This window comes from Malania oleifera, chromosome 10 (assembly GCF_029873635.1).
Source record: "Malania oleifera isolate guangnan ecotype guangnan chromosome 10, ASM2987363v1, whole genome shotgun sequence".
NCBI lineage: Eukaryota > Viridiplantae > Streptophyta > Magnoliopsida > Santalales > Ximeniaceae > Malania > Malania oleifera.
The window spans coordinates 18,178,326-18,250,414 of NC_080426.1; the positions used below are offsets into that span (position 1 = coordinate 18,178,326).

The window sequence follows — 72,089 nt, forward strand, 5'->3', positions numbered from 1 at the left end:
TAATATTTAATTAATAATAATAATAAATTATTTAATTAAAAAAATTAAAATTAAAATTTAATTATTTTTTTAAAATTTAGTTTATTTTAATTTTATTAATTAATTAATTTATTTATGTTTACTATTATTTATTAATTATTTATTAATTTATTTTATTTTTGAAATCACTACATCCTCTTGTAATAATTATTTTTGGGGCGTTACATTCTCCTCTCTTTATAAAAATTTCGTCCTCAAAATTTGCTATTCATCACCTTTTCATCCTTAAAGAAAATACTTTCAATTTATTAATTACCCTCACTTATGGCAAATGAACACAGTGGTTACAAAAAGGGTTCTGAGAGATTACAACTACTCAAAATTCTCCCAAAGCCATTCACGTTTCAAAACCAAAAACTCTATCTATCCTACGTTATACTATACAAATTAAAATATACAATATTATTCACTTTATTCTAATTGGCTCAACTCTAAACTCCACTGAATAAGTATGAATATCTCTGGTACATCTGATCCTCTAATTCCCAAGAAGCCTCCTCAACGGCACGATTGCGCCACAAAACTTTTACCGGTGGAATTTTCTTCATGCGTAACTTTTGTTCCTTCTAGTTAAGAATCTGCACTGACACTTCCTCATAAGTCAAGGTATCACGCAACTCCAGTGCTTCATAACTGATCACATGAGAGAAGTTTGGGACGTATTTTCTCAGCATAGAAATGTGAAATACATCATGGATCTTAGATAGGATCGGTGGTAATGTCAACTAATAGGCAATTGGACCCACTCTTTCAAGAATCTCGAATGATCAAATATACCTAGGGCTCAGCTTACCCTTCCTCCCGAACCTCATAACTCCTTTCATTGGTGCCACCTTCAGGAACACATGATCTTCTGCGTCAAACTCCAATTCTCGCCGGCGAGTATCTACATAACTCTTTTGCCGGCTCTGTGCTGTTCTGATCCTGTCTCTAATGAGTCTGACTTTATTCTGAGTCTGCTGTATCAGCTCTGGCCCCAAAATCTGTCTTTCCCCAATCTCATCCCAATACAATGGGGATCGGTACCTCCTGCCATATAATGCCTCATACGGTGCCATTCTAATGCTGGCCTGGTAGCTGTTGTTATACGCAAACTCGACCAGTGGCAAATACTATATCCAACGACTTCCAAAGTCCAGCACACATGCTCACAGCATATCCTCTAGAATCTATATTGTCCTCTTCATCTGCCTATATGTCTGAGGATGAAAAGTTGTACTGAACGACAACTGAGCACCCATGGCCCCTTGCAGATTCTTTCAAAAATGAGATGTGAACCGTGGGTCTCTGTGTAAAACTATGGACACTAGGACGCCATGGAGCCTAACTATCTCCCGGATATATAACTCAACCAATCTATCCATGGAATAGTTAAGTCTGATTGGAAAAAAGTAGTCAGTCGATCCATTACCACCCAAATAGCGCCCTGTCCACGCAACGCCGACGGTAATCCTGTGATGAAATCCATCGTTATATGCTCCCACTTCCACTCAGGAATGTGAAGTAGCTGCAATGATCCCACTAGTCTCTGATGCTCAGATTTCACTTGCTGGCACATCAAACACTGATCCACATACTGGGCTATCTCCCTCTTTATGTTGCTCCACTAGAAGGACTCTCGAAGATCCCTATACATTTTAGTGTTACCCGGATGTACAGTATACAGGGACTGATGTGCTTCCTCCAGAATAACCTTCTTGATCTCAGGGTAGACAGGAACGTATAACCTGGTACGCAATCTCAAGGCTCCATCATCTGAGATGCTGAAATCTGTTTGTTGACCATCCTGTACCTTCCTCATAAGCTCTACTAGTTCTGCATCATTCCTCTGAGCTACTTTAATTCTCTCTTATAAAGTTGGCTGCAAAACCAAGTTAGCAATAAACGCCTGGTGATCGCCCTCTACCAGCTGCACACCGAGTCTCTCTAGATCCATCTGGATAAGATGCTGAATTTTCACTGCAGACACAGATGAATCCACTGATTTTCGGCTCAAAGCATCAGCGACCACATTAGCCTTTCCTGGGTAGTAGCTGATAGTGCAGTTGTAATCCTTTTTTAGCTCCATCCATCTCCTCTACCTCATATTTAATTCTTTCTATGTGAAGAAATATTTTAAACTCTTATGGTCAGTAAATATCTCACACCTACCCCCATACAGATAGTGCCTCCAAATCTTTAGCGCGTAAACCACCGTTGCCAATTCTAGATCGTGGGTAGGGTAGTTCTTCTCATATTCTTTCAACTATCATGAGACATGGGCTATCACTCTCCCTCGCTACATCAACAAGCATCCAGACCCTTTATGAGATGCATCACTGTAAATTACGAACCCTTCCTCTCTTGAAGGAATCGTCAACACAGGCACAGTGATGAGTCGCTGCTTCAATTCCTAGAAGCTCTATTCATAATCATCAGACCACTCAAACTTCACTCCCTTCTTCGTCAAAGTGGTCAATGGGTCTAATAGTTTAGAGAAGCCCTCAACAAACCTACGGTAATACCTAGTCAGTCCCAGGAAACTCCTAATCTCGTGCACATTTTTTGGTCGTACCTAGTCTACTACCTTCTAAATCTTACTCAGATCAACAAAAATACCACCCTTGGATATAACGTGTCCAAGGAAGGTAACCTGTTCCAGCCAAAACTCACACCTCTTGAGCTTCGCATAGAGCTTCTTCTCTTGCAACACCTGAAGCACTATACTCAGATGCTCCTCATGCTCCTATGGGCTCTTCGAATACACCAGTATATCATCAATAAATACTACCACAAACTGATCCAAATACTATTGAAAGACCCTATTCATCAAATCTATAAACACTATAGGAGCATTTGTCAAACCAATCGGCATAATAAAAAATTCATAGTGGTCATACCGTGTTCTAAATGTCATCTTTGGAATATCTTCTATCCTGGCTTTCACCTGATGGTACCCGAAATGTAAGTCTATCTTCAAAAAGATCTGTGTCCCCTGTAATTGGTCAAACAAATCATCTGTAACGACCTGAATTAAAAATGGAATTTAAATGATAAAAGAAAGGGGAATGGAAACAAAAATAAAGAAGGAAGCTGCCAAGCTTCGTCGACGAACACAGGGTTTCGTCGACGAAGGCTTTAAGGATTTCGTCGACGAACACAGGGCCTCGTCGATGAGAAAATACTGAGAGGGGGGTTTTGAGCTGACTGAATTTCGTCGACGAATACTGGATTTCGTCGACGAAATTTGTGAAGAACTCGTCAACCAAGGTCGGGCTCATCGACGAATTCTGCTGTCCATAAATACTAAAAATCTGATTTTTATTTCATTTGAAGCTTCCTCTCCACTCTCTCTTTCTCCTCTTCGGCCCTCTCACTCTCTCTCTTCAATTTTGGGCTAGTTTTACGCCGGATCGAAGATTTGAGGCTACCACGACGCTCCTGGCGGAGTTCTCTACGAGTTTGCCGGAGCGGATCATTGGGAAAACGAAGTCGGAAATCATCCCTAGATTGAGGTAAGACTTTTTAAGCCAAATTAGACTTTATGGTAGTTATAGAAATTGATGTACGCATGAATATACTGATAATTAATACTAGGAGTTTTGAGTTTCAGAGTATTGATCAGGAAATCATACGGGGGTTAGCCTAGGATTTTTGGGGGCTTTCTCAGTAGCTAGGTAAGGGAATAAATTAAAGCAGTTATTTTCCACGCAAGTTCTTATTAATTATGAGCACATTTATTTTCAGGAAAACATATGCTATATTTGATTATCTTATATGAAATGTAAGTTTGGAAAATACTGCTATTATGATTAAAATATATATGTATGTATGAGATGCTAGAAATGATGATTTTAGAATAAGAAGCATGACTTTAAACGACATATGTGTGGCATGAACATTATTTTTATGTGAAGTGAATCATAATATGAATGATTTTACGAGCAAAGCATATTTTCAAGTATTTTGAAAAGACGAGTTATGCTATACCGAGTTTGACAAATATATGATAAATGAGTTATTTTTAGAATATAAATACCTGAAATGTATCTGGCACGAGGCCATGTATTTATGTTATCGTCACGAGCCCGTATTTATATTATCGGCACGTGGCCGTATTTACGATTATGGCGCGAGGCCATGTATTTATGATTTTGGCATGAGGCCGTATCTATGTTCTCAGCACGAGGCCTTGACGATGTTATGTATGTTCATGTATTTTATATTATTACAACCAGGATGTTAGTTTAGTTCAGTTTAGGGCTCGGTACCGTAACTATATGTGTAGATCAGATATCTATGTCAGATTAGTGCTAACCATCCCACGAGGGGATGGGAGATGGATAGTCGATGTAGCTTTTAGTAGAGTGTGGACGTCCACCTGGCAGTCCGGACCAGGGTGTGGCGGGCCCATCGTACTTACAGACATATTTGATTCGGCAGTGGTCGGCCAGCCATTATCGGGTCCCGCCTTCGAACTGCACAACCCGTCATAGAGGATAATACATGCCATTGCTAGCTATTCATCCTGGGTATATTTTCAGTATTACAATTATAACAGATGCTTATGTATGTTATGATTTATTAACAAATATGAAAGTACATGATTATCCAGTATGATATTATGATTATTTCCAGAGTTATGAAATGTATTGTATATGTATAAGCACTTTAAATGTTCATGTTACCACACAACTGTATTTAGTTTATTTTCCCTTACTGAGAAGTGTCTCACCCCCAACATTAAATGATTTTCAGGAAACCCTGAGAGACCGGCGGGTCAGGGACACCGTTGAGTGATTGGTGCTTCCCTAATAGAAGGGTAAGCTATGTACTAGGATCAGTAAATTTTTGTTATATGGTCCTAGTGTCATTTTGATATTTTTAGGGTTGTATATATGTACAGTATTGGGAGATGTAGTAAACTCTGGTATTATGTTTCTAGTATTATGCTTTATGGATGGATGTTTGGATTTTATGTTTACTGTTGCATAGATTTTTGCTGTGTTTGACAGGTTTCCCCGTTACCCACGAGTTCGGGTCGACCACTTTTATTATTATGTTATATTTTATGGAGGGTCGCTACATCATCGATATGCGGGAGCGGGTATTTATTTTTGATAGTTACTTTATTTATTTCCCTATAGTCAATGCACAACCTTATCGACCCATCTTTCTTCCTTACAAAAAAAATCGGTGCTCCCTAGGGTGACACATTGGGTCGAATAAACCCTTTATCTAACAGTTCCTGCAACTGTTCTTTCAATTCTTTCAGCTCTTCCGGTGCCATTCTATACAGCGTCTTCGAAATCGGCGCTGTCCTTAAAACCAGATCAATAACAAACTCTACCTCATGATCAGGAGGTAGTCTTGACAAATCCTCGAGGAATACATCAGGAAAATCCCTTACCACTGAGATATCCTCTACCCTCAACTCCCCTTCTGATATTGCCTTCACATAGGCTAAATATCCCTGAGCGCCTTCTGATAGCAATCTATAACCCTGAATGGCGGATAGTAACTGAGGTGGGGTGCGCACACATGATCCCACGAATCTGTACTCCTGTCCCTTTGGAGGTCTAAATACTACCTCTCTCTGATGGAAATCAATGCTGGCATAGTGGGCAGTTAGCTAGTCCATTCTCAAGATTACCTCAAACCCATGCATATTTAAAACCACCAGATTAGCTAACAAGGACCTCCCCTGAATACCCACTAGATAGTCCCTAAGTACCTTTCTACATATCCCTACAACCCGAGTCGGTGTAGCAAAAGACAGACTAATATCTAACTGTTGAGGTTTAAACCCACACAACGTCACATATTCCCAGGTGATAAAGAATGAGTCGCCCCTGAATCAAACAAAACAGTAGTTTTAAATGACAATATTGAAAAAGTACCTGTAACCACATCTCTTGCCGTCTCGGCATCTCTTGGCATTAGTGCATAAACTCGGGCTGGAGCAGCATTCCTCTGCTGTCCACCTTGAGGTGCCTGATAGCCTCCTCTATATGGTTGAGGAGCAGCCGCTACCGCTGGCAGTGCCTGATAGTTCCTCGCAATATGCCCAGACTGGTGGCACTGATAACAGACAACCTCCCTCACTCGACACTCTCCTGGGTGCCTCCTGAAACATCTGGACAAGGAGGGGGCATCTGTCTGCTATATACTTCTCGATCTCCTCCTACCTGCCATTGTCCCCCTCTACTATCATATCTCCTCCACGACCCTCTATTGGACCCCGCTTGGAAATCAGAATGCACGAGCCTCTTCCTCTGACTCTATGCTACTACACCTCTCTGTAGGTCGCTCTCAATCACTGCAGCCCTGTCTACTATCTCTGAGAAGGTTTGAGCTCGGAAACCTACCACTTGCTCATACAGGTTCTGCCTTAGGCCCTCCTCAAACTTTCTTGCCTTCCTCTCCTCATCTAACACCAGATACGGGACGAACCGGGACAACTCAATGAATCTCACTGCATACTACTGCATCGTCAAAGACCCTTGCATCAGATAAAAAAATTCTGATGCCTTTGCACTCCTGATCGTAACGGGAAATTACCGCTCAAAGAAAATCTCCCTGAAGCGACTCCACGTCATCGCTATAGGGTCAGGCCTCTACTCCTCTAATAATCTCATTGACCTCCACTAGCGCTTTACTTCCTTGGTCAATTTAAATGTGACAAATAACACCCTCTGCTTGTCTGTACATGAGAGAACTGCCAGTATGTCCTCTATGTCTTGAACGCAGTTCTTTGCTACTAGTGGGTTTGCTCCTCCAGTAAAAATGGGGGTCACATACACGTGAACTGCTCAATTGTGTAGTTCTGCTCCCTTGAGCTCCTAGCCATCTCAACCATCACCTGCTGGACGACGCTATGCAATACTGTGTCAGGGTCTCCACCATCCATACTGGAAGGTCCTACTTCATCACCTCTCATACTCATGTTACTGTTCCCCAGATCCATCTTGCAAAGGGGAGCAACTAATCTCACCATACAATTACTATCACAAAACCAATACACTACTATAATTCATAAATTACTTTTCTACAACCATTTGTCTCCACATCCTTAATCGCCATTTAAGATTCAGTCCTACCACTCAGAAACAAGACCCAGCGATAGTATCCATGGTTTTCTTAAAATCGTCATCCTAGGAAAAACACAGAAACAACCCCAGTACTTTTGTCTCTAGGCCGCAAGATAGAACCTTAAATTCTCACCGCATCCTCTAACAATCACTAACTCATATTTCAATATACCCATCTCCCATTTCCCTTGAAATCCACTCCTATACTATGGTATTGTATTCTGCTGTCTACTAAAGTTTATAGAACTTAACAAGCTAGGCTCTGATACCAAACTGTGACGCCCTGATTTTCATACAAACTTTTTTTATAAACAATAATAAATATTCACTTGTCATCAACAATATTCAAAAATCAGCCACGTCAACAACCCAGTTACCACCCATATGACCCGACCTGCATTGGGTATCGGGTAAATAGTCATTTCATTTATACAACCTAATAGAAGAAGACGGTATATACACAACAGTAAAAATACAATACCTAGAGTATCAATATATAAATACACACACACACACACATTACCATCACATACCCAAAAACAATACAATCTTAGGGGAATTACACCTCCCTACTCCAAGAACTCACCTTGTGTGTCAGGGTCCTAGCTCCCTATGGTCTTGGAGCTCTATCACCTGGCCTATCTCTGTTTCCTGAAAAATTTAGATAATTTGGGTGAGGCATATCTCAGTAAGAAGGAATAAATTATTTACAGTGTGTGACCATATGAGTTCAGTTATAACACACTTTACTTTTCAGATCAATATTTCATTTGACAAAAATACACTAATAAACATATTCTCATAATCATATAGATATACAACACAAACTTTTATAAGTTTTAAAACCATTTCTTAATTTCATTCATTTCCAACATATATTTACCAATGAAGTCCCTAAGAATAGGGAAGATTACCCGCCCATATGAGTAGCTTCCCTCTGCCCTAACACGTTATGCAGCCAGATATGACCACATCTGCTACCTATCAGGGCACTCACCTTACTTAGAAAGCCCTCAAGCGGAGAGTTTCACTTCACCTTAATTATTTATATTATTAACTCACACGGATCCATTTCTCATTTTTATCATTCCCTATTTCTCAATTTCCATTATTTATTTCATTTCGCATTTTAGCCCATTTTATCATTCTTTTACTTTCCGTTTCCATTTCACTATCTGGCTCATGAGTATCCTTGGTATCTAGTACCAACATCGCGTCTATAACTCATGGCTACCCTGAGGATCTTTCTTTCCATGCCATACTTCCCCCCATGGTCAAGGTTGTGCAGCCCGAAGGTTGGATCTAACCGCCGTTGGCCGACCCGGTTAGATCAAAATATCATATCACATATTTCGCATCTGTAGTACGACTGACTGTCCTATAGCCCTGATCCAGACTCAAAGGGCACAACAACTCTACTAAACAGCTCAGTCAACTATCACGCCACATGCTCAAAGAGTCCATGTGATTACAGTACACCACTAGTAACGGTACCGTGCTCAATATCACAACCCATCAATAGAGTTTTTATAACCATCCATCAGGGTTATCACTACCACATACCCACAATCATTATGTTGTATTGGCATTTCATCAATAATATTTCAATGATTTCGTTGCAGCAGTTGCACTTTGTAACGTTCACATTTTCCTAATATTCACAGTTAGTATACCCAATTCAATAATCACATTTCAATTCCATATTGCAGTATTCATATTTCTCTGTTGGCCTTACAAGGCTTAAAATCTTGTTATCTTCTTTTGATGCTAACAAACAAGTGAAATTTAATGTATTTGTGTGAGTAATGATATTTCAGGGTTCATATATGTGAAAGTAAGGTCAAAGTGGCCACGAGGATCAAATATGATGGAAGCAAGGTCAAAGTGCTCACAAGGATCAAATGAAGCTTAAATGAGCCAAGACATGAATTACTTGTTGAAGAACATGAGGACATGAATAAGTTGTTGAAAGCCAAGGCATATTTAAGTCAAAAGATCCAAAGAAAGGCAAAGTAAGAAAGCTTAAATAATATGGAAGTTTGAAGAAAAGATGGATTCAATCCGAGGACAAAGCATGAAGACTCAAGAACTTAGAATGTTAATATTTTAGAAGTCTCATGTAAGTGCTTTAATGTTTAAAATATCGTTTGAAATATTTTGAAGCTCTTAAGTTAACTTCTTAGACCTAGATACTTTTTAAAATACCTGAATAATATTTTTATAAGGTCAAAAATTATTTTAAAAAGGTTAGAATCATTTTTGGAATAAAGAGCACCAAAAAGAGTTTTTTCCCAAATGTTGTCAGTTTTTATACAGCCGTATTGAGGTGAATTTTTCTCTATTAAAAACTCATTATTTTAAATAGTGGTAAACAAAAAAGTTGTATTATTTTCTCTTAGCTTTCTTTTGACACCAATAACACCTAATTTGGAGTTATACAGAAAAAGTTATGTCCAAAATACTGAAATGGGGTCACTGTTGTCAAACATTTAAAAACTATTCAACGGGCAAATTTTTAAAATTCTAATGTTTTAAATTATAACCGTTTGAACCTTAAATATTCGAATAAATAGGGAAACTCTTTAAGGAAACTTTGGCAAGTTTGAAAGCCTATAAATACATGGTTTTTCAAAACAAATAAAAATCCAAGAATTGAAAAATCTATTTTGAGAAGCTGAAAGTACTCTTGTTCTTCCTAAGTTCTCTTGCTCACTCATTGAAAAATTCTTTTGCTGAGATTTTTGAAGTGCTGATCCTTATTCCTTTGAATTCCTACTGCTAATCCTCTTCTAAGAAGGATATTGGTGAATTCTACACTTGAACTTCATTTTATTTTTAATTGATATTTTACATTGAAGTATATAGTGCTAAAATTGTACTAACTTGTTCTTTGAGAGAGTATACTTGTACGCAGATTTTATCTTGTGTTTCTTGTAGTTCATTGACTTTCCAAGGTGTTTGGATCGTTGGCTAAGTAAGGGGATATTGCTTAGAGAGGCGGACTCTAGCCTATGTAAGGAGTGACCGAACGAGAGAATATCGTTTGGAGAAGGTAGGCTCTAGCCTTAACCAAGGAATGTTGTAATCGGTTTTGTTCCACCTGTCAATGGAACAGGTTTAGTGAATCCTTTGGTGGTTTGCCAAAGGCGAGGATGTAAGCTGGATATAAGCCGAACCTCATAAAAATCTCCGTCTCACTCTCTCTTTCCCTATTTTTATTTTCAGTACATATTTAAAATTGCTTGGATGATTTAAATTGAAAATCAAATATACTACGCATATTTGGAAATCAAGTAAACTTAAAGATTAATTTTGATTTGGGTTGCGGAAACCGAAAGGGAGTACGTTGGTGAAACCATATCTTGTGGAAACCATACAGGAGTACGTTTCTTGGTTAAACACTCAAAGATAAATTAACTGAAAGTTTATTTGAGTTTTGAATATTTGAAAAGAGTGATTGAATGTTGTATTGAACATCATATTAAGAAAATCCATATATATAGGGCTTGATTAAAATTTATATCTAGGGCTAACTACAAAAGCTTTATTGTGTTTGTGAAAGGATTGTTGAATATTAAATTACATTCTTCACAAGGTTTTCAAATTCATAATCACGGGGTTTATATAAACAAACAAACAATCTTAAGATCTTATATTACCAAAGTGCTGAATACCTTATATCTTGGTTTGGTTGTTTGATGTTTAACTTGTACTTGGCAAATAAATTGATTGTTTGGTTTGAAGATTGTGTTTAATTGATTGGTTGTTTAATTGTGTTATTGATTGGATAAAAGAACTAAGTTCTTGTGTGATTGATGAAATTAAACAAACAAGTTAAAGAATTGGTTAAGTGTTTAAAGAAGTTAAGGATTCTTAAAAGAAGTCAAAAGAAATTTTTAAAAAGCCAATTCACCCCCCCTCTTAGGAAGCTATTCCTAATTTCATTCTCATTTTCACATTTCAGTATATACATTTCAGAATTCATGTTCTCATTTTCACGTTTCAATATTTTTATACCAATATACACCATTAATCTCATATTAATATATCTCAATTCATCTCATAATAGTATGTATAGTGTTTCACGTATTTCAATATTTTCTCAAACCCATATAAATAATTTACATAATCTCATTTTCATAAAAATCATTTCTATTCACATATAAATACCATATTTTATTATTTTCCACTAACATATCAATAATTCTCATTTCATTATTTTTTCAGAAATTACTCATCATTATATTTCACATTTTTCATTATGCATCGCACGCCACACAGTTTTCATCTAATATTCATAATGTATTAATTTCATAAGGGAAAATGCCATAACTTTATTTTCCAATTCACTCAATCAATAATATAAAAATACAGTTATAATTTATTCCCCTTACTTGGCTTACTGAGAGTCTCGTTAAAATCCAGATCCTACGCCCTTGGCACCCGAAACTCAAATCCTGCAATTCGCGTTTTTCCCAGATTTATTAACTCATTTTCCAAAATAATACCTATATAACCTTCCCTATGTTCCATATACCCCAAATTAACATTTAAACTAATATTTAACACCCTCACTTGATTTTCTGAATTATGCCTGCGAGGTCTCGAAATTACATCCGCGGCGCTCACCCGGACCCTAAATTCCAAAAACCCTATTTCAACATCAGAATGCCCAATATTCTAATATTTCTAAATCAACACTAATTAAATAATAATTAGCCAGTTAATAACCTTCTTATTCCAAATTTGGGATTATGCCTACGACGACCCCACGAGAAATCCGCTCTGCTAGACTTGTAGAGAATTATTCCTAGATTCTCATGGTAATGTCCGATTGTCAATTGGGCTTAAAATTCACAAGAAATTGAGGTAAAAGTGGAAATTTAGCTTACCCCAGGAGATACACCTACGCTGCTCCTACAAACAATCCACTCTAGTAAAAATGACGACGATGGAAAATGGAGTCTAGCGGTATTCCTTGATTTTCGATTGAGTGAAAATCAACCAAGAAATTGAAGAGAGTGGGAGAGAGAGATTGAGGGGAGACGAGAGAAATTCAGAGAGAGGGGGGGCGCTGAACGTCTCTGCAATCCACCTGAAGCTTCTTTAAAGCTTTAGGTAACTTATGTTATATATATATTAATATAATAATAATAATATAATATTTAATCAATAATAATTTATTTAATTAATAAAAAAATTTAAAATTTGAATGTAATAAAATTTTTTAAATTTAATTTATTTTAATTTTATTAATTAATTAATTATTATTATTTATTTTATTTTATTTTTTATATTTTTTGAAATCACTACATCCGAATCTGGTACGGTGATTATACTTTCATGTAAAGCAGATGTGTACCTAATCTAAGCAATCACATACACCTCCAAATGATACAATGAAGTAAGCTCAATGTAATCTTAGATGTCTACTCTCAAATATTTATACAAGCTTTGTAATCAGTGCATGAGAGTGCAAATAATATGATCTTTGTATCACACAATATATTCAATCACAATGCTCAAACAAAGATACTAGCCACACTTCAAATATCTCAACGAATAGTTTTTCTCAACGCATAAAGTTCAAGAGATGTATAGATTTTGTTTGCAAAAAGGGATTTGATCTTTGTGTTCAACAAATAATATTACTCAAGGAATATTGCAACAAAGATCTTTAGAATATAAACAAATATCTCTTCAAAAATTTCTCTCAAGATGAAACACACAAGATATTTGAAAATGATTTGAAAAGATTTTTAGCAACCAAAATCAAATAAGAACTTCTTAAGATATTGTAATGATAATGCAATACTCAAAAGTTCAAGTGAAGTCTTCTTAGGAAAGACTTATTAATAAAGTCCCTTAACAAAACTTGAGGTCTTACTCTCAAACAAAATAATATCAAACAATCACAAACTTAAGAGAGCAAACCTATAGGATAAGAACACTCAAATCAAACTTACAAACAGATTTTTGGCAATATGGCAAGGTAAGTATGAGTGTAGGATACTTGGAAGTGAAAGAGAATGATTTTAGAATTCAGAAAAAAAATCACTAATCAAGTTTGCTAATATAGTGCTAATCATTCCAAATAAGGGGGTATATATAGACTTCCCCTTGATTAAAGTCACCCAGGACACATAGGGAATTATTATAAATGTTCTAATATATTTTAAGCAAATTAACCCCTTTTAAATATTTTAACCACGGTAAAAATAATGGGGCAACGCGAGAACACCGGTCGACCAAAGAAAGTTCAGTTGACCGAGTTTGTGCAAGTTTGGTCGACTGGACAACCAAGTTCTAGGGCGATTTTTCTATTTAGCGCGGTTCAATTGATTAGGAACCTTTTGAACTAACTAGTTCGGTCAACTGGGGCACTGAGTTCTCACACGTGGGAACTTGGTCGACCAAGGCGTTGGTTTACATTTTGGGTTCGGTCGGCCATATGGTCAAAGTGTTGACTCAGAGGGAGTTCAGTCGATTGGGTAAGAATGAACTTATCAAGTTCGGTTGACCGGGCAATGGTCAAACTGTTGACCCAGTACCGGTTCAGTCGACCGGGAGGATTTGTACTTGAACAATACGGTCGACCAAATATGTAACTTAAGTGCATTTTGGTTCAATTTAATTATGCAATCACCCTATTTGTATAACCATATATATATATATGCATGTGTGAGTGTCCTAGAGTCATTCTAGGCCTTTTTCGTTTGAGCTTACCTATCATACCATGCAGGTGATGCATATAATTATTACAGCCCAAGAACCAATTTACTATTACAGACCTATAATGAATAAAGAAATAAAATACAACATAAATTGAGTCTTCAACTTCAATTCCTTGTGTCATCATATTGATCTGCCAAACTTATGCCTGCACACATCCTCAAACATTCATCAAATACAACAAATATTTGTCATTATCAAAATCGGGTGTGACCTATAAGGTCAACATTCTCCCCCTTTTTTTAAGATGACAAATACATTATGCAAAAAATATGGGTATTGCCATAGATGGCTCCCCCTCACAATATGCATTAAGTGCATCCTAATTTCAACCTAATTTTTTTGCTCTCTTCATCTCCCCCTTTTGGCAACAATAAAAAAGGCCATAAAAACAACAATTCTAGGCAATGGGTAAAAATTATCTTTATATACAATAAGTTTTGGAAAAATTTTGAAAAATTTCAACAGAGTGCCGTTTGAAAAGAGGACATTCTAAAACAAATATTGTATAAAAAATGACCTGTGTTGAGTGTATAAGACCTAACAATTTATCCACAACTACTCAAACAGTTCCAGTATGATCTATGTAATAAAACATAAAGTCCATTATCATCATATAGTAGATATGAGAATTATGCATTACAAACAATGATCAAGTTTCAAAAAGTCTAAGCCAATACAAGATATCGACAGTATATTAGTTGTTAGACTCTTAAACTTATTTGAAAGCTCCCCCTAAATTTATGCAAACTATGAAATCTCTAAGAAGCCTCTCTACTATGCATGAGCCATGATTCACGTCTAATTTGAATGAACCTATCTTTTGAAAGTGGTTTAGTGAAAATGTCCACCCACTGTTCATTGGTGTATACAAACTCAAGAGCCACATCCCTTTTTTGCACATGATCACGAAGGAAGTGATGTCTAATTTAAAGAGTTTAGTTCGTGAATGTGAGATAGGATTTTTAGAGATGTTGATTGCACTGGTATTATCACATTTAATTGGTACTGTATCATAGTGCAATCCAAAATCCATAAGTTGTTGTTTCATATTAAGAGTTTGAGCACAACAACTACCAGCCGCAATATATTCTGCTTCAGCTGTGGATAAGGCAACTGAATTTTGTTTCTTACAGAACCAAGAAACGAGAGATTGTCTTAAATAGTGACAAGTGCCGCTGGTACTCTTTCTATCAACCTTACTACCGGCAAAGTCAACATCAGTATAACTCAAAATCTCAAAGGTAGTATGCTTAGGGTACCATAAGCCTAACTCTATAGTTCCACTTAGATACCTAAGGATTCGTTTAACAGCTAATAGATAGGATTCCTTATGAGCAGCTTGAAACCTAGCAAACATACACACACTAAACATAATATCAGGCCTACTAGCAGTGAGATATAGAAGACTCCCAATCATGTCACGATACAATTTTACGTCAATAGGGATTCCTTGCTCATCTTTATCAAGTTTAATAGAAGAACTTATAGGGGTACCAAGAATTTTACAATCTTCCATATTAAATTTCTATAACAAGTCCCTAACATATTTAGATTGGCATATGAAAGTTCCATATTCAACTTATTTAATTTGTAGCCCTAAGAAGAAACTAAGTTCACCCATCATGCTTATTTCAAATTCACTTTGCATTCATTTGGCAAACTCATTACACAATTCATCATTAGTTGTTCCAAAAATGATAACGTCGGCATACATTTGAACAAGGAGCATATCATTATTTTTGGATTTGATGAAAAGTGTAGTGTCAATCTTGCCACGGGTAAACTCATTTTATAGTAGAAAACGACTAAGCCTCTTATACCAAACTCTAGGAGCTTGTTTCAATCCATAAAAGGCCTTAAATAACTGGTAAACATGATCTGGATATTTATGATTTTCAATATTGGGTGGTTGTTCTACATATACCTCCTCATTAATATAACCATTTAGAAAAGCGCTTTTAACATTCATTTGAAACAATTTAAAGTTTTTAAAAGCGGCATAAGCAAGCAGCATACGAATGGCTTCTAATCTAGCAACAGGAGCATATGTTTCATCAAAATCGATCCCCTCCTCCTGATTATAACCGTAGGCAACTAGTCTAACTTTATTTCTAGTTGCTACCTCATTCTCATCTTTCTTATTTCTATATACCCATTTGGTTCCAATAATTTTATGATCATTAGGTCTAGGAACTAAGGTCCACACTTTACTTCTTTTAAATTGATTAAGTTCTTCTTGCATGGATATCACCCAAGACTCATCTTTTATAGCTTTTTTAATACTTTTAGGTTTTTCTTGGGACAAGAAAGCAGAATGACTCACTAGGTTTTTCAAGGAGGATCTTATGACTACATCACGGGATGGTTCACCTATGATTTGATCTATAGGATGGTTCCTAATGAATTTCCAATCTCTAGGGAATTCCTGAATTTCACTTTCATTATCTTCAGATAATTTATCATTTACTTCTGAATTTTCACTTGCGTTGTTTTCAATAGATAATTTATCCAAGTATTTCTAATATAAATATCTTCTTCTTCATCTTTCTTAGAAAATTGATTAGATTCATCAAACACAACATGGATAGATTCAATGACAGTCAATGTTCTTTTACCCTATATGCTTTACTATTAAGAGCATAACCTAGGAAAATGCCTTCATCAGATTTAGAGTCAAATTTCCCTAGATGTTCATTATCCCTAAGCACAAACCATTTACAACCAAACACATGAAAATAGGAAATATTAGGTTTATGGTTGTTCCACAATTCATAAAGGGTTTTATTAATTGACGGTTTAATCAACACCCTATTCATGACATAACAAGCAGTATTTATGGTCTCTGCCCAAAAATATTTAGGTAAGTTATGTTCATTCAGCATAGTTCTACCCATTCCTTGTAATAACCTATTCTTTCTTTCTACCACACCATTTTGTTGAGGGGTCCTAGGTGTAGAAAAGTTATGTGATATGCCCTCTAGGTCATAATAATTTTCTATGCCTTCATTCTTAAATTCAGTTCCTCTATCACTCCTTATATGAGTTATCTTATAGCCTTTTTCATTTTGAATTCTCCTACAAAGCTTGGTAAACTGTTCACATGATTCATTTTAATGTGAAAGAAACAACATCCATGTGAATTTAGAATAGTCATCAACAATGACAAAAGCATATGATTTACCACCAAGACTTTGCACAGAATTAGGACCAAACAAATCCAAGTGAAGCATTTCAAGTGGTCTAGTGGTGGATAAAAATTTCTTTTTCTTAAAATTAGATTTTGTTTGCTTACCCATTTGACATGCATCATAGATTTTGTCTTTTACAAATGACATTTCAGGCAAGCCATTCACTAATTCTTTTCTTACAAGTTTTGACAATAAGTCTATGCTAGCGTGTCCTAAGCGCCTATGCCATAACTAACTAGCTTCATTTATTACAGAAAAATAAGTTACTTGTTGTGAAACTAAGTTATCAAAAGTGGTAGTATAAACATTTTCATGGTGATCCGCAGTAAAAAGCACTTTGTGAACTGATTTATTTTCAACTATGCATTTATCATTTTCAAATGGTATCTTATATCCTTTATCACACAATTGACTTATGCTCAATAAATTGTACTTCAGCCCATCAACCAATAAAACATTATCAATAATAAGGGAAAGATTTTTACCAACCTTACCTACCCCGATGATGCATCCTTTTGCATTGTCACTGAATGTCACATATCCTCCATCCTTGGGAATGATTGATGCAAATTTTCCCTTGTCGCCGGTCATGTGTCGTGAGCACCCACTATTCAGGTACCACTTGTCGTTGGAGGAGGACGATCTTAAACATACCTGCAAAATAGACTAAGTAACTGATGCTGGTCCCCAAATTTTGTTGAGTCCACGAGGGTTAGTAGCTGGATCACCCTTAACTACCTATACTCTTCCAATTTTTGCATGCTTATTCCTAAGTGGACAATCAAATTGAATATGATCAATTCGTTTGCATTTAAAACATTTTTACACTTAGGATCTTTTGGAGGGACTTGAGATTTCGATTCACGCATGAAATGTCCCAAGTAAAGATTAGATCGTCTAACATTTTCAATACCATTAAAACTTAGACCCTCTTTACTTAAAAAATTTCTTTGGGCACCAAATAGTTTTTCAAAATTGCACTTGCCCTTGGTGAATTTAAAAGTAATTTTGGAGCTATCCTCCAATTTCCTCCCAAGTTCAGTAATAGTCACATCTTTTTCTTTCAAAATAGAAACGAGAGAGGTTTTTGCAATACCAAACAATTTTGACCAATTTTCACATTTCTTTTTCAAATTATCATTTTCTTTGGTCATTTTACTCAACAGTTTAGATACACGAATATATTCAAATTGTAATTCTCTAAACGTAGGCATGCAATCAGAATTACAATCATTAGATGAATAATATGAAGATAAAGAACAAGAGGACGATACCTCATCACCATGTGCCATTAGGCACAGACTAGCAACCTCTGAGTCGCTGCAGTCTGAGTCTAATTCACTGTTGCTCAATTTATCCCATGAGGTGCCTGCCTTCATGACTTTCTTTTTTTTCTTAACCTCCTTTTTCAATAGTGGGCAGTATGACTTGATGTACCCAACTTTGTTGCAATTGTAACACGTGAGAGCATTTAATTTTTCTTTTCTTTTGCTAGACTCTCCATTCTCAGATGCAGACTCCCTATATTTTTTGTATGATTTTCAATTCTTCTTAAAGAATTTGCTAAATTTTCTAGTTAGCATTGCTATATCATCATTAGTGTCAGGTTCGCTGTATTCACTAAATGTGTTAGTGGAGGTTTTCAATGCAGTCACTTTCTTCGCCCTATTATGTTCATTGAGTCTCTCATTTATGGCTAATTCATAGGTGATCAGGAAACTTATCAATTCATCCAGGGTCATGGCCTTAAGGTCTCTACCCTCAGCAATGGTCGTAGCCTTAGCTTCCCAAATAAGAGGTAAGCCTCTAAGGATCTTCCTAATCATCTCATATGTGAGATAGGTCTTACCTAATGCATGTAGTGAGTTTATGATGTGTGTGAATCTAGTGTACATACTCTAAATGGACTCACCTACATTCATCCTAAAGGCCTCATACTCTCTAGTCAGCATATCTATCATACTATCTTTCACATCCCTAGTACCGTTATATGTGACTTCTAACTTATCCCAGATTTATTTTGCAATAGAATATGTCATTATTCTATTAAATTCATTTACATCAAGACTACAATACAGAATGTTCATAGCAGTGACATTCAAACTAACAACTTTCATATCATCATCATCATATTCTTCCTCAGTCTTAGGAACTCTAGTTACACCCTCTGTTTTTATAAGGACATAATTTCCCTTAGAAACGATCCTCTACACCTTCTAATCTGTATTTTGGAGGTAGATGCACATCCTCTATTTCCAGAAGGTGTAATTAACACCACTGAAAATCGGAGGTCGTGTGGAAGATGGTCTCTTAGGGAAAGGGGTCACGGAGTTATGAGCCATATAAGATCTTTTGCAAAATAACTACTAGTCTATGCTACGTGACTCTGATACCAATTGTTAGCTTCACCGTGATCCCAAGAGGGGGTGAATTGGTACTTTTAAAATTAATGCCCTAGGTGAGTAACCTAACAGCAGTATATTCACAACCTTACGGTCAATCTAATACAAGTAATGTAAATCAATTATGATATGTACCAGAAATTAAATTACACAATTTAATTAATTACGCATGCACCAGAAAAAGTAAAGAGAAGTGACACGCAAAAATGTTATCAAGATTTAGAAAATTGCCTACGTCTCCGCCTTGGCTAACAAGCACAAGGATTACCACTATACTTGCTCATTGAAACGGGTGGAACGGCACCTAAACAAACCAGGTCAATTAGCACAGGGCTGACCTCAACTTTTACAACCAATCGGGCTGGATTACCGCCCCCTCAGGCCACGCCTGGAAACACAACAGTATGTTCACAATAATGAATTTGGTACAATGATTATGCTTTCATGTAAAACAGATGTGTACCCAATCTAAGCAATCACATACACCACCAAATGATATAACGAAGTAAGCTCAATGTGGTCTTAGATGTCTACTCTCAAATATTTATATAAGCTTTGTAATCAGTGCGTGAGAGTGCAAATAATATGATCTTTGTATCACACAATATATTCAATCACAATGCTCAAACAAAGATATTAGTCACACTTCAGATATCTTAACGAATAGTTTTTCTTAATGTATAAAGTTCAAGAGATGTATAGATTTTGTTTGCAAAAAAGGATTTGATCTTTGTGTTCAACAAATAATATTACTCAAGGAATATTGTAACAAATATCTTTAGAACATAAACAAATATCTCTTCAAAAATTCTCTCAAAATGAAACACACGAGATATTTGAAAATGATTTGAAAAGATTTTTAGCAACCAAAATTAAATAAGAACTTCTTAAGATATTGCAATGATAGTGCAATACTCAGAAGTTCAAGTGAAGTCTTCTTAGGAGAGACTTATTAATAAAGTCCCTTAAGAAAACTTGAGGTCTTGCTCTCAAATAAAATAATATCAAACAATCACAAACTTGAAAGAGCAAACTTATAGGATAAGAACACTCAAATCAAACTTACAAACGGATTTTTGGCAATATGACAAGGTAAGTATGAGTGTAGGATACTTGAAAGTGAAAGAGAATGATTTTAGAATTCAGAGAAAAATCACTAATTAAATTTGCTAATCTAGTGCTAATCATTCCAAATGAAGGGGTATATATAGACTTCCCCTTGATTAAAGTCATCTAGGATACATAGGGAATTATTATAAATATTTTAATATATTTTAAGCAAATTAACCTCGTTTAAATATTTTAACCACGGTAAAAATAATGGGGCAACCCAAGAGCACCGATCAACCAAAGAAAGTTCAATTGACCAAGTTTGTGCAAGTTCGGTCAACCGGATAATAAATGAACTAGAAGTTTGGTTGACTGGACAACCAGGTTCCAGGTCGATTTTTCTATTTAGCGCGGTTTGGTCGACCGGGAACCTTTTGAACTAACTAGTTCGGTCGACCGGGGCGTTGAGTTCTCACACGTGGGAACTCGGTCGACTAGGGCGTTGGTTTACATTTTGGGCTTGGTCGACCATATGCTCAAAGTGTTGACTTAGAGGGAGTTTGGTTGACCGGGTAAGAATGAACTGGGCAAGTTCGGTCGACCGGGTAGTGATCAAACTGTTGACCTGGCAACAGTTCAGTCGACTGAGAGGATTTGTACTTGAACAGTACGGTCGACCAAATATGTAACTTAAGTGCATTTCGGTTCAATTTAATTATACAATCACCCTATTCATATGGCCATATATATATGCATGTGTGAGTGTCCTAGAGTCATTCTAGGCATTTTTTGTTTGAGCTTACCTATTATACCATGCAGGTGATGCATATAATTATTACAGTCTAAGAACTTATTTACTATTACAGACCCATAATGAATAAAGAAATAAAATACAATATAAATTGAGTCTTCAACTTCAATTCCTTGTGCCATCATATTGATCTGCCAAACGTATGCTTGCACATATCCTCAAACATTCATCAAATACAACAAGTATTTGTTATTATGAAAACCGAACGTGACCAATAAGGTCAACATTGTGTGTGTTGTAGCACTGTCAACTAAACAAACTTCTTCCATTGACATCCTAGACTTGCTCAAAGCTTTAAGACAATTTACACTACAACAAATATTTTAAAAACTTATTACTATAATTGATAATAGCAGCAATTTATCAAAATACAATATTACTTACTATATATATATATATCCTAAAATATTACATCATTATTTTCTTCTGGATTTATAAGGAAATCAACAACGTTAAGATAAGCAGAGTTGGAAGGTTCAGTATCACGGTCCATTGGAACAATATTATTGGCAAAATTTGTTTCAATTTCTTTACTCTTTTCCCTTTCTTTTATAGATGCTTGGTATAGATCTACCAAGTGTCTGGATGTACGACAGGTACGCAACTAATGACCTTTTCCTTCGCATCTAAACACTCAGTTTCGTGATGTTTGGGTCGCTGATTCTGATCATTTACCCGATTTTGGAGGCCATTCCTCTTTTGGGGGTCATCCCTCTTTTAGCGGTTTGTTATCTCACGTCGATGCCAGTAATTAATTTGATCACGACCGCAATTATACCCACGACCATTCTGCGGCTTCGCCCTCGACCATGAGATGTGTTTATATTCACTTCAGGGAATGTGGTCGAACCAGTTGGACGAATTTGATGATTTTTCATCAAAAGCTCGTTATTTTGTTCAGCGACAAGAAGACATGATATAAGTTCGAAAAATTTAGTAAATTTCTTTGCCCTATATTGTTGTTGCAGGAGCACATTAGTGGGATGAAAAGTAGTAAAAGTTTTTTCTAACATGTCTTCATCAGTAATGTTTTCTCCACATAACTTTAGTTTCGAACTAATTTTATGCAGAGTTGAATTATATTCGCTAATAGTTTTAAAATCTTGCAAGTTTAGGTGCAACCATTCATATCAAACTTTTAGTAAAATCACTATTTTTTGATAGTCAAACCTATCCTTTAAATTTCTCCATAGGACGAGTGGGTCTTTAACAGTGAGATATTTCGTTTTTAACTCTTCTTCTAAATGATGTTGGATAAAGATCATGACTTTAGCGCGATCCTGTAGCGATATTTCCATCTAATATTGTATTTCCTAAATTCATTGCATTCAAATGGATTTCTATATCAAGAATTCATGAGAGATAGTTGTTGCCTTTGATGTTAAGGGGAACAAACTCAACTTTGCTTAAACTTGACATCTGAATAAATTAACAATAATAAAGCGATTTAGAAAAGCGAAACATACTAACTGAAAAAATACAGAAACAATAATATAATATTTTTTCAAAAGATTAAAAATATACCATTTTTAAGAGATAAACAATTACTATTTCTTCTGGAGATTAAAAATATTGTCTCTTCAGGAGACTTATCTCTTTAGGAAATTAAATATATAGTCTCTTTAGGAAAACTATTTTACCATCTCTTCTGGAGATTGGTAATATATATGTGTAGTATAGAAATAAAATCAGTCATTGAGGCAGTATTAATAAACAAAAATAAAGTCGTCCATTAAGGTGGTTTATATATAAATATATCAGTTGGGTAGAGCATCGTACTGATAACTTGTTATAAAATAATACAGGAATTAATAATAAATAAACGGGGATAAGCAAAAAGTAACGAAGACAAGCAAAAATAAATAAATAAATAAGAAGTAAGACTAGATTTACGTGGTTCGATTTATACCTACTCTACGGACGAATGATATCAGTAATTCACTATGTTAAGAGAAACTACAACATGTATCTGGGTTTGTATAAATTTCCCACTATCTTACCTTACATAAAATATCTCACTCTTTTCTCTTCTTTATTTTTTTTTTCTCAATTTTTACGTGTTTTTCTTCCTGCACTTTGCTCTCTGCTCATTTCTGCGTATCTTGTGCATATCTTCTTCTCTGCATCTGCACCTCCTTATATAGTCGTGGGAGGAAGAGAGGAAAAATAATTGAGTGAAATTGAGAGAGGGAGACGAATGGAAGAAGACATGGGAGTGATGTGAGAAGGTGGCAAAAGGGACAAACATCACTTCATTCACAATACAAGTAAGATTTTTATTTTTATTTTCTTTCAAGTGGCAACCATTATTATTGACAGTTGGCAGCTATCATTTATAAATTGTCAAACTGTATATATATATAAGTACGCACACATTAGATATTATTAAAAATATTAAAAATAAAACTTTGTTCTAGTACTATTTAAGATTAAGAAAAAATAAATGTTAATGCAAAAAAATAAAATAAAAAACTTTTCACACTATACATACATGTGTGTGTTATATATATTACTCGATAATTAAACGTGAAAGAATACATTTTTTATTTTTCTTTTTTTCTGATTTTTGAAGTTCCAAATGGGACATCAGTGTCCTTTACACAAGGCAATCACCATTGCCAGTGGAGAAGTATAAAAGATCCATCTGATAAACATGCAAGCAGGCAGCTTATTCAAATAAAAATGACTAATCAGCAAGAGAACAGTTACGATTCTTCCATATATTCAAGGTTTTGATGTTCTACACTAATTCAATTCTCAAGAATAAATCAATTTAACAGCTCTAATATTGTTATTCATGACATTGAACCAGTTCAGTATCATCAAGTTGGAATGAAATGTCCATTGAGAATTTATTCATCATCTCTATAGGATTAAACCCAGAGTTATTTACAGTCAAAAAAAATAAAATAAAACAAAATAAAAGATGGGATCACTGAAGCAAATATTCTCGTATTTATTACAATTGTACAGTGGTCACTCTAGTTCCTAATTGCTTTTCTTAAAAAACTTTATTGGCACATATGCCACAGGAAACTGAGCAGCCTTATTCCGAGTTGCCCATCCATTTAGTATTTTACAACTAGACATTCTTAATGAAATTTATGACTTACTCTTCTTCATCTGGACAAGCTTCAAGACACCGCCTTATTCTGAGTCGCTCATCCTGCGTAAGCTCAGGATCCTTGCCAGTTAACCTCCTTCGCATTGTAGCAACAAAGCCATTTGGATCATTGTCAAAAACCTACACAACCAAAAAATATAGTGAATAAGTTTACCAATATACGCATTTGATAGTCGACTTGACCAAAGGTCTTAAGTTTTTTTTTTAAAGCTACTACATGTTTTTTATAAAACCAAATAATCCATTAAACCAACTACTTGCACAGGAGATTTTTCTTATACAGGAAGTAATCAAACAATTATCTAGCAAGAACTCATTTCGTCTTTTGAAGAGCCTCGCAAGATCCCCTCAATGACTTCTCGTAGCTGTTAGTTTAGATGGTTAGAACTTACCTGAACATAATTGTTGACATGACCATCGTTGTTTCGATGAGTAACAAGCTCATATTTATTGCACACCCATTCACCATCAATGACGTATTTGTACTCATAGTGCCCTTCCTGCCAAGACAAAAATTAGCATCTTGTCCTCTTCTCATTTTAGAATTTTTATTTCAGCGAATTCATACTTCCATAAACTGTACGACAATCTGCAACATTCTACACTCAAACAGGCATAATTTCTCCATTAAAGGTGCAGAATTGAGTTTCTAACAAACAGGAGAGAAATAATTTCCCCTTTCGATTCAACCTGTTTATCTGTTAGTGAGTGGAAACCATATATCCGTTTCTTAGGATGTTCCATCTTATTTTTTTACTTTCTGAGTAGCAGAGTTTATGCATTTTAATCTGATAAGACAAAGTCCAGTACAACCATGAACTTGATATCATGAAAATATAAAGAAATGACCGCACTAGCTACAAGCATGCTCATTGAATCATCAAATCCTTGCCTTTTTGAATTGATTTACCTTTTTGATGTAAGAGAAAACATTGCACGCGCACCTTCGGAAAAATTCGGGTAACAAAAAATCATTCATAACATTAAATTCCTGTGTGTCTGCATGAGCATGCATGTGCATATTTGCACCTGAGGTCAAGATGATGAGCAGTTCTGTAGTACAAGTGTCACTCTATATGCTATACTTCTTTACTCCAGTACAAAGTGTGATTCTAGATTCTTTAGTTTTCACTTCAGCATAGCATTCACATGTGATCATTTTCAGAGTTATAGATTAAAAATCTGGATACATAAAACCTAAATGAATATGATGGTGAAGTTTGTTAAATAAAAGAGTTGGGGTGTTGAACACAAGCAATAAAAAGCACAATGCCAAGTCAAGGATACACATCATAAGAGCAAATAATAAATGAAATTATTTACAGCCTCAGAAAAATGGAAACGCCCTTACCGGCAATTCCCTCTCAAGAATCCAGAAACCTTGTTCCTCATCATATTTCATCGGTACTCTCTGGAAACATCACCAGACAAAATGACTCATTGAAACTGAATTAAAGCACAATATCATTCCCAAGTCTTCTAAAAGAAGACAATTCTAAAAGCATATTAACATTTACTATATCATCCCCAAGTCTTCTAATGTGTAAAAGAACACAATTCTAAAAGCATATTTCTCATAACACTCCTTTCAACTTGAGTTTCTCTGAGGACAGAAAATCAATGTCCAACACACAGTTGTCATCTCTGTTTCAGAAAGCATTTAGGTTGTCATCTAGCATTGAAACAAACAGCCAACAAGCATATGAACCAAACAATCTAGATAACATACATTGACTAACAGAAATCATTCCTCTACAAGACAAGTCTTGAACTCTCATGCTTGATTTGAGAGAATTAGAGAAAATATCATAGCAAAGCATCCTTCAGGAACCATACATTGGATTTTATCAGAGGGCAGCCACAACATCATGATCATCTTTCTTCTCCTGTAGGATCACCTAATTTTCCTCTCTCTCCTCAAAAGTAAGTCTCCTTTCTGTATCCTGTTTTCTGCTTCCTTTGCAAATTATTTTTCTCAAAATTCTCTAATTTTTCATTAAAAAAAAACGAAAAAGAAAAAATTCGGTCCATACCTAGTTCAACTGGCATTCCTGCAGCCAGCATTCCAACATTGTTGGCATAACGCAGTGAACACCAAATGAAGCAAGAAGCAAGGCCCAGAGCTCCCTTGCCCCTGAACAAAACAATAACAAGTGGCAGATGGTTTCCTTTCACTTTGCACATGTTACACCTACCCGCCAACTCATACTGCCTCTTGCATAACCCATGAACATCAAACAAAGGAGATGCAAAGCACAAAACTACCTCGCCACTGAACAAAATAATATCGAGCAGCAGCTAGTTTCCTCTTCCGCTTTGCATGTAAAACACAATAACACATACTCCCTGGCTGGGAACTTCTAAGAGTGGAAAAACAATACAAATCTTTCAATGAAGAATGAAATGTTAGAAATACAGTAAACAGCACTAGAAATGTATGCAAAAACTGCATGGAATTTTTTTTATTTTTTATTTTTATTTATTTTTTATCATTCGGAGAGAAAAAAATAATTTTTCATGTTGAAACATTTTCACCCATTGCCTGAACATGAGGAATAACATGCCTTGTTTAGGTAAGGCAGAGCATCACTTGAAAATACTCTATGCAACCAACCATGTTACACACAATTCGCCATATTGGTAAAAAAAAACATTGTAAAAAGATCAAGAAAAAGTTGGTATCCAGAATAAGACAAAATCATTGCATTTGCACTTATAAGATAGCAGCATATGACTCTTGCCAATTATAAAATGTCCAAACATATATACATCACACCAAAGTAAACTTTTAAATGTACCTGGAATGGTTTTTAGAGCTCAAGAAAAAAAATTCAAAAAAATATCATTACCTGGCCCCATCCAAAATCAAGTCCAGAAATTTCCACAGTGGAACTGTTGTCACCTTCCCATGTCAATGTGACATGCTTCTTTGTGAAGCCTGCAAGCTTTGAGTAAAAAGATTAACCAAGAATGATAAATAAGCTTTCAAATACTTCTCTAAAGCAGGAACAGAAGGGAAAAAAAAAATTAAATACAACAGAATACCCAAAGTCTACTAAAATCTAAGCCTCATTTGAAAGAAGGCAGAGCATAAAATGGTACAGTAAAAACATGAATGAAAAGCTTTATTATTTAGTCTTGTAAGATAAGTCAAAAAAAATTTGGTGACCTAATTTGAGGTAAAAAACTGTAGACTGTCATTCAAAATGCCACCGCTCACAGTTAATTTCTCCTCTCTGATGTTGCATTACAGGGCTACAGCTTGCACTGCCCTACAGTCCCAATATTACTCACAGCCTAACATTCACAGCATAATGGAGTATCCTACCAAGCTGATATCATTACGTGCATTCAAATCTCCCCAACCAAGATATGATTAAGAGGGAAAATATAATTTTAACACCATTCATTGGGACAGGAAAATATTTTTCAACGAAAAATGTTTTACCTTGGAAATATTTTTTAGGAAAATTAATTTTCTTATTCTTTTTCATTTTCTTTTCTGGAGGGAAAACTATCTGCCCTAAGATGAAATATATTTTACTTCAAAAGATGATTTCTCCCCCATATATATAACAAAGAAAGACAGGAAAAAAGTTCCAATATATACAGTCTAAATGAGTGTATGTAAACACCAAAGGGGCCAAAATGCCTTTCTCATTTCATATAGGTTTAATGGCACATTATTGTGTGTTTTGTTATTATTGCTCATGTTGTAGCTGTTATTGCTGCTTTCTTGTGAACTGAATTTCAGCAGAACACGGCAGGAACTCCATCTCTCAATAACATGGAATCCAATTCCCGCATCTATAACCCCCCATTTGGTTTGTGGAATCAAAGCTGGAAAGAAATTGAATTTTGACCCCAATATCCATTCCCATGTTTGGTTTGCATAAATGAGGATGGAATCACATTTTTGTCAGAAAGCCAATTCGCCCATTCAATGGAACAGTGGTTTCTCTTACACATAGGAATTGCTCCTTTTCGAAAGACAATTATAACCTGCACTAAATAATAAATTCCAAAAACACACAAGCTGGCTGTCTCTCAACTATGTCACCGACTATAATAATGGCAATAATAATAATATTATTAATATTATAAGAATAAAATAGTCAAAAAAATAAAAAAAATACCGAGAAAAATAATACAAACAACATTAATTAAACAATATTATTATAAAAAGGGCGTCCCCTGGCCATAGGGCCCCCTGCTTTGTGAGGGCATCAAAGTGTATGCAGCCTTACCCCTGCTTTATGCAGAGAGGTTGGTTCCTCATAATCGAACCCATGATTAACCAGCCACAAAGGAGCAACCTTACCATTGATCCAAGGCCCACACTAAAAACAACAAAAAATAATAACAACAATAACAAGAATAATAATAACAACAACAACAATAATACAATGATGACGACAACAACAACAACAACAACAACAACAATAATAATAATAATAATAATAGCAGTAATCATATGTTATTACTATTATTTTTGAAAGAGAAAAAAACAAACATTTGTATAATAATTATAAGAATAATAATAGCCATTATAAAAATAACAAAAAATAATAATATCAAAAAAGAAAAATCAAATGCAACAATAATAATGATGATAAAACAACAGCAACAACAACATTATTATTACTACTTTTGAAAGAAACAAGAAAAATCCAAACAAAAAAATAGTTTATTATTACTATTAAAAATGTTATAAAAAAAAAAAATTAGGGTCCAAAAAATGCGGCAATTTTATAAAAAAAAAAATGATGTTGAATTGAAGTAATATATTTGAAAGATTAGGGGTATTTTTGAAAAATGACTTATTATTCATTATATTATAGCCACCACTGAAGAATACCAAACATTGGAAAGGAATTGAAACTGCAATTCCTGCAGCCATTATTTGTTACTAACCAAATGTAGTAATCACATTCCAACAATGATTTCACTCCTTCCTTATTTCCATTTCTACCTCGATCAACTTCCTACTTCAATTCCATTCTGCAAACCAAACTGGGGGGATAAGGCCATAACCCGGAAAAGAATATGGCAAATTTCTCTCCAGCTACATCTTTCCTCACCCCCAACCAACAAAATATAAAAAGGGAAGTTCCAGCATTTCGACAGAAATTAAGAGTCAAACAATGGCAAAAAGAAGGGGGGGGGGGGGTGTGGGGACCAACCATACGAACTGAAAAAGAAAAATGATGAAACTATCAAACAAAGAGGAGAAAATGACAAAGTATAATGTTACAAGGGATGTGGGCAAAAGGACCCTGAAGCAATGTCCAATGTTCATTTGCATTCAAAGGCTCTCTTCACACTTTAAATGCTTTTACAAAGAAATGTCTGGAAGCAATTCTACACTCTGGCAATTCAAAAATAGTCCAGTATCTAGTAAGGTACCTGACTTTAAAAGCATTAATATGCAATCGTATATCAAGAGTTTTAGGAGAAAAGAAACAAATTGTAAAGTTCAACATGCAAACTTCCCATGTATTAATGCAAGGGATAACAAGAAAAAGAGAAAGATGACTCACAATGTCAGCAGTCGCATTTTTTATAGCATCCAACTTCGGAAAGCTTGGACGTTTACTCTGCAAAAAGAAGAAGACAAGAAACAGATTTTACTTCAGAGACATTTTAAAGATCTGTGCTTAGGCACACAGCAGCTGACTTTACTCATTAGCTATGAATTTCCCAGAAACAATACGCTGTATTAACATAAATCCAGCAGAATTCTCCTGGTTAAAATACTAAAAAATCCCAATGTATGAACTGAACAAGTTATTGATTAATTTCTTTTGGATCCTTACACTTGTTTACAAGCAAAGGTAATGGTCTGTTCATGGTCCAGACAAGATTTTGATCATACTAACCTAATGAATTTTTTTTTTCCTTTTGCAATGCAGGTGCAATGATCAAGAATGTTTGTGGCATTAAACTAAGTTGCTCAAATAAGTATTATTCTAACATAACAATGTGCAGGTGCAACAGTTGAGAACGTCAATGACATGACACTGCTGCTCAATTAACATGACACTGAGTTAACCATACATGTATACACACATAAATCAATTAATGTCCGATATAACTAGCACCAAACAGTTATCATTATTTGATAAGTACATACAAAAATTATTATGCAAGAAAAGTATTTAGATATCACACTGTTTGATGGTGAGTGAACGCAAATGCAAATTTACCTGCAACAAAGTGTGAGCTTCACTAAGTTTATAGCCCTGAACCCAGAACATGTAAGCCAACTGCAGTTCAAAAACAAACTTTCAGCACATATGAGGTAAATAATGTACCATTATGAATGCAAGTGCAAACCACCACTGTGGGAGCCCAACAACAAATTTTCAGTTTTCCCCCATAGTCACAATACATTAGAATTTAGATTCTTATAGAAATATTTGTAATGATTGTATGATCGTGCAGGTAAAAAAGTAAGTTGTCAATATAACATTCCAAAATAAACAAAAATACAAGGTGTAAAGATTGGCTACTCAAACACCAACTGCTGAAAACATAATAAATATAAACATCAACAAGAAGCCTCCCATTTATTCTAAATTATGATAGTGCTAAAAATAATGACATCCTCTAAGTTTAACCACCCATTCTTAGCCAGAGAAACCTTTAGAGGAATTAAGTCAGATTAGAGAAACAAAACTAACAAACATACCGCAACAGCAGGAGCTCTCCCAAGTCCAGCTGTGCAATGTATGTAAGTTACACCTCCATTCCGATTTACAGCCTTGTGTAATTTGCCAACAACAGCAGGCAGCCGCATCCTTAGATCAAAGGCATCAAAGTCCCTGCTCCATAAAACATTAGCTTTCCATCTAAAGTGACAGGATTGCCCACACACTCATAGGCACATAAAGGCAATGATGCTTGCATTAGAAATTAGTCTGCTAACAAGAATAAACACTCAATCATCAAGAAATTCCTTTTTTTCATGTTATATTGTAGGTTCTTACAACACCAAATGAAATCAAACAAAGTAACATATTCAACTAGAGAATCTGTTAAAGTGAAATTTGAAGCTCTTTTTGTTACTATTCTATTATTTGCCAAATCATAAATACAACAACAACCCAAGCCATAAGTCCTACTAGTGGGGTCAGCTACATGAATCATTCTCTGCCAATTTACACAATCATAGGCAATTTCCTCTGGCAAATTCAGGGCTATTAAATTCTTACTCACTATCTCATTCCAATTTATTTTAGGTCCACCCCTACCCTTTCTACTACCTTTCACAGTAACTAGATCACTCCTCCTCACTAGTGCACTATTTGGCCTATATTGTAGATGCCCAAACCATTTGAGTCGTCTTTCCCTTATCTTATCTTCTATAGGAGTTACGCCTAACTTACCGCGAATATGTTTATTCCTTAATTTACCTTTTTAAGTTATACCACTCATCCACCTAATATCTAAATGCGCAATCGGTACAAAATCAAATATACAAATTTATATATAACAAAGTGCGTTCAGTAAACAAACAAGCTTAGTTGAGCAAAGCACCATTACTGGCACTATTTAGCACTTAGTAATAATCAATAAAGTAGTTCAGCATACAGATTATAAAACCATAAAATTATGATGTAAATTAACCTTATTTCAGCACGTAAGTGTTGGATGTCATCATATGTTTTTGCATACTCACGTATGGCACTTATATCAACCCCAAAATATCTGGAAGAATCAGTAAAGGAATCCAGTGTCATCTCACTATCTTGTTTGAAATTGTCTCATTTCCCAAAATTTCAATAGTCAAATATTTACAAATTTCCTTGATAATCTGAAGACAGACAGTAAGCCATATCTTTTCTAATCAGAAGTAGGCCAAATTTTATAGGATACTCAAGATCTGGATCTTGCTGCAAGCAAAGAATGGTTTTCACTCCGACATTTCGAAGCTTGTCAACATCTTCAGGAGTCTGCCATCCAGGGAAATGCAAAAGTTAAGTGATTGTTTAAGAAAATGAATTTATTCAAATATTTAAATTTAGAAATAAGGATCACCTGTAAGCATGACCCAACAATCAAGTCTGGACGAATGAAATTGTAGTTCATCCCCAGTTCATGCCGATATGTCAAGACTGCTCAATTTATAGCAAAAATTAACGTAAGTAAAACTACAGACACCAACTAGAAGCAATGTAAGAGAGGGAGCAATTGAAGTGCATGTCCATTCATATTAACCAGAATGATAAGGCAGTCCAAATGTCAACTACAAAGTTATGAATACGTTAATCAAATAATCTTGGTTTCTCGAGGAGAATACCTAGATCACCAATAATCCTTTTTTGTAAGTTGCAATAAATGTGACAATTAGACTAATTGATTGGTGAAAAATATCATCACTGTTCACATCCCTGGCTAAACATTTTGACTCAAAGAAATAAGCATGCATTCGACATGCAGACTGCATGTTGCTTCCACCCACATATCTCTATGCCTAAACTCAAACCCAGAGTATGACTGAGCTTACCAGCACCCATAGCTTCTGTCATGTTATGACTATATGCCGTAGATTTTTCCTCCTCTATTTCAGATCCACTCATCTCAGCGTCGGATGTGGAACCAGAGATTGCCTAAGTTAAACAATATTAGTATCTGTTAAAAGTTGAAAATATCAATAAAAATAATAAATAATAGGTTAAGATTACATCTTGCATCCAAAATCAAAACCTTATTCAATCACCAAACATGGCCTTCTTATATTGGCACAACTACTATGTTAACATATGTCAAGGGTGTTCCTCCGACATCTGGCTAGATAACACCCAAACTTTAGTAAGTTCGGGGAGGTTGTATATTGGGATATTAATTCTTTAAAAATTCAAATGATTGAACATGGATTTGGCATAGGAACTATTGTCACTATTGTAATTGGTTGGGCTGGATCAACTGGGATAGAAAATCTTAGGTGAGAAAATAGTGGATGAGTGTTTTTTGGTGAAGTGTGTTCTAAATTATGGAGTGCAGTAGCACAAAGTTCATATGCACCTAAAGGAGTTGGAGACTCAGATCTTTGGGACTCCAACAAATGTGGCCTTTTTTGGGAAAATATTCACCATTATATAAAAAACTATGATATGGGAGCTTCCACCAATTTCTAACTGATGTAGCATGCACAAGGAAGATAGCAACATTGCAAATCATATTCAATTCATAAAAGGAGCCATCCAACCTATTTGTCGAAGAGCTACATTTAAGCATCATACATCCATAGGGGGGCTCAGACTGCCTCTTGTTAATCACTTTCATGGAATTGGAGCTACCTATCTGTCCCCCTCAATCATATTTTCATAGTTTCTGTTGTACTTGTTTGTTGGTTGAGTTCATTGCTTTGTTGTGCATTTTGATTTCAAATACTATGCTAGATAATCAGAAAATCATATTCAATTAGAATAAAGGTCAATTGACTACCTAAAGTGAGATTTTGTGAACAGAAAATTGATGTATTTGTAGAGGACGAAAATCAAACACGAGCAGGAAAAAAAATGGCATATACACAGTGAGAAAATAGTTTTTAAAATAAGAAATAAGTCGAAATCAACAATATCCCACATCATCGAAATTTCCTAGACTATTGCCCTAGAAATCTGAAGCCAGCGGAAATATCTAATTCCATGAAGAACAATTTCCATCTATACGTGTTTAACAGGAAAAACAGAACAAAATTATAACCTAAATAAACCAATAATTAAAATTGAATTCAATCAGCTGAACTGTCGATTACAAAATTTTACCTTCGCAGCAATACTCCGGCACAGGTCGGTAGAATTCATCCTTCCCTGCATTGAATCAAAGATAGAGCGGGGAAAAAACTGGAACTGATCTAAAACAGAATTAGGAATTCGAAAGTCGATAACGTCGGCATCGATTGAACATACCAGAACACTGACAGAGGAAGAAAGCTTTCTTTTATGGCTTTTGAAGCTTTGCAAGGGCAAAACATATGAGCTGCAATCAAGCCACCACCACTATCACAAATATCAAATCGGCTACACATACCAAAAGAATCGGATACTAAATGAGAAATCTGCTTTACCTGGGAAGATTCTGAAGACAATTCATCGGAAAGGAGTTCCTAACAATCTCACAGAGGGAGGGGGAGGAAGGGAGAGAGAGAGAGAGTAGAAGCAGAGACTGGGAGTGAAGGGAATGGGCGTGGACATTTCTGAGTTTTATTATTTTTATTTAGGAGGGATGAATCCAGCTTGCAAGCTGTTGGCTGGGCTTGTGAGTTGTGAGAGGAACAGGTAGATTCTAAAAAAATGGATATCCTTCTATTACTCTCGCGTCTCTATAGTCTCTTTTTTGTTTTTCTTTTCTAAAATGAAATGGTTTTCACTTTTTAATCTTTAATCACATCTTTTGTTAAAATATACTTTCCAAACTATTCCAATGCATAATCAAAATCAATTTTGCACTGTTGGAGTGTCAAGGCTTGAAACAAATCCGGCCATCTATTCTGTTCTAGATCTAATGGCTGCAGTTTCTTTTTATTTGTAAAGGGGAGGGCAGTGATGTAATTTACCTCTCTATGTATTGTAAATAATAAAAAAACAGCAGGGGCAGGGGCTGAATACGGGAGAACAAAGGCTTGCTTTATTTTTCTGTTTTTCGCAGCTTAAGAGACGGAAGGGGCAGAGGAGGGTTTTTCCAATTCCACCAGCCGCGAGCCTTCACCAACAGGACAACCGCCTGCAGCGAGATTGCTTCTTCCCAGCCGTGAGAGCCTTCCCAGCCGAGAGAGGAGCACCGGCAACTGTGAGCCTTCCACCGCCGAGAGATCCTTCCAGCTGCAGCGGACGGGAGAGGGAGACGACGAGAGATGGGTGCGGTGTTGGGTGTCTCTAACCTCATGCGGAAGTTCACGCAAGGGTAAGTGAAGGTAATGCACAGATCTAGACTCTTGGGAGGAATTTCTTGTAGGGAAATTTAGGAAGAAATATAAGGAGAGATCTAGGGTTCTTCGCAGGAGCGAAGAAGGGATTTCTTGGATTATTCTTGGGCTAATTTCTAAAAGAAATTGAAAAGCCAAGAAGGGGTAAATCTGTGTATGTATATCTATTCCCACCAGATTTAATATAGTATCTTAGAGGTGAGTTTCTGCCGTGGATGTAGGCCAATTTTTGGGCTGAACCACGTAAATGCGTTCTTGTGAATTGTGACTGTGTGATTGACATGTTTATGTTTTGCTGAATATTGTTTGGTGAACATATATTTTTTCTTGATCAGACTTAGCACACATACACGCATTAAAATAAACAGGTTTATGTTTAGGTGTTATTGTAGCTGAATTGGAATTAATTAAAATCTGAAAATAGAATTTGCAATCAGCTGAAATTACACACAACATGCACCATATGCTACCAAGTCAGATTTTTTTTTTTCACAAAATGCTTTATATTTTTTGATACATTTAAATACTTAGAGAGTCAGAGTTTAAATTTTTTACACTACAATTATAGTCGATTTATGTAAATTTCTCATGAATCCTTACTGGACTCAAAACTGATACTAGAGTGACAAAAAGGAAAGAAAAATTAATTAATAAAAGTTTATTCCCATATCTTGGTTCTTTTCTTTCAACCTTACATGAAGATGTATCAAGTAGTCTTTCATATCCCACTATTATGCTTGGTATCTAAATGAAACCTCTACCTCCTTCCGATGAGCTTCCTTGGGCTTTCTTAGAGTTTCAACCTTCGCACAATAATATTTAGAATAGAGAGAAAGACTCAAAGAGAGAGATTTAGAATTGAATAGATTTCTATTAATGTATCTTAATTTTTTCAAAGAGATGCCTCAAATTCATATAAACTCAAATAAATTTTAAAAAAATTTAAATTGTGAACAAGAAATCCAAAAATTAGGTATAAAAAAATTTTTAGATGCTTATTTTTAAGTTTCGATTTCATAAAATTAGACAAAAATAAATATGTTGATTTTTTGTCCTTTTCAACTTCCCCACCTTGAGCTAACTAGAGAATAGAGAGGGAGGGACAGGTCACATCTAGCACATGTGAAGAAACTAAAAAATAAAATTTGCCCTGAGTTATTGCATTTTGCACTAGTGCAGCATCTGCCATAAGCTAATATTTTAAGGCATGAAGCTAGAGACTCACTAGTGTATGTAAATTTGTTGTGTTGAATGTGTATTTACTAGTCTTAGGAATTAATTTTTCCATAGTATTTGATCATCATTGGTAATTTCTATGTACTGCTAATGTTATAAACTTAAAGGCTTTTAGTGATTCTATTGAATAAGGTTTTAAATTTATGTCATAAGAGAAATTTGTATTAAAATAATTCATTATTGTAGTCCATAGAAATGTATTCTATACCTCAACATAGCAATACATAGTAAACTTAAGATAGAGTAGAAAAAGTTCTTTTTATTGTTAGAATCTTATAAATTATTCTATGTATAGGTTCTATTATTATTATCACTATTTTTTTTTTGATAACCTAAACACTCTAACTACCATCGCGTCATTTTGGATATTATGGTGTAGCACTAAATCTGGGGGGGGTGAAAGCCGCTCCTCCATTGAGGATTATTATTATTATTATTATTATTATAGAGTGAAAAAATATATTATGACAATTCATTTGATTATGTTGGTAGATTTGTATTTTTATTCGCAATTTTCAACTATTTACAATAATTAAATAAATAAGAACTAAATTTTACAATTTTCCAGTCATTGTGACCGTTGCTACCACAATATTTTTAAGCAAATGTCTAAATAAAATAATTATAAAAAATAACAATAGTAATTCGAAAATTAGTTTTTAAAATCATTTTCTAATTGTTTCCTACAATATCATTGTTCTTTGAGCTCTAAAAATGAGTTAAAATTGAACATAAATGTTCATTTGGTTTTTTTAATTGTTATTTAGTTCAATGAAAAAAATGAACACGAGTTCAATCAGTTTTCTCATTTGGTTTTAGTATTGAAAATATTAATCAAATATGTTGGTAGTTTTAATGTTCAATTTTCATTCTTGATTTCAATTATGTAACTTTTTGATAATGATACCAAATATTGCATTATATTAAGAGAAGAACAAAATTGAGCATCCCTATAAAAACCCAAGAGAAATCCACTATGCTTGTGAAAACTCTCATCCTATCCCTATTAGAAATTCTCAAAGCTCGTGAAAATGCAATTAATTAGAATTGCAATTCTAAAATATTATATTTAGTGAAGATCATAAATTTGATAAAATAATAATAATAAAAAAATAATAATAATAATAATAAAATTTGTCTTGAATATATGAGAATCGAAAATGAAATATCAATGTTACCCCTAATTTGTAAATTGTCTTTAAATAATCTGGGATTACACAAGAAAATGACAATATTCTTACTTGCATTGCCAAGCAAAAGAATTCAATAAAATTCACTTACCTAGTGTATAAAAATGCTTGACGTTTATATCTTGAATTCAAGTTGTATGCATTTGTACAAAATGCAATACAATTTTCATATAAATATATACATGGCCAAATCCAAAATTTGAAATTTATACCTCAAGTACAACCTAGGATTCTTTTTATTTGAAGTAGAATGATTAGCTTGTGCAAGAATTACATGCTCAATGGCCAATAGGTTCCATGACATCCAGTACTGCACTCTTAACATAACCAAAGACACTTGATATGCCTTAGTGAAAAAGTATGTAATTAGGGATGCCAGTTTCCTAGATTTTAACATGGTAGAAGATATGTCAATTTCACAACAAAGAGATTTGGGACACCTTAGTGAAAAAGTATGTAGAAGATGAGTTGGGTCTAAAGATTGGTACAGGATGTACCAAAGGAAGGACAAAATAGACAAGTGTCCAAACTGGGGCACTAATTAAGAAATTGCCCACATCTTAGAAGGCCTATAAGATGATCCTAAAAAACAAATGTAAGGATATGATAAGACTTGATCATGAGGACTTCAAAGAAGAATAGTTCGTGTCGTAACGTCTTGGAGAAAAGTTTAGAATGACGAGAAATAATAATAATAAAAGTTTGATGGAAATTAATGTATATATATATATATATATACAGATAATAATCAAATAAATTCATCAAATTTGATAAAAAAGAGTTTTAAAATATTTTCAAATTTTTTCCAAGTTTTTTTAGAACTTTTCTGAAAAATTTTCAACATTTTTTCTGGCATTTTTTATGATTTTTAAAAACTTTTTCTTCATTTTTAGTTTTTTTTTTTCATTTTTTTGGTTATTCTAGTCAAAATAACTCAAATAATTTTTATTTGTTTTGTTATGATTTCAAAAATATTTTTTCCTAATTTTTTCTAATTTGTTTTTTACTATTTTTCTAAATTTTAAAAATTTAAAATTAATTAAAAATTGATTTTAAAAATAAATAAATAAATAAATTGACGGTTTGGGATGGGTTAGACGAGTTCAATCGGTTTGAACTGGGTCAACCCAAGTCGACCCAGGTCAAACCCGGTTGGCCATATGTCAGCTAGTCGTGGCGACTAGGGGTGAGCATAATTCGGTGAAAACCGAATTAACCGACTGAAATTGGTCAGTTCAGTTGGGATTTTATAAAATTTCGGTTAATCGGTTTCGGTTTGGTTAACAACAAAAAATAATTCGGTAACCGATTAACCAAATTATTAATTAATTAGATTTTAAGTATAAATTATGAATATAATTGTTTTTTTATTATGAACATGGATATACCTTGTGGAAATTAATGTTGTCGTCGAAGGAGATGACGACGCCGACAATAAATATTTTCAGCGAAAATTTTTTCATCTTTTTTATTTTCATTGTTTCAATAATAACAAAAACATTGTCTTCTTTTTTATTTCCACTTGATTTGCGAAGACCTAGAATAAATAAATAAATAAAAGTTATTGCACCTTAAAATAAATAAGCCTATGTGATAGAGTAAATGCATTGACACAATTATTAAAATAAATTCTTTATGAAATTTTTATTTAATGTATAATTGAATAAATTCGGTTAAAATTGGTTAAAATCGGTTAATCGAATTATCCGAATTGGTAATTCGGTCGGGTTCAGTTCGGTGTGATTCGGTCGATTCGGTTAACAGTATTATTTAACCGAATTTTTTGGTTAATTACCCAAATTTGTCCAAACCGACCGTTTGCTCACCCCTAGTGGCGACACGTGGCACTACTTTACTATTTATTTATTTTTTAATTTTCTGTAACAAGTGATGTTAGTATGACATCACCCGCTAAGTGGCAAAACATGGTTCGTTTTGGGGATTTGATGCAGATCGCTGATGTAGTGACCAAAGAATAATAGCATTTTTAAATAATAAAAGGGAGAGAAAATAGAAACAGAAATAGAAGGAGGCTGTAGACTTCGTCGACGAACGCTCCGTGTTCACTGACGACATTGTAATTTGAAGAAAATATTAAATAATCATAATTTCAAAATTTTGCCAGGTTTCATCGATGAACACAGGGTTTTGTCGACGAGAAAGTACCGAGAGGGAGTTTGGGATAGCTTGAATTTCATCGACGAACACAGGGCTTCGTCTACGAATTTAATGAAGAACTCGTTGACGAGGTGACGAGTCTCGTCGACGAGCCTGGCTATATAAATAGTGGAAAGACGGGTTTTTTCTCCTTTTCTCTCGCCGCTCTTTCTCTCTCCTACGACTCTCTCTCCCTTCTCTCTTCATTTTCGGCCCTACCAGTCGCCAGATCGATGATCCGAAGCTACCACGACGCTCCTGGCGGAGTTCTCTACACATCTGCCGGAGCGGATCATCAGGAAATCAGAGTTGGAAATCATCCCAAATTCAGGGTAAGGCCTTTTAGTCTCCTTTTGGCCTCGTGGTAGTCATAGGAAATGATACAGGCAGAAAAATACTGATGTTTAGTTCTGAAAAATATTGGTTTCAGGGTATTTTGTAGGAGGCCCTACGGGTATCAGGTTAGAGTATAGTAGGGGCTTTTCAGAGATAAGGTAAGGGAAATATGTTATGCTAGCAAAGTTCTGAATATTATGCAGTTTATTTATTTACGAAAATTATGTATTTTAGTATGGTGTGGCTTATGATTATGTATATGGTACGAGGATATGTTTATGACTTTAGTTTCATGATGTTACAAATTTCAGTATTATGATTATACGCATTTCAGCACCATAATTATACGAATTTCAATACCATGATTTTACGATATTTCAGTACCATGATAACACGAATTCCAGTATTACGAATATGCAGTTCCATGTTATGATTATTTTGATTTCAGTACGTTATGCAGTATCATGGTTATTTCAGTACTTCAAAATCATGGTAAATCAGATAGACATGTATATAGAAATATATTATACGATATCAGACCCTATTAGACTTGCAGCTACAGAGTACGGTACCGTTACTACAGATACTATGTTACTATATGAGTGCAACCACCTATTTAGATATACTGGTACGGTCGACCACCTAGGCCTTTGAAGAGGTTAGACTCCCCATCCAGATATGGGTTGAGGTGGGCAGGTTGACTGACGGAGTTCAGTGATTTATTCCTGGTTGGCCAGCCAGGGTAAATCCACCCTATGGGCTGCACAACCTCATCATGAGGGGCATGTCATGACACAGATAGCCACAGGGAACAGTTTCAATTACTATTACTTACATATTGATTTACAGAAACAAGGATCCTACTATATACACTAGAAGTATTTTGAACTATAACCATAACACTGATATGTTAAGCAATAGGGAAAAGAGGTGGTGTGTTTTATTATTTGTACTGTACTTTTGTACTCAGTTATTCATGTTTATATGAAACAAATTTCATGATATGTAGTAGCTCATTTGTCACACACTAGTAATAGCATATTTTCTCTTACTGAGCGTTGACTTATCGCAGTGTTGATATATTTTTCAGGTGATCCAGGTAAGCGAGTAGATCAGGCTCGCAAATAAAAGGGCTTCAGTAGTACCCTGATAGAGAGTGAGTATTATTTTTGGGAGCATTTTTGTATTACCCTAGCTAGTTGAGGGCATTTTTTTTTGGGATACAGTTATGTTGTATATATTGCAAAACCTTTCAGAACTCTGGTATAGAATATAATGATTTAGGTTATGTTTGTATGATTATGCTTCTCGCTGCTTAGGTTAACACGATAGTATCAGAGTATGTTAATTGCTATTATGGGAAAAAAAAATCAGTTAATTAGGCAGGTTGCTACAGCTGACATGGTAGTGATTCGGCCGTCTAGAGAAAATACATATTAGATGCCAAGATTGCGCCATGTCGCCTTCCAAATACATGGCATTGGTTGTGCCACGTGTCACCCTCCGTAAGGTGACACGTGTCCCACTAGTTTGTATATAAAATTATTTTTTTCTCTCATTTCTTTTCTTTCTCCACCCTCTCTCTCTTCCATGTGCTCCTTTCTCTCTTTCTCGTCTCTTCTCTCTCTCTCACACACTCTTCTCACTAATCTCTCTCTCTCTCTCTCTCTCTCTCTCTCTCTCTCTCTCTCTCTCTCTCTCTCTCCTCCTCTCTTTGCTTCGCATTCTCTCACGCACCTCTCTCTCTTTCTCTTTTGTCCTCTCTATTTTCTTTTTCTCTTTCTATTTTCTCTTTTCTCTTCCCTCCTATTCTTTTTCCTCTTATCTCTGTGTTCTTTTTCTCTTTTTATTTTCTGTTTTCTATTTTCTCCTCTATGATCTTTCTTTCTTTTCTTTCTTTTTTCTTCTCCTATTTTTCTCGCTGGAATTTGGATCTCTATTTCTCACTTTTTTTTTACAGGCTTTGATTTAAGAATAGGAGCAAAGAGCAACAAATCCAAGACCAAAACATTAGGTATCTACTTTTATTTTCTTCCTGTTGTTATATGGTTTTTGCAATTATTTTTGAATTTTCTTGCATTTTCCTAAGAACCAAACAAAGATTGGGGTTTATTAACTTGGGTTCTAACCTAGGTTGGATTTTGGCTCAGGTTTGGGTAAAGTTTAGGGTTTCGTGAAGGCTAGGATTAGGTTTAGTCAGCTGGGCTTGATTAAATGGGCTTGGGGTAAGTTTCTGGTATATTTGGGACAAGCTTGTTTGGGCTATAACCAGGGCAAGATGGCTTTGGGCTTTAGTTATTGGGCAGTTTGGAAAGGGGCTTGGATTTAAAATTGAGCTATGCCCAATTAGACTGTGAGCTATTGGGTTGTTGGACCTAGACCCGAGTCAAGTTGACCTATGTCTTTTGGGTCAAATAAAGGAGTATCTGGGTATGAGTACTTGGACCTGTTGACTTGGACTCAGGCAAAGTTGACCTAGGTTTTCAGATCGGGTCTCGGATAATCGGGTACTTAGATCTAAATTCGGATCTAAACTTTCAGATCCATGTCAAATATACAAAAGAAACCTTAAATTTATTTGTTTTGAAATTTGATTTTTGTCCAAGGATTTTGTTCAAATTTAAGCTTAAATTACAAAATTCAATCAAATTAAACTGGCTAACACGAAATTTAAAGCACCAACCTCCATTCTTGAATTTGCTATCCCGCCCTTCCCTATCTTGGGCCTCTTTAATTTTGGCCAAGCTTTTGCTGCTGCTCTTCAGTCTTCAATCCTTTTCAATTTTCTTCAATCTCAGCCACTTAGCCTTTCCCTCACAATTCTTTCTCAAATTCTCAGTAAACAATTTCCTTTCTTTACTCACTCTATGTCTCAGCCTCTGACTTTATGTCTCCTTATCTTCCCTTAGAAGCCCACCATTTATAGGCTTGAGGGATCCAATTTAATCAATTTTCGTAGCATTTAACTGATCAATACAATTTAAAGTGATGGCTCATATTATGCTTGCATTAAACTCATATTTTACCCACATATTAATTGTGCAATCCTATATATCTAATTCCATTTTCCTTTGATTCTTGAAGGTTTGAAGCTGCCGGCCCATTGGATTTTCTGCCGCATTTTCATTTTGTTTTGTTTTTTAAAATTTTTAATGTATTCATTTTTTTCCATGTATTCAAAAATTTTATGTATTTTTTCATTTATTAAATTAATGAATTTTACCCAATTTATGTTATATAAACCCCGAAAAAATGGGGTATCTACAGAAGCAATATGAGAAGAATAAGGAAGAAACATCACAAGCCAAGATGGTTCAATCCAAGACAAATGAAGAAACTAAAGTCCTACAAAAGGAAACAAACCCAAAAAGTAATTCCTTATAAAAAATCATGATAACTTCAAGGGAAGGAAACATTCCAAAAGACCAAACAACCAAGAGTTCAAGAGAAAAAAAAAGAAAGGAAAATTGCAGCATATGTTGTAAGCTCATGCACAACACCATTTAGAATATAATCAAGCTATAGGCTGGATGGTGCATGCTAATTTCCAATTTCAAGGTTGTATTTCTGACCACTTTGTTGCTCTTGTTTCTTTGTTCTCTGAACAGGAGTTGGGTAGACCTCCTTTTAAATTTTTCAATATGTGGGCCACGCATCCTAACTTACAGGACAAGGTTAGGGTGGGTTGGCTGAAGGAATTTGAGGGGAGTAGTCAGTTCTTCCTCACAAGAAAATTATAGTCTCTTAAGAAGCCTTTATGTACTCTTAATGCCTTGCACTTCTCCCATATCTCATCTCGTGCACAGAAAGCTTGTGATGACCTCTTGGAGGCCCAAGAGAAGTTACATGAAGCCCCTGACTGTGAAGAATTGAAAAATGTGCTGAGAACCAAATAGACAGAGCATAGAAATTGGGGGAGGCTAACAGATTGTTCCTTTCACCTATGGCTAAGAGCAAATATTTAAAGTCTAGTGACAGGGTTTCCTCCTTCTTTCATGCATTGCTGAAAAGAAACAAAAACAGGAATCACATCACGTCTATCATGAAATAGAATGGAGAAAGAACTAAATCCTATGATGAGGTGGCAAATGAATTTGTTTCCTACTTTTATCAACTGCTGGGTACTGAAAATGAATGTACAAGAATTGATATACAGGTAATCAAAAGAGGCCCTGTTCTCAGTGATGCTAGAAAAAATAATATGATCTTAGCCCCTTCTGACGAGGAAATTAAAGAGGCTTTGTTTGGGATTGGTGAGGATAAATCTCCTGGGCCTGATGGGTTCTCATCAGGGTTCTTCACAAAGGCTTGGAACATTGTAGGGCCTGATTTTGCTAATGCTGTCAGGGAATTTTTCCTAAATGGAAGACTTTTGAAACAGTTAAACCACACTTGCATTGCCTTGATCCCTAAACTCAACCATGCGAATTTTGTAAGTGATTTCAGACCAATCTCTTGTTGCAATGTCATCTATAAGGGTATTTCGAAACTTATTGCTGCAAGATTAAAACATGTTCTCGATGATCTAATATGCCCTACACAAGCTGCATTCATCAATCAAAGATGTATGTTAGATAATATATATCTTGTTCAAGAACTGGTTAGGGGTCATGCTAGGAAAAGGATTTCTCCACGATGTATGATCAAAGTGGATTTGAAGAAAGCTTATGATTCAGTTTCTTGGTGGAGCTGCTAGAATTCCCAGAAATTATGATAATCTGGATTATGGAGTGTGTGTTAACTGTTTCGTTCTCTATTGCTTTGAATGGAAGGTTTAAGGGCTTCTTCCAAGGGAGGAAGGGCTTGAGACAAGGGGACCCCTTATCTCCCCTTCTGTTTGTTCTGTGCGTTGAATACCTATCAAGGCTTCTCAGATCTATACAGAACAAGAATGACTTTAAATTTCACTCGAAGTGTGAAAGTTTGGGGATCACTCATCTGGCCTTCGCAGATGATTTAATGTTGTTCTCTTGTGGTGATAATGCTTCTATCAAATATCTGTTGAAGTGCCTCAATGATTTTTCCTACTGCTCAGGGTTGACAATCAATCTAAATAAATCTAATTTCTACCAAGCAGGAATGAAAGACTCGGATCTAGATGATGTGCTGACGTTGTTTGGTATGAAATTAGGTGCTTTTCCTTTTAGATACTTGGGAATTCCTCTGCTGTCTACAAAGCCGAATTCAGTTCACTATAGACCCCTCACTGACAGCATCTCCAATCTGCTCAAGAGCTGGCCAGGCCTAGCGTTATCTTATGCTTGCAAGCTTGAGATTATTAATTCTATTGTACAGGGCATGGAATGCTTTTGGCTTGCGATTTTCCCGATTCCTCTGAATATTTTAAAGCATGTAGTTAAACTTTGCAGAGTTTTCATGTGGGGTGGAAAAAAAAGGTCTCTTGTGGCCTGGAAGGAGGTATGTTTGCCGAAAGCTAAAGGTGGTCTTGGTATACTTGACCTAAAAAATTGGAACAACACCCTCTTAACAAAGACTCTTTGGAATATTCACTCAAAGAAGGATAGTTTGTGGACAAAATGGGCGCACCACTACTACTTGAAGGAAACCGAGATCTGGGATGTCTCTCCAAACAAAGGAGATTCAAGCCTTTTCAAGAAGATAATGGAGTTGAAAAACCAAATTGTGCTGAAAGCTGGTAGCATTGATCTGGCTATTGAATTGATGAACAAATGGGGAAATAATGCAAAAAAAATCTATGAGTTCTGGAGGGAAAAAAACCATAGAGTTCCATGGGTGAAAGGGGTGTGGTTCAATGGGAGCTTACCTAAACATGCCTTTTGTCTTTGGCTTGGAGTTTAAGGAAAACTACCTACTTGTGATAGACTACCAGTGGAAGGAATTGAGCAGAATTGTGTGTTTTGTATGGAAGAGTTGGAGACACAGGATCACTTGTTCTTCAAATGTAAATTTTTGGAAGAAGTGTGGAGAGAAATTAAAGGGTGGATGGGCCTTAGGCGATCTATGTATTCCATTAAGGCTGCCACCAAATGGATCCATAAAGAAGTGAAAGGTAATGGTGTCCATGCGGCGGGAAAAAGAATTGCTCTTGCTACGACGGTGTACTTTATATGGCACTTTAGGAATAGATATAGATTTGAAAATCATGTAATCTCCCCTATAGAGTTGGTAATTGTGATAAAAAAAAAAATTTCTATAGGGTTGTTTTTGATAAATTTGATATGTATCTTGTTTGATTTGCTTGGAGTGTTGTACTTAGATTGATTTTGTTAGCTACAAAGGATTGGCCATGATTGGTCTCCGGGTATGCCCGGGTTATGATGTATATTGTTTGGCCTGGGAATGCCCACTGTATTTGTAAGTATTCTTTTGATCAATATATTTTACCCCATTTTGATAATAATAAAAAAAAAAAAAAAAGCTATAGGCTAATCTAGCAAAGGTAAAGAAAGTCATAGAAGTGTGATCTCAAAAGTCAACCTGATTTTAGGAGGAAAAAAGTGGGTGGTAGATACTAACGCTACTAAGCACATTTGCAGCCAAGGAGATATGTTCATTGCCTACACCCCTATAATGTGCTCATCTATCTATGAGACTTGCTCATGGGCTTCGTTAATGATAAGTAAAGGAAAAGTATATCTAAAACTTAATTTTGGTAAAACACTTGACTTGAATGATGTCTATCATGTCCTTGAGATTATACACAACCTTGTGTCAATCTAAATCTCTACTTGATAAAATATTGATCAAACTAAGCTTTGCATTAGATAAGTTAGTGCTCTCCTATAATAGTATTTTTTTTTTTTGCGGATAAAGAATACTATAGTAATGGACTATTTGTACTCAATATTTTGTTTGTTCTAAGTGAGAATCGAAGCCCCTCTAAGGATCACTAAGCTACAACATCCAAACTATTTAGATTCTTAAAAGTAACCATGGACTATGAACTATATTAGTTTGGTTCTAGAGTAGTACCTGAAGGTTTTATTGATGTCAACATGATATCAGATAGGCTTGACTTTTACTCCAACAAAAGATCAAGCTAATAATAAGATATATAATTTTAAAATTAGGTGAATATGCCTAAAACATAAACTTGTAAGACAACGCTTGAAAAAAAAATAATCTCTTTAAATTATGTAAGATCAAAGGGTAACTTGATTGACCTTCTAACTAAGGGATTAGTTATGTAGAGATCTAGGAAATAATATTAATAAAATAATTATGGAAAAGAGGAATTTGGTTTGGTAAAGACCAAACCGTTGACGATTTTGTGGGAGCTTAGAAAACCATCGATGGCTTCGAGTTACTACGGCCGGGTAAATGGGTAAAATAGTTAAAACGGTTTCGTCAAGTAGCACTTAATAAAGGAGGTCCTGCAACTCATTTTTCCTAAAGAAAATTTAAATATCTCTCTCTCTCCAAGGGTTGCGGCTCTCCCTCCTTCTCTCTTCGATTTCTCACTTGATTTTAGCTCGAATCAGCTGATAAACATGATTTTGGGATCCCGGCGGCGATTCTCTACAATTTAACCGGAGTAGTTTTGTGAATTGAGCATCTCAGACACCACTTCAAAATTAGGGTAAGGAGGTTAATTTTTAAAGTTTAGCTAATTATTGGTAATATGTGAGCCTAGGTATGTTGAATGTCTATTATTCTGGGGTTAAGTTAATTGAATTAGGGTTTATGGATACAAGCTTTGTGTGAGTGCCGCAGGCATAGTATTGGATTCCTTACAAGCATAGTTCCAGGAAACAGGTAAAGGGAATAAGTTGTGCCAATTAATTTTAGAAATTTTACCAATTAAAGTATTGTATAAATTATGAGATATCGGTATATGATTTTCTGGATATTACAGGTTATGAAATTATGGGTATGGAATTTATGATTTATTATATGGCATGCATATTCGAGAAAATTCAGAAATTTGGGCTTCAGGAAAAACCCTATAGATGATATATTATTTTCATACAGCACAAACATAATTTTCCCATACAGTAGTAATATACAATTTTCTCATACAAAATATAGTATTATGAGCATTACTCAAATTGTGTGGCATGAGAAATACTAGAATTAGAACAAAATTTTGTTATAGAATTTTATATAACTTTTATAGAACCATGATATTACAGTTATTACAGAATCATGATATTATAGTTATTACAGAACCATGATATTACAGTTTTTACAGAACCATGATATTACAGTTATTATAGAATCATGGTATTACAGTTATTACAAAATCATGGTATTATAGTTATTACAGAATCATGGTATTTCAGTTTATACATAATCATGGTAAAATATTAATATACAAAAATAGTATTATACAGTAATAGAACCCTGATAGACCAAAGCAGAGCATAGAGCACAGTAACGTAGCTAATACAGTATAGATAGTGCAATCACATATCTCATATAGAGTGTGGTGACGGTTGTTGATTGTGCCTCAGTGAAGAGTAAAGTAGCTCCCTGGCAATCCGGACCAGCTTGAGCAGGCCAATCGTACTACAGAAGAGTTATAGTTGACTTAACCTAGTAGTTCAGCCATGGTTAAGTCCAGTCCACGAGCCGCATAACCCGATCATGCGGGGTTAATTCATGATTATAGTTATCCATCCAAGAAAGTTTTCACAGTTATACACACACACACACATATAGATTTATAGAAACAAAAACTATGAAGTACAACTAGAAGTATGTTCAAATAAAAAATGTGTATTTTAAATGGCATAGGTGCGAGTTGTGCTACGTATTTGTATTAAATTGCTATTTCAGTTACAAAATAAAATTAACAATTATTTTATTTATGTAAAACTCATCTGCCACACACTGGTATAACTTATTCCGTCTTACTAAGAGGTGTCTCACCCCAGGAATCTTAAACATTTCAGGCAATTCAGGTAAACACACGGAGCGAACTCTGAGATAGCGAGGTTGTAATCTCAGGAATACAGGGTACGTGTTTATCTTGGGGTCTGGGGTTATGTTCGAAAATCCCTGGGATTTCTGATGGATTTTTGGGAAGTCTGTATGTATATATATTAGAGACTCTAACACTCTGGTATTGTATATATAAAGTTTGATGTGTTATGTTTTCTGCTGCATAGTTAGGTTGTATTTATGATAGATATATTCCCCATCCACCACTTTGGATTCGGGTTGACTTTGTTTACAGTTTATGGTATCAGAGTTTATTTATAAAATGAAAAAAAAATAGCCAAAATTTTCGGGGCGTTACATTGTGGTATCAGAGCCTAAATTGTTAGGTTCTATAGACTTTAGTGTACAGCAAAAAACAATACTAGAGTATAGGAATGAATTTAGATGAAGTGTAGGAAAAAGAATGGATCAAATGCACAGTAGGATATCGTTGTGGAAGTTTAGAGTGGAATTTAGGGTTCTATCTTGCGGCTTGGAAATAGGAAATTCTGTGGTGATTTCTGTGTTTTTCCTGGAGTGATGATTTCACGAAAGTCATAGTAAACTATCAGTGATTCTTGTTTCTAAGTAGTAAAATGGAATCTTAAATTGGGGATATCTTAAGGTTCTTAGTTAGATAGTAGTACTGTCATATTAAGGTATTGAAATTCTAAGATTCTTTCTATTCTATTTTCAGGATAGACCTTGGAAATAGCAATTGTAATGCCCCGACCCCCTACGTGGGCCCGGAGTGCTACTAATCCATTCATTTACCTGATAATCTACATTCTAACATCATGTACGCAGCGGAAAACATAAATATAATCTCCACAAATATAATACCAGAGTTTACTGTTTCTATCCATAATCCAAAATAACTATTCATCACCTGTATTCTCATATATACACATATCTCCAGAAACATTCAGTATTCACACATACCAGTATGTTTCACAACTATCCATATCTCAGAAGACTTAAAACATAAAGCATAAAACATAAAATATATACATCCCAAAATATCATCAAAATTATACCCTTTTTCTCAAAAATGTTATAACAGCTTGAGCTCTCTAAGCTTGATCTCGTGAAGATCCTGAAAAAGATACGTTCATATTCGAGTGAGACACATCTCAGTAAGGGAAGAAACAATATATTAAAACAGTGTGTGACCAATATAAGGTTTGTATATAACATATCATTCATCATTTGCAAATCATTAACATAATTTCTGAAATCACTTTCTAATCCTATTCAAACACATGCAAGGTATTTTACCCACGAGATTACCTAAGGATAGGGGTGATTCCCGCCCATACAAGTAGCACCCCTCTGCTTTGATACATTAGGAAATCCAAAGGTCACAACTGAAGCATACTAGGGCACTCACCTTATTCAGTAAGCCCTAAAGTAATAGATTAATCTCGTACTCACACAGTTCATACAAAAATTTATCGGCGAAAGCTCCTAAGAATAGGGAAATCTACCCGTCCATACAAGTAGTTTCCCTCTGTCCTAGTACGTTATGCAACCTACTGTTACATCTGATACTACTAGTGCACTCGACTTTCTCAAAAAACCCTCGAGCGAAAAGTTTGCTCCGCCCTAACATAACATGTTCTACTAGCATAAATACCTGATAATACCACAATATATTATTTTGTTTGTCGTTGTTCAAACATCCATAATTGTTCATGTTCATAACTTTAGCATTTCACAGCATTTCACTTTATGTAACCTTTCACCTTTTATGTCGTTCACATTTCACATTTCACATCCATTTCATTCACATTTCCATTTAATTCATTTTCATTTCATTCATTCGTACTACAACTCCTTTTAGCTGTACATCAGTTAGTCCACATAGATATGTTCTAGAATCTGCTAACATAGCTCCTTTTAGCTATCATCAATTAGTCTATAGCTCCTTTTAGCTGTCATTGCATACATGGTTGCATTATCAAACACAAGCAACATAGTCCTTATAACATTTCATTAACAGTGCATTTCTTACATAGTCTGCATCTCATACAAATAACATATGTTCAAAAAGCATTACTATTCACTCATGCCACACATTTTAGCAGAAAAGTTCATACATTGCCTGTAAAATAAGCCAACCAATATTTAACGTTTATTTACTGAAAATATACCTTCATTTTTTACATAATTATCCTGAAATACTTTTCACTTTCATCAGTTCATTTTCACATATACATAGCTAAATAAGCAATCCTAAGCTCAGAAAATATAATTTACATGGTTGGCATTTTATACCCACATGAAAACATATATACATATATAACATAGTTCATTTTTATTTAATTCATAAAAACCTGATTTGATATATATAATCTCCCCCTTGCTTGGTTTCTTGAACTACGCCCATAGGGACCCCAAAAAGATACTTGCGGCGCTCACCCGAGCCCTGAAATAAAAATCCTAGTTTTATTAAATCAACCCTAAATAAAATACTATTTTAATATTTCTTAAGCCCTTAAATTTCAAATAAATAATTATACCCTCAAATATAACCAATTTACTTATTTTTCCAAATCTCACTCTCGCTTTGGAGTGGAGCTTAAGAAACCCAAATTGGAAATTTACTCTGGCCAAAATGACGATGATCGCGACTAGTACCCTGTGGTGGTGCCTGATCATCGATTTAATAGCAGATTTATGAAGAAATTGAGAAAATAGGGAAAGGTAACCTTATCCCAGGAGTGGTGCCTAAGCCACTCCTATGAAAAATCCACTCTAGTAGGAATGTCGGTGGCGGAGTTAGGAATCCAACGCTACCTTCCGTTTTCTGATAGACGCTAGTTAGGTTGACGAAATTGAGGAGAGAGAGGAGGAGGATGGAGGAGTGAGACGAAGATAGAGAGAAGCAGAGATGAGCACAGGCTTCAGGATTTGGCTTCTATAAAATCCAATTTTAACATTAGATCAAGCTTCCTGAAGAAGCTTTTAAGTATACATATCCACTTTAACTTATATATACAATATAATAAACTTACATATATATATATATATATATATATTTCAATTAGTTTTTTTTCTTTCATACTATTCCTTTTTTTTTTTGTTTATTTAATTAATTAATTAATTAATAATTACTCTTAATAATTTTTTTTTCTAGGTTACTACAGCAATGCTCATGCGGGAGGTGGTAATGATGTGAGGTCCTCTAGTATGAGCGGCAGCGATTCTAATGCAGTCCTGTGCAGTGTTGTTCAGCAAGTTATGGCTGAGATAACACGAAGTTCTGAAGAACAGGATTGTCTACCAGCTGATTAGGGCTGTTTGATCATACAATTTACTTAGATGAATCCTCCAGCCTTTTTTGGGAGGCACAGATCCGATTAAGGCAGAAAATTGGCTACATGAGATTAAGAAAATTTTGACAGTACTGCATTGCACCGACGAACAGAGGGTGATGTATGCCATTTTTAGGTTGACAATGGAGGCAGAATAGTGGTGGTCAGTAATGAAGCTTCTAGAGGAGTAGAGGCCAACACCAGTAGTACTATTTTGGGGGAGGTTTAAGGAGATATTTTACAACCGCTACTTTCCCGCTTCAAATAGAGATGCCAAGATGGAGGAATTATTGAATTTGATTCAGGGATAGCTGACAGTGCCTCAGTATGCTCCTAATTTGTGGAGCTACCCCATTTTGCTCCCTTTATGATCCTAGATGAGTTTAGGAAGGCTTAGAGATTTGAGAGGGGACTGATACTGGAGGTGTATGAACAGGTGGCGGTTCTGCAGATACAGGATTTTTCTGAGATGGTGGATAAAGCCACCGTAGCTAAGACCAGTCGACAGAGAGGCATAGAGGGGCAGAGTCAGAGGAAGAGGCCTATGCCTATTGAGTTTCAGGCGGGTCCTAGCCAAGGTTCAAGGAGGAGAAACAGTGGGGGACAGAGATAGAAGATAGGAAGATGGGTGTATCAGGGGGCTCAGACCTGCCCTATTTGTCCCAGATGTAATAGGAGGCACATGGGGGAATGCTGTGTGGGAGAGAATGTTTGCTACCAATGTGGGAGATCCAGACATATTTCCAAAGACTATTGAGCACAACCAGATAATCCATCCACTCCTAGATAAATCCAGAGAAAAAATCTAGCACCTTGAGGAAATTAGCAGAGGAACACTGTCCCGACATAGGTCTATTCTTTGACACTGGGGGACGCTGAGGCAGCAGGTGATGTGGTGACAGGTACTATTTCTATACTGTGACAACCCGAATAAAAATGGAATTTAAATAATAACGAGGAAAGGAAACTACTAGAGAATTCGTTGATGAATACAGGGGATTCGTCGACGAGGGTTTAAGAGAATTTGTCAACGAAGACTAAATTTCGTCGATGAAAAAAATACCGAGAGAGGTTTTGAGCCGACTGAATTTCATCGACGAGGACTAAATTTCGTCAACGAAATTATTAAAGGATTCGTCAATAAATGACGTGGCTCGTCGACAAATCCAGTTCTATAAATATAGAAAAATTCAGGTTTTAACTTCTTAACTAAGATAACTCTCCTCTCCTCTCCTCTCTCTCTCTCTCTCTCTCTCTCTCTCTCTCTCTCTCTCTCTCCCTCTTCGCTTTGGCCCTCTCTCTCTCTTTCATTGATTTTGGGCCATATTTACGCCGAATCGACAATCCGAAGTCACCACGACGCTCTTGGGGAAGTTCTCTCTAAATCTGCCGAAGCGGATCGTTGGTGAAAGCAAGTTGGAAATCATCCCTGAGTTGAGGTAAGGCTTTTTAAGTCAAATTTGGTCTTATGGTAGTTATAAGAAATGATGTACACATAGAAATACTGAAATTTAATACTAAGAGTTTTCAGTTTCAGGGTGTTGATCAGGAAATCCTACGGGGGGTAGACTAGGATATTTTAGGGGCTTTCTTAGTAGCCAGGTAAGGGAATAAACTAAAGCAATTGCTTTTCACGCTAAATATTATTATTTACGAGCAACTTGATTTCCTGAAAAATGTTTACGATATTTGAATATTATGGAATAAATGTACGTTTGGGAAAAATACTGCTATAATGTTGAAACATGTATATATGTATGAGATGCCAGAAATCATGATTTTTAGAATACACTATATGGTTCATACGGCAAATGTGTGGCATGAACATTATTTTACGTGGAGAAATATTATGACATGATAATGATATGAATGCAGTATGATTTGAGAAATTATGGAAGTATACAAAACATTATGATTTTGATAAATGCATGATAAAATGATTATTTTTAGAATGACGTAATTATGATATGTTCAGCACGAGACCGTAATTATGATATGTTCGACACGAGGCCGTAATTATGATATGTTCGACACGAGGTCGTAATTATGATATGTTCAGCACGAGGCCGTAATTATGAAAGATGCTATATAATCTTGTACTATATGTTATCAGAACCCGGATGTTAATTTAGTTAAGTTTAGGAGCTCAGTACCGTAGCTATATAGACCAAATATCTATGTTCAGATTAGTACTAACCACCCCACGAGGGGGTGGGAGATGGATAGTCAATGTGGCTTTCAATAGAGTGTGGACGTCCACTTGGTAGTCCGGATCAGGGTGTAGCGGGCTCATCGTACTTACAGACATATTTAACTCGGCAGTGGTCGGCCAGCCATTGTAGGGTCCCCCCTTCGGGCTTCACAACGCGTCATAAGAGGTAATACATGACATTAACTAACTATTCATCCTGGGTATGTTTTCAGTATTATCAGTTATAACAGATGTTTTACGTACGATGTGATTTATTAGCAAGTATGAAAGTAAATGATTATTCAGTATGTTACAATAAATGTCTACAAATATATGAAATGTATTGCATATGTATAATTGCATTAAATGTTCATGTTGCCACACAATTGTATTTAGTTTATTTTCCCTTACTGAGAAATGTCTCACCCCCGAACTAAATGTATTTTTCAAGAGACCCTGAGTGACCGGCGGGTCGTGGCCGCTGTTGAGTCAGTGTTATTACCCCATTAGGAGGGTAAGATTTTATACTATAGTCAGAGTTATTTTGTAATTGACCCTAGAGTTATTTTGATGTTTATGAGGATGTGTAAAAATATAGTCTTATGATATTGTAGTAAACTCTGGTATTATGTTTTATGATTGGATGATTGAGATTTTATACTTGCCGCTGCTTAGGTTTTCGCTGTGATTAACAGGTGTCCCCGTTACCCACGGGTTTGGGTTGACTTTTCCATTTATTATGTTATATTTTATATTAATAAATTGAGGTCGTTACAATTTGGTATCAGAGCCTAGGATACTAGGTTCAGTAGACTCTAGAGTGCAGCAGTAATAATATCAGAGTATAGGATAAAGGAATTTGAGGTCTGGTTTTGTAGTCTAGATGCAGGACTTCCGTGGTGGTTTGTGTGATTTTCCTAGGGTGACGATTTTAGGAAAGTCATTGTAAACTATCGTCGGATTAGGTATCTAGGTTGCAGGATTGAACCTTGAATTAAGATCAGGAGTGATGAGTTAATTAGGAGAAATATATTATATGAGATGAGTGACATGAATAGTGAAAGGGTTTTGAGTTAAGTTACATGTTTTTCAGGATGGACCTTGGTGGCAATAGTGCCCACGCCAGTGGGAGTGAGGGTGCTGGACCCTCAGGCGCTGCGGGTAGTGATTCAGAGGCCGTTTTACGCAGCGTGGCACAATAGGTTATGGCAGAAATTGCTAGGAGTTCGAAGGAACTGGGTGGTCCATCGGTAGGCCACAGTAGTTCGATTGAGAAATTTATTAAGATAAGTACTCTGGCTTTCTCAGGAGGGACAGATCCTGCAGTTGTTGAAAACTTGGTGCAGGAGATAGAGAAAATATTTGCAGTACTGCAGTGCTCAAAGGATCAGAAGGTGTTGTTTGCCACCTATAGACTAACTGAGGAAGCCAAGAGATGGTGGACAGTAGTGAAACTTTTAGAGCAGCAGAGGACTATACCTGTGGAGATGACGTGGGAGCGATTTAAAGAAATATTCTTCGACGGGTATTTTCCAGCCTCTTCCAGGGAGGCTAAGATTGAAGAGTTCCTGAATTTGAAGCAAGGACAGTTGTCAATACAGCAGCACGCGGCGAGGTTCATCGAGCTATCTCACTTCACCACGTACATCATTCCAGATGAGGTGAAGAAGGTACGATAGTTTGAGAGAGGCCTAGGGAGAGAAATATACAAGCAGGTATCGATTTTGAAGTTGCAGGATTTTGCTGAACTAGTGGATAGAGCCACCATAGCAGAGATTGGTGAGCGATTGGAGGCTGAGGAGCAAAGGCAAAAGAAGAGATCCATACCTTCTGGTTCCCAGCAGGGGGTTAGATGTGGTTCATAGAAGAGAGGTGGCTATTATAGAGACCAGAGACAAGAGACCGGGAATTGCGGTTTCTAAGGTGTGCAACCATCTCCAGTTTTCCAATCTTGCGGGAAGAGAATCCTGGGGGAGTGTCGTGCCAGGCGAGGTCTCTACTACAGGTGCAGGGAGCCAGGACATATGATGAGGGAGTGTCCGACACAGACTGGTCCTGCCCCTGCTCCTAGACCTGCTCGAGGAGGATACCAGGCGCTATGTGGAGGCTAGTAGAGGAATATGGCCCCAGCCAGGGTTTTCGCTTTGACGCCGGGCGATTCTAAGGCGGCCGGCGACGTGGTGACAAGTACGGTGAATATGTTTTCATTTAAAGTTATTGCAATTTTTGATTCTGGTGCCACACACTCGTTTGTGCCCTTGGAGTGTGTTAAATTTTGTGGGGTTGAAACACAATCATTAGATGTCAGGTTATTAGTGGCTACACCGATCGGGTCAATAATGAGATGTAGTAGAGTACTCCATGGTTGTCCAGTTGATGTTCAGGGGAAGATTTTATCTGTTGATTTGGTGGTGCTGGACATGCACAGGTTTGACATTATCTTCGGCATGGATTGGCTAGCAGTTAATTCTGCTATTATAGACTATCATGCAAGAGAAGTGATATTCAGATCTCCACGGAAACCAGAATTCAGATTTATAGGGTCATGAGTGCAATCCTTACCTTAGAGGGTCTCAGCTGTTCAGGCGAGAAGATTGCTCTAAAATGGATGTCTGGGATTCGTGGCTTTTGTGAAAGAGATGTCAGAAAATGAATTAAAACTTATCAATATGCCTGTGGTAAAAGAATTTACGGATGTGTTCTCAGATGAATTACCAGGTTTGCCGTCTGATCGTGAAGTAGATTTTCTTATTGATCTACTTCTAGGTACAACGTCGATCTCTAAAGCACTGTACCGAATGGCGCTAGTAGAGTTGGCAAAGCTGAAAAATCAGTTGTAGGATTTGCTTGATAAAGGTTTCATACGACCTAATGTATCTCCGTGGGGAGCTCCAGTGCTGTTTGTGAAGAAGAATGATGGGTCTATGAGGATGTGTATAGAATACAGGGAAATTAATAAAGTGACCATCAAGAATAAGTATCCTCTACCCCGTATAGATGATTTATTTAACCAGCTCCAGGGTACACAGGTATATTCTAAGATCAATCTCAGGTCAGGTTACCATCAGGTAAAGGTAAGAGCAGATGATGTATCGAACACAGCCTTTAGGACCAGGTATGGGCATTACGAGTTTCTTGTTATGCCATTTGGTCTGACGAATGCTCCTGCAATATTTATGGATTTGATAAATAGGATTTTTCATCCAGTTTGTAGTTGTTTTTATTGATGATATACTGGTCTATTCGAGGAGCTATGAGGAGCACGAGATGCATTTAAGGTAGGTTTTGCAGATGCTTAGAGAGAAGAAGTTGTATGCAAAATTCAGTAAATGTGACTTCTGGCTCGAGAAAGTTGTATTTTTAGGGCATGTTTTTTCAGGAGACGGAATTTATATAGGTCCCAACAAGATTAAGGCGATAGTGAACTGGGCTAGATCGAGGAACGTCTAGGAGATTAGGAGTTTCTTGGGGTTAGTTGGATATTACTGTCATTTCGTCGAGGGATTCTTAACTTTGTCAGGGCCTTTGACACGATTAACTAGGAAAATGCTAGATTTGAGTGGAACGACAGCTGTGAGCAGAGTTTTCAGGAACTGAAGTAAAGGTTAGTCACAGTGCCAATATTAGTCATCCCATCTGGGGGTGAGGGTTATTCTATCTACAGTGATGCATCCTTGAAGGGACTTGGTTGTGTATTGAGGCAGCATGGTAGGGTGGTGGCGTCTGCGTCTAGACAGTTGAAAGAATATGAAAAGAAATACCCTACCCATGATCTGGAATTGGCTGCAGTGGTACACGCATTGAAAATTTGGAGGCATTACCTGTACGGTGAGCAGTATGAGATTTTCTCCGACCACAAAAGTTTAAAGTATTTCTTCACCCAGAAGGAATTGAATATGAGGTAAAGAAGGTGGTTAGATTTGATTAAGGATTTTGACTGTACTATCAGTTACCACCTAGGGAAAGAAAACGTGGTAGCTGATGCACTGAGCAGAAAGTCTGGAGTATCATCGTTGGCAACTATGGAGATCCAACGCCCGATTATGATGGATCTAGAGAGACTCAACATCGAATTGATAGAGAGTAATACTCTAGTATATATCGCCAGCCTAGTGGTACAGCCTACTCTACAGGAAAGAATTAAAGTCACCTAGAAAGAAGATCCAGAATTAGTAGAGGTGATGGACAGAGTGCAGAGTGGTCAGGGAGAAAAATTCTGCATTTTAGATGATGGAGCTTTGTGGTTCCATTCCAGACTGTGTGTTCCTGCTGATGCTGACATTAGGAGGACTATTTTAGATGAGGCTCACAGATCCTTATATACAGTTCATCCCGGTAGTATGAAAATGTACAGGGATCTGTAAGAGTTTTATTGGTGGAGTGGTATAAAAAGAGAGATTGTCGAGCATGTAGCCCAGTGCTTGACATGCCAGCAAGTAAAAGCCGAGCACAAGAGGCCGGCCAGCCAGTTGCAGCCGCTATTTATCTCAGAGTGGAAGTGGGATCATATATCCATGGATTTCATTTCAGGGCTGCCTTCGACATCACATGGCCGGAATGCGATTTGGGTGATAGTAGACCGGTTGACTAAGTCTGCCCATTTTCTCCCTATCAAGATCGACTATTCCCTCAGCCGATTGGTAGAGATTTACGTTCAAGAGATAGTTCGTTCTCATGGGGTGCCTGTATCTATTGTGTCAGATCGAGACCCGCGATTCACGTCATGATTTTGGAGGAGCTTGTAGGAGGCTCTGGGGTCTTAGTTATTGTTTAGCACGACATTCCATCCTCAGTCAGATGAACAAACTGAGAGGATGATACAGACACTAGAGGATATGCTCCATGCATGTGCATTAGATTTTGGGGATAGCTAAACTCAGTTCATACCACTGGTGGAGTTCGCGTACAATAACAGTTACCAGTCCAGTATTGGCATGGCACTATTTGAGGCCTTGTACAGTAGGAGATGTCAATCTCCTTTGTATTGGGATGAGATGGGTGAGCAGCAAGTTGTGGGCCCAAAGATGGTACAGCAAGCATATGACAAGGTTCGGCTTATCAGGGAAAGAATCAGTGCAGCTCAGAGCCGACAGAAAGTTATGCCGACAATCGCGGCAGGAATTTGGAGTTTGATGTGGGCGGTCATGTATTTTTGAAGATAGCTCTGTTAAAAGGAGTTATGAAATTTGGTAGAAAGGGTAAACTTAGCCCTAGGTTTATCGGTCCATTTGAGATTTTAGAGAAAGTGAGTCGGTAGCTTACAGGCTAGCTTTACCACCTTCACTATCCAGATACACGATATATTCCACGCATCTATGTTGAGGAAATACGTCTCAAATCCTTCTCATATTATCAGCTATGGTGAGTCAGAGCTCAGTGACTCGCTAGTCTATGAGGAGGTTCAGTGCAGATTCTGGACCGAATGGAACAGGAATTACGTAGTAAGAAGATTCCTCTAGTAAAAGTTCTATGGAGAAATCATGCTATAGAAGAAGCTTCTTGGGAGCTTGAGGAGCATATCAGACAGAAATATTCGCAACTATTCCAAGAAGTTTAAATGTAATTTGAAATGTGAGTAAATATGAAATGTTTCTTGTACAGGTACATGTAACATTATAAGTAGTATGAGATATTTAGATTTGGAAGAATTTTCTTTTAGTACATGTAATCTTCCAGAACTTGAGTTGTAACCACGGTATTCCTCCACCATAAGTGAGGGTAAGTAATAAAATAAGTAGACCATTTTGCCTAAGAGATGATAAATTACGTGGATAGTAAATTTCGAGGACGAAATTTTATAAGGAAAGGAGAATGTGACAACCCGAATAAAAATGGAATTTAAATAATAAAGAGGAAAGGAAACTACCAAAGAATTTGTCGACGAATACAGGGGATTCGTCGATGAGGGTTTAAGAGAATTCGTTGACGAAGACTGAATTTCGTCCATGAAGAAATACCGAGAGAGGTTTTAAGCCGACTGAATTTCATCGACGAAGACTGAATTTCGTCGACGAAATTATTAAAGGATTTGTCGACGAATGACGTGACTCGTCGACGAATCTAGTTATATATATATAAAAAAATCCTGATTTTAACTTCTTAACTAAGCTAACTCTCTCCTCTCTCTCTCTCTCTCTCTCCATTCTCTCTCCCCTTCGGCCCTCTCTCTCTCTTTCATTGATTTTGGGCCAGATTTACGCCAAATTGACAATTCGAAGTCACCACAACGCTCCTGGGGAAGTTCTCTCCAAATCTGCCAAAGCGGATCGTTGGTGAAAGTAAGTTGGAAATCATCCCTGAGTTGAGGTAAGGCTTTTTAAGACAAATTTGGTCTTATGGTAGTTATAAGAAATGATATACACGTAGAAATACTGAAGTTTAATACTAAAAGTTTTTAATTTCAGGGTATTGATCAGGAAATCCTATGGGCTTAGACCATGATATTTTAAGGGCTTTCTCAGTAGTCAAGTAAGGGAATAAATTAAAGCAGTTACTTTTCACGCTAAATATTATTATTTACGAGCAACTTGATTTCCTAAAAAATATTTACGATATTTGAATATTATGGAATAAATGTACGTTTGAAAAAAATACTGCTATTATGTTGAAACGTGTATATATGTATGAGATGCTTGAAATCATGATTTTTAGAATACATTATATGGTTCATACGCCAAATGTGTGGCATGAACATTATTTTACGTGGAGAAATATTATGATATGATAATGATATGAATGTAGTATGATTTGAGAAATTATGGAAGTATACAGTATATTATGATTTTGATAAATGCATGATAAAATGATTATTTTTAGAATGAGGTAATTATGATATGTTCAGTACGAGGCCGTAATTATGATATGTTCGACACGAGGCTGTAATTATGATATGTTCGGTACAAGGTCGTAATTATGATATGTTCAGCATGAGGCCGTAATTATGAAAGATGCTATATAATCTTTTACTATCAGAACCCGAATGTTAGTTTAGTTTAGTTCAGGAGCTCAGTACTGTAGCTATATAGATCAGATATCTATGTTCAGATTAGTGCTAACCACCCCACGAGGGGGTGGGAGATGGATAGTCGATGTGGCCTTCAATAGAGTGTGGATGTCCACCTAGCAATCTAAACCAGGGTATGGCGGGCCCATCGTACTTACAGACATATTTGACTCGGCAGTGGTCGACCAACCATTGTCGAGTCCGGCTTTCGGGCTGCACAACTCGTCATAGGGGGTAATACTTGACATTAGTTAGCTATTCATCCTGGGTATGTTTTTAGTATTATATGTTATAACAGATGTTTTACGTACGACATGATTTATTAGTAAGTATGAAAGTAAATGATTATTCAGTATGTTACGATAAATGTCTACAAATATATGAAATGTATTGTATATGTATAATTGCATTAAATGTTCATGTTGCCACACAGTTGTATTTAGTTTATTTTACCTTACTGAGAAGTGTCTCACCCCCAAACTAAATGTATTTTTCAAGAGACCCTGAGTGACCGGCGGGTCATAACCGCTGTTGAGTCAGTGTTATTACCCCGTTAGGAGGGTAAGATTTTGTACTAGGGTTAGAGTTATTTTGTGATTGACCCTAGAGTTATTTTGATGTTTATGAGGATGTGTAAAAATACAGTGTTATGATATTGTAGTAAACTCTGGTATTATGTTTTATGGTTGGATGATTGAAATTTTATACTTGCTGCTGCTTAGGTTTCTGCTGAGATTAACAGGTGTCCCCGTTACCCACGGGTTCGGTTTGACTTTTCCATTTATTATGTTATATTTTATATTAAGAAATTGAGGTCGTTACATATACTGTCATATTAAGTTGCTGTTTTATATGATTCAGGAGCGACTCACTCTTTTAAAGTTTGGGAATTCATTAAATTATGGGGTATAGAAACTCAATCTTTAGATGTCAATTTGTTAGTAGCTACGTAGACTGGGACCACAGTGTTGTGTAGGAAGGTACTTAAAGATTTTCCACTCAGTAATCAGGCGAGGTCTTTTCCAGTGAACTTGGTAGTTCTGGATATGCATGGTTTCGAGGTAATTCTAGGAATGGACTGGCTAGCTGCCAACTATGCTAGTATTGATTGTCATCAGAGAGAAGTGGTATTCAAACCTCCTGAAGAGTAGGAGTACCGATTTGTAGGTACATGTGTGCATTCTCTGCCACCAATTTTTTCAGTTGTTCAGGTAAGGAGAGTGCTTTTGGAAGGATGCCAGGGATACCTAACTTGTGTAAAAGAAGCGTCAGAAAGAGAATCCAGAATAGAAGATATTTTGATAGTGAAAGATTTTCCTGACGTATTTCCGGAGGACTTGCCGAGATTGCCTCCTAATCGTGAGGTCAAGTTTACTATCGACCTACCTCCAAGAATAGTGCTGATTTCTAAAGCACCGTATAGAATGACTCCAACAGAATTGAAAGAGTTGAAAGAGCAGATACAGAAATTTCTAAATAAGGGGTTTATCAGGCCCAGCGTGTTGCCCCGGGGAGTGCTGGTACTGTTTTTGAAAAAAAAAGATGGGTTGATGAGAATTTGCATCGACTACAGAGAAATTAATAAAGTAACTATCAAGAATAAATATTCGTTTCCCTGCATAGATGATTTGTTATCAGCTATAGAGGACACCGGTTTTCTCGAAGATTGATCTGCGATAAGGGTACCATCAAGTAAAGGTCAGGGTAGAAGATATTTCAAAGACAGTGTTTCGGACTAGGTATGACCATTATGAATTCTTGTTTATGCCATTCGGACTAACGAATGCTCCTGACGAATTCATGGACCTGATGAATAGAGTCTTTCATCAGTATGTGGCTCAATTTGTTGTAATTTTTATTGATGATATTTTGGTGTATTCAAAGGACCCTGACGAGCACGAAAAACATTTAAGGATAGTTTTACAAATATTGAGAGAAAGAAGGATGTATGCCAAATTCAGGAAGTGTGAATTCTAGTAGAAGCAAGTCACTTTCCTTGAGCCCGTGGTATCTAGGGGTAGCATTTTTGTAGATCTGAGCAAGATTGAGGCGATAGCAGACTGGGCACGACCAAAAAATATGCAGAAGGTCAGGAGTTTCTTGGGATTGGCAGGGTACTATCACTGGTTTGTAGAGGGATTCTCTAAATTGTCAGGCCCCTTGACTAAATTGACTAGGAAAAATGCCAAATATGAATGGACATAGGAATGTGAGCAGAGTTTCCAGGAATTAAAGCAATGACTCATCACTGCACCAATTCTGACAATTCATTTGGGAGAAGAGGGTTTTGTAATTTATAGAAATGCGTAACACAAAGGGTTCAGGTGTGTTCTAATGCAGCGAGGGAAAGTTGTAGCATATGCTTCACGAAAGCTCAAAGAATATGAAAAGAATTACTCTACCCATGATCTGGAGTTAGTAGCAGTAGTTTATGCATTGAAGATTTGGACGCATTATTTATATGAGGGTAGGTGTGAGATCTTCACAGACCACAAGAGTCTTTAAGTATTTCTTTACGCAGAAGGAGTTAAACATGAGGCAGATGAGGTAGTTAGAGTTAATTAAAGATTATGATTGTACTATCTGTTACCACCCAGGAAAAGCAAATGTGGTAGCTGATGTATTGAGTCGAAAATCAGGAAGTACCTCAGTATCAGCAGTGGTGGGGCAGCATCAGATCATAATAGATTTGGAAAGGCTTGAGGTGGAGTTTGTAGAGGGTAATCACCAGTGTTCATTACTAATCTGGTTATATAGCCCACATTATAGGAAATAATTAAAGCTGCTCAGATGAAAGATGCGGAATTATTAAAGATTATGGATAAAGTGCGAAATGGTCAGGGAGCGGAGTTTAATGTCTTAGAGGATGGAGCTTTGAGATTTCATACCAGGCTTTGCATACCTTCTGATGTTGAGACTAAGAGAGTTATCTTGGAGGAAGCACATTGATCTCTTTATACAGTGCACCCTAGAAGCACTAAGATGTATAGGGATTTATAGGAATCTTTTTAGTGGAGTAATATGAAGAAAAAAGCCGCTAAATTTGTAGAGTAGAGTTTGACATGCTAGCAAGTGAAAGCTGAGCATCAAAGACTAGCGGGATCATTGCAAACACTTCATATTCCTGAGTGGAAGTGGGAACACATTTCGATGGATTTTTTTAGAGGATTACCGCAAAGATTGCATGGACAGGACACTATCTGGGTAGACGTTGACCGATTGACAAAGACTACCCATTTCCTTCCTATCAGGGTTAACTACTCCATGAGTAGGTTGGCACAAATATATATACAGGAGATAGTGAGATTACATGGAGTGCCTGTGTCCATCTTCTCTGACCGAGACACCCAATTCATGTCACAATTCTGGAGAAGTTTGCAGAGGGCTATGGGGTCTCAGTTGACATTTAGTACGACATTTCATTCTCAGACCGATGGACAAACAAAAAGAACCATTCAGATATTGGAGGATATGTTGCGAGCTTGTGTATTGGACTTCAGAGGTAGTTGGATAAATTTTTTGCCATTAGTTGAATTTGCATATAATAATAGCTACCAGGCTAGCATTCGGATTGCACCATATGAAGCGTTATATGGTAGGAGGTGCCGATCTCCACTATACTGGGATGAAATTGGTGAAAGACAGATTTTGGGACTCGAGTTAGTCCAGCAGACTTATGATAAAGTCAAACTTATCAGAGGCAGAATTAGGACAGCTCAAAGTCAATAGAAAAGTTACGCCGACACTTGTTGATGAGAGCTGGAGTTTGACGTGGGGGATCATGTGTTCTTGAAAGTTGTACCGATGAAAGGAGTGATGAGATTTGAGAAAAATGGTAAGTTGAGCCCTAAGTTTATTGGACCATTTGAGATATTAGAAAGAGTGGGTCCTGAGTCACTTCTAAAAATGAGTAACACTGGGGCTATCCCAAGTATAGGAGTTACGTCGTGTAATAATTAGCCCAAATAGGCCAGATCGTCTCCACGGGAAATGTAGATTAGTTTTAAACTAGCGTGAAATAGGAGAAGAAAATAAGAAAATAAATTTTATTGAACATGGTTCAAATTCGAAATTTTGGGTTTTTAGAGAATTTGTGATGGAATTAAAATGACGCAAAACTTAAACTATGAACCTAACACGCATGAACAATAAAATAAATACTATGAAATTAAATAGCCCAAATAACTATGTCAACCCATTATAATCCATTTAATAACTCAAAAAAAATAATTAGACTCCAACTCAACACAATAATGACTTGAATAAAATATATAGATCCTACGATCTCTAAAAATAAACTGAACTTAACAATAGTTCAACTAAAAATGAACTTAATCTAGCAATATCTTAAACATAAACAAACCTAACACTAACGTAAACAAAAATATCCAATTCAATAATCAACTCAACCAAATATTAAAATAAAGAACAAAAAGTAAATAAACAATTATGAATTCTTCAACAATGAAATATACTAAACACACTAATTAACTTAAACAAACATTTTGTTCCAACACTAATTTTAAATAAAAACAAGCTAAACTTAACAATAAATCTAACTCAAACAAGATTTAATGACTTAAAATAAATAAAAAATAAAAACAAACTGACTTCCATAATAAAAATAAGCCAAATAAAATTTCATTCCAAAACTGATTTTAAATAAAAAAAAAATAAACCGAACTTAATAATAAGAATAACCCAAATAAATATGTAATTTCAAACAGAGAGAGAGAGAGAAAGGAAGAGAGAGAGATCAATGGAGGGCTAGCCGTGAGAAATCCCCGAACACAGCGGCAGTTCTTTCTTGTGAAGCAGCCCGCAGCGCCCCCCAACACGGCTCCCTTGAAGACCTCTAAAGAAAAACTCCCTTGAAGACCTCTAAAGAAAAACTCCAATAACCCTACAAAAAAATCCAGCCTAAAATTAGCCTCAATTTTTTGACTTTTCTCCCCTTACTTTTCTATTCCCTCCTTTTCTTGCCCTCCAGCCCATTGCCTTGCAGCAGCCCCAACCATAAATCCTCCAAGAAATCCTACTTTAAACCCCACAAGAAGCCTCCAATTGTTGACTTTTCAAATGCATTAAAAAAAACAATTTTTTTCAATTCATTTAAGCCCTCCAAAGCCCATGGCCCTCCTTGCTTTCTTTTTCTTGAGTGCACGGCCCCTTCATGTGTTTTTATTCCAGCAACCACATTGAAGCGGCCCATTCATTTAATATTATTTTATTTCATGGATCACGTGTAATATATTATGCTCACATACTTCCTTGTCTTGTGCAGGTACAACAACTTCAAATTCAATTTTGGCCTTCTTGGAGCCCGTTTCTCGCAAAACTAAAAACATGAAAGTTGTAGATAATCCTTTTCTATTTCTCCAAAAATTTGAATCGTCTCGATCGAAGTTTGGACAAAAAAGTTATGCCTGAATTACAGACAGGTGTCGGTTTTGGTTCCCGTGAATTTTTTTGCGATACAAAACTGCCAAAAATTCATAAATTGTGCAATAAAACTCAAAAAATGATAAACATGGCATTTTTTTAAAATATTGGATGTAATTGGTCATTTAATTAAAAATATAAGTCGTAAAGTCCGAGTTAAGATGCCTAATTACGCAGTTTTAGCGCGTAATCAGGTCCAGTCGCCTGTAAGTTAGCTCTACCTCTGGTGTTGTCTAAGATTCACGATATATTTCATGTATCTATGTTGAGGAAGTACGTATCAAATCCCTCATATGTGATAAGTTATGAATTACTGGAACTCGGTGATACACTGTCTTACAAGGAAGTGCCTGTTCAGATTATGGGTCGAAAGGAACAAGAATTGCGCACGAAGAAGATTCTGTTGGTAAAAGTACTCTGGTGCAAACACATAGTTGAAGAGGCTTCGTGGGAATTGAAGGAAAAGATGTGTCAGAGGTATCCACACTTGTTCGGTGGGACTCAGAATTGGATAGGTAAAGGTAAATGATGATTTTTGGTTTTTGCTTTATACAGTGTAAGACAGTTAATTATAGAAATGTATTTTGGTTTTAGGATATAAATGGTTTTGGGAGAATTTTATTTTTCTAATTGAATGTAATCTCCCATGACCCTATTGTAACCACGATATTCCTCCGCCATAAGTGAGGGTAATTAATAAAATTACAGTGAGTTTTTCCTGAGAGACTGATACATAAGATAGATGGCAAAATTCGAGGACAAAATTTTTATAAGGAGGGGAGAATGTATAGATTAGGAAATAATATTAATAAAATAATTATGGAAAAGAGGAATTTGGTTTAGTAAAGACCAAACCGTCGATGATTTTGTTGGAGCTCAGAAAACCTTCGACGATTTCGAGTTACTGCGACTAGGTAAATGGACAAAATAGTTAAAACGGTTTGGTTAAAGACCAAACCATCGACGGTTTGGTGCGAGGCCAGAAAACCGCCGATGGTTTTGTCTGGCAGTGCTTAATAAAGGAGGTCCTGCAACTCATTTTTCCTATAAAGAATTTAAATATCTCTCTCTCTCGAAGGGACTGCGGCTCTCCCTCCTTCTCTTTTCGATTTCTCACTTGATTTCAGCCCGAATCAACTGATAACTGTGATTTCAGGATCCTGACGGCGATTCTCTACAGTTTAACTAGAGTAGTTTTGTGAATCGGGCATCTTAGGCACCACTTCAAAACTAGGGTAAGGAAGTTAATTTTTAAAGTTTAGCTAGTTATTGGTAGTATGTGGGCCTAGGTATGTTGAATGTCTATTATTTTGGGGTTAAGTTAATTGAATTAGGGTTTATGGATACAGACTTTGTGCGAGCGCCGCAGGCATAGTATTGGATTCCCAACAGGCATAGTTTGAGGAAATAGGTAAGGGGAATAAGTTATGCCAGTTAATTTTAGAAATTTTACGTGTTAAAATATAGTATAATATGAGATATCAGTATATGATTTTCTGGATATTACAAGTTATGAAATTATGGGTATGGAATTCATGATTTATTATATGTATGCATATTCGGGTTCAAAAATTTGTGCTTCATGAAAAACCCTATAGAAGATATATTATTCTCATACAACAGAAACATAATTTTCCCATACAGTAGTAATATACAATTTTCTCATACAGAATATAGTATTATGAGCATTACTCAAATTGTGTGGCATGAGAAATACTAGAATTACAATAGAATTTTGTTACAGAATTTTATATAGCTTTTATAGAACTATGATATTACAGTTATAGAGAACCATAATATTACAATTATTACAGAACCATGATATTACAGTTATTATAGAATCATGGTATTACAATTATTACAAAATTATAGTATTACAGTTATTACAAAATCATGGTATTTCAGTTTATACAGAATCATGGTAAAACAGTAATATACAGAAATAGTATTATACAGTATCAGAAATGTAACACCCCAACCCTGAGGGTCCTGGGATATTAACTTTTTACCATTGATTTACAGCGAAAGCAAATAAACTCAATTATTATTAAACCAGAGCACTTATTATCCATATTACAATCATTTATTTCAAAAGAAGAAAAATTACATAAGCATAAATATCTGGCATCATACTAATATTTCTAAACAATCTTTATTTTTCTATCCCCACCCGCATGCTTGCTAAGCCTGATTTCCAACATGCTCTTTAGAGTTATCTGAAATAAAAATATGATTAGAGTGAGACGACGCTCAGTAAGTAAATAAAATTATTATTAGTGTGTGGCAAAAATGAGCTTTTTAAAAATTTCATAAAACAATATTTAACATTATAACTTCAAAACTGTCTCTAGAATAAATATAAATTTAAAAATTTCTACATAAAACTTTTACCATCAACTATAACAGTAAAATTTTATAATCATATACTATAACTGTTAAATTAAACTTTTAACTTTAAAACTGTATAAATATTTAATGACAAATATACATATACTTTTCCTTATACGTTTTCTTTATATCGTCATTTAAGCACTAAAATGATCATTTTCATGTAAACTTATACTTTTCCTTCAAATCATCAGTAACTTTGTACACGTAATTAAATATATATAAACATATATTGTAAAAATCACCCTTAGGCCTGTTTGCCATAAGTCATATTTACCCCCATGACTGGGTTGTGCGGTCCGAAGACTGGACTTAGCTGACTGGCCGACCAAACTAAATCAACGTACGTAAACTTTAAGTGAGATTTTTCTTATTAAGTCCTGGTCCGGAACCAGGTGTGCACTCATGAGAAACCCACTAACATAAATAACTACTCTGTAAATAGTGTGGGTGCACTCTGATCCGTATAAACTTTAAGTTGCGGTACCGAACATCTGTAACTTTGAACTTTCGTTGCCATAAGGGGTTTTAAAATCATCTTATTATAATTTATGCAATTTAAAATAATATCGTGAAAATCTCATCTTTACTCATATTTTCATAAAAAATGTAACGTAAAAATAAACTCATGCCACACAATTTTTGTGTTAAAAATATATATAATTTTATTTTTTAATAGAAATAAATGTTGAAAATTTATCTGTGGGGATTAGAACATTTCTTAACCCAAAAATATATGCGAGTATATTAAAGATAGAACTGGTATAATTAAATAAGCGTAAAAATAAACTCATGAAAATTTTGTGGAACTAATTAACATAATTGAAATTTACTTATAAAATAAACTCGGGTATGAATTTTAAATAAAAAAAAATTAACATAATCAAAATTTACTTACCTTCTTCCTTACGAACATTGTAACTATCTCTAAGAAATGAGATCGGAAAGAGTGGGTGATTGAGAACTTACTCAAAAATTCTCTCTCCACCACAATTTCTTTCACTCACTAATTCTTCTCTTCCTTGGAAAATTGTTGTGAAAAATGAAGGTTAAGAGCTCCCTATTTATAGGAAAATTTTGGAGAAGAAATGAAATTTATAAAAGTGTGGGGAGATGGGTGAAATTATAATTTTTAAAAATTAAAGAATGGGCAAGGGATGGGCAAGGTATGGGTTGAGTATGGGATGGGGATGGAGGCCATGTGGAAGTACTTGCCACCATTCCCATTAAATTAATTTTTAATTAATCACTTACCTAATTAATTAATCAATTAGTTAATAAGTATGTATTAATTTCTTAATCTTTTTATATTATTATTATTCATTGTTGTAATTTTGAACCTTTTAGTATTTATTTTTTTATTATGATTTTGATAAGAATTAAATTGAATTTGAAAACTCATGTGGGCCCCGCATGGTCGTGTGGGCCACGGCCACTTCGAGGGACCCAAACTGATCATACGTATTCCAATAATCCTCATACGATTTTATGAGCCCTACAATGCTTCGAGACTCGTGTAAACCTCCACATGGCTTTCGGGACTCATGTGGGCGGACCCCACACAGTCTTTGGCCCCGTATACTATAACTATTCATTATTATTATTTTATCATATATTTTACAAAGTATATCAGTCAAAACATTATTTTATGTTATTATTGAAGTATTATTATAAATAGTGTCTTGTGTCCGGGACTCATGTGGACCCACATAGTCTTGTGAGGCCCCACATATGATACCTCTATTATATTATTATCTTATTTGTATTTCTACAAAAGGATGTCCTCTCAAAACACTATTTTATGTATATATACTTATTTAGTGTACAAACAGTGTCTATCCTGTTTACCTATGAATGTCATTTTGACCGTGGTCAAACCTCCAGTGGGAGCGACTGAGCCGCAATGGTCTCTGAGCACTCGCTTAGACAAGATTTTTCTTAGACATCAAACATGGAATCAAGGATCCTACAGAAAAAAAAATAATTCTGTATTGATATTAACTTAATGACCATTTTTATTATTTTATTATTATTGTGCTTCAATCGTATATATATTTTTGGGTCATCACAAGAAACCTGATGGACCAAATGTGATACCCCATGGAAGAAAGGCTTAAAAAGGATTTGATGTTACTCCCCATATCAACAAGGTGCACCTTTCTTTTCGGGAGTTTTCCCATAAGAACCCCACGGCTAAGCGTGCTTGGCTTGGAGTAATCTTAGGATGAGTGACCTTTCAAGAAGTTTTCTCAGGAAGTGTGTGAGTGAGGAAAAAACACACTGAAAAGGACACGTGTTGGTCTGTGGGGCCAGTCATTAGTCTGATAAGGGCCCCCCTCTGTTGTCTAGTCCAGGTGGAAGAGGAAAGACGCAGTGCTCCCAGGCAGACCTAGGTTGGGGTGTTACAAAATGGTATAAAAGCCGATTACCCAGTCGGAAGTGGGAAGTGTGATGAGATTCACATCGCCTAGGTTTGGAAATGTGGGTTCACAATGAGGACGTTGCGTTTTGTAAGTGGGGGTGAATGTGATACCCCATGGAAAGAAAGGGCTTTAAAAAGGATTTGATTATTA

The 72,089-nt window shown here is 35.8% G+C and overlaps 1 protein-coding gene and 1 long non-coding RNA gene across 6 annotated transcripts; one reads left to right on the top strand and one right to left on the bottom strand.

Annotated features, from left to right (window-relative positions):
* Positions 1 to 24,122: 24,122 nt before the first annotated feature.
* Positions 24,123 to 34,787, bottom strand: LOC131165674 (phosphoglucan phosphatase DSP4, amyloplastic). Of its 5 annotated transcripts, XM_058123665.1 has the most exons (14): positions 34,495 to 34,787; positions 34,337 to 34,406; positions 34,193 to 34,237; positions 32,929 to 33,031; positions 32,460 to 32,536; positions 32,298 to 32,374; positions 32,049 to 32,129; positions 31,111 to 31,243; positions 30,626 to 30,685; positions 29,960 to 30,016; positions 27,269 to 27,364; positions 25,771 to 25,830; positions 24,812 to 24,919; positions 24,123 to 24,539 (listed from the first exon to the last, which is right to left on the bottom strand). In XM_058123665.1, exons 1-14 carry the CDS (start codon positions 34,518 to 34,520, stop codon positions 24,405 to 24,407), a joined length of 1,128 nt encoding a protein of 375 aa, XP_057979648.1. In that variant the 5' UTR covers positions 34,521 to 34,787; the 3' UTR covers positions 24,123 to 24,404. The 5 variants fall into 5 exon arrangements, 1 of the variants encoding a protein (XP_057979648.1); XR_009139628.1 differs by lacking the exon at positions 24,123 to 24,539 and having other exon boundaries at positions 24,859 to 24,919; positions 26,453 to 27,364; XR_009139629.1 differs by lacking the exons at positions 24,123 to 24,539; positions 24,812 to 24,919; positions 25,771 to 25,830 and adding exons at positions 25,854 to 26,369; positions 26,453 to 26,553 and having other exon boundaries at positions 26,685 to 27,364.
* Positions 34,788 to 34,971: 184 nt separating this feature from the next.
* Positions 34,972 to 43,439, top strand: LOC131165675 (uncharacterized). Its single transcript, XR_009139630.1, has 3 exons — positions 34,972 to 35,340; positions 41,362 to 41,427; positions 43,356 to 43,439. It is a non-coding gene; the product is annotated as an uncharacterized LOC131165675 (long non-coding RNA).
* The last annotated feature ends 28,650 nt before the right edge of the window (positions 43,440 to 72,089 follow it).

Excerpts from the sequence above, each read along its gene's own strand:
- LOC131165674 (XM_058123665.1), bottom strand. The coding sequence starts at position 34,520 with ATGAATTGTCTTCAGAATCTTCCCAG. Across the intron at positions 32,537-32,928 it reads GACAGAAGCTATGGGTGCTG|TCTTGACATATCGGCATGAA; the intron begins GTAAGCTCAGTC and ends TAAATTGAGCAG. Across the intron at positions 30,686-31,110 it reads GGAGAGCTCCTGCTGTTGCG|TTGGCTTACATGTTCTGGGT; the intron begins GTATGTTTGTTA and ends TTTGAACTGCAG.